Source organism: Hordeum vulgare, chromosome 3H (genome assembly GCF_904849725.1).
Source record: "Hordeum vulgare subsp. vulgare chromosome 3H, MorexV3_pseudomolecules_assembly, whole genome shotgun sequence".
NCBI classification, from domain to species: Eukaryota; Viridiplantae; Streptophyta; class Magnoliopsida; order Poales; family Poaceae; genus Hordeum; species Hordeum vulgare.
The window spans coordinates 554,433,852-554,505,940 of record NC_058520.1 but is presented as its reverse complement, the minus strand read 5'-3'; positions in this window follow the sequence as shown (position 1 = coordinate 554,505,940).

Genomic DNA, 72,089 nt, shown 5'->3' with positions numbered 1-72,089 from the left:
TATGTATGTATGTTCTCTGTGCATATAAAAGTTAGATTTTTAGTACATTTGGGTATATTTTAGGTTAGTTTTATCTATATATGTTCTCTGATTTAATACATTTTAGGTTAGTTTCATTTTTAGAAAAGTTTTATATATTTAGGAAAGGAAGGAAGAAGGAAGAAGGAAAAAGAATAAAAAGTTTTATATATGCAAAAGTTACATTTTTAGAAAAGTATTATATATAGCTAGGAAGATAACGAAGAAGAAGAAAAAGAATGAGAGGAGAAAAAGGAAAATAAGAAGAGGAAGAAAGGAGAAGAAGAGGAGAGGAAGAAGAGGAGAAGAAGAAAGGAATAGAGGAGAAAGAAGAAAAAAAATAGAAAATTTCTATTTTTTTCTTCTTTCTCCTCTATTCCTTTCTTCTTCTCCTTTTTTTCTTCTTTTTTTTCTTCGATTGCTTCTCTTCTATTCCTTTCTTCTTCTCCTCTTTTTATTTCTTCTTTTGTCTTCTTATTTTTATCGGGTATGTCATTGTCGATATACCCCCTCCCGATCGAACTTCAACACGAGGGGGGGGGGTACCGATATACCCCCTCCCCGATAACATTATTTTCCCATGTATATGTATGTCGCGTCGTTGTCGATATAACCCCCTCCCGGATAACTTCGACCTGAGGGGCGGTCGATATATATACCCACTCTCGACCGTGATAACTTATACCACGGGAGCACCCCCCTCGGCCCTCTCGCTCGACCAAAACTCTCGAGGACACCCAAACCCTAGAGAAAAACGATGTTGGTCTCCTACCCCCTCCCGCCGTGCCCCTACCCGACAAACTCTCTCGAGGCCACCCAAATTTACCAAGTTAAAAGAGCGTTGTCGTCGAGGCGACCCCAAACCCTTGAAGCATTGTGTCGAGGCCACCCCAAACCCTTGAAGCGTTGTCTAGGCCACCCCAAACCCTAGAGAAGTAGCGTCGAGGCCACTAACATGATTCCTTATTGTGATTAGCTAGCTAGTTCTACGTTTGCCACTAATATATATCCATCTGTACCATGTTTGAATAATAATTGACATGTTGTAAATATTTGCAGAAACTATGGATCACTCCCGAGACGAAGAGGAAGAAGCGATGTTGGGGGAGAGAATCGCACAAGGAAGTGATGTCATTGCATCGTTTCTCAGAGACACCGATGGTCTGGAAGGACCGGGTGAAGAAGAGGGCTATGTTCATGATGATCTGGAAGGACCGGGTGAAGAAGAGGGCATTCATGATGATCTGGAAGGACCGGGTGAAGAAGAGGGCGTTGATGACGGCTCCGTTGACCGAACCGAGTCCGACCAGGTATATATATATTAGTTAAGCCCGTGCTGACTAGTTAATTGATGCATTCATTATTTTCATATGTACACATATTAATTAACTCTCGTCTTTCTTCTTTTTTCTCTAGCCCTCCGGATCGACCTCAACTTCGGTAAAGAAACGAGGCCCGCAGAAAAAGTTGCGCTCGGATGAAAGGTTTGAGATCACAGCAATCGCGCGCGATGGCAAGCCGATTGAACCCATCCGGACAAGGGATGCATTTCGTGCTCAGTGCGGGGTTCTTGTTAGGGACAAGATCCCGACCAGTATCCAACAATGGTTAAAGCCAAAGAAGGAAGACACTGAGGTGCCGACGTCTTATGTCTCTGATAAACAGAAAGAAGATCTTTGGACAACGCTTAAGGAAAATTTCACCCTACCGCCAGAGGAGGATCCAGAGAAGCCAGTTAAAGAGGAATTGATCAAGTCTCATGCCCTTAAGAAGATGGCAGAACTATTCAGGAGGTGGAAGAATGAGCTGAAAACGTTTGTCGACAAAGAAGAGACACCAGAATTCACCGGCCGGGTTGAGAAGATCAGAGATCAATGGCCCACATTTGTGGCCCACAAGACATCGGAAAAGAGTAAGAAGATGTCAGCGACAAACAAGAAAAATGCTGCGAAGAAGAAGCATAACCATCGCACGGGGTCAGGTGGTTACCTCAAAGCCCGACCTTTGTGGGACAAGGTTGAGAATGACCTGATTGCTAAAGGGGTCGAACCAGAGACATTGAGATGGCCAGACCGTTGCCGGACTTGGTTCTTCGGGGTTGGCGGAACCTTGGACCCTGTATCAGGGGAGTGCGTTTGGACGGAAGAGCAACTGCGAATACCCGTCAGGAAGCTTCAGCACTATATCGTCGCAGCACAAGGAGGGGCGTTCATTCCAGACAGAGAGAATGATGAGCTCACAATGGCCCTCGGGAATCCTGAGCACCCTGGATGGACACGAGGCACGCCAGGCTCCCTTCCGTGGAAGGCTGGGTTTCCGGACGCAGGGGTTCCAAAACCCAGGAGAGGAGGAAGAAAGCGGAGCATAGCCAACCGCAGGCGCTGCACGAAAGAGTACAAGGGCTAGAGGAATGAGAAGCAGATCGCAGCAAACGACCTGCCGAACCTTCCCCTGAAGCTACCCCGCCATCTCAGCGGAGAAGCAGCGTGGCTTCCACCGAGCAGACTCAGTAGCTGGAGCCTGTCTTCACGTGCTATCCCGTGGATGCTATCACAGAGTCTCAACATTGCCACCTTATGATGCAATGGATGACATTCAAAGTCAAGGCGGCTGTTGGCTCTGTTATACCTAATGAAACTGGCTCAACCTACCACGGCCAGCCAATTCCAGAAGGATATGCTAGGCCCAATGAACCTGGCTCAACCTACCTGTCTTCCCGTTTTTCAATCTAAAGGCCCTTGATAAATTAATGATACTTGCTACTGCCTGTAAGTAGTACTACTTCTGTCATTAAGTCTCTATATATAGGTCAGCTCTTTCATTGCATGTATTTTTAATTATCCTCACTATATTATATGCAGATTGAAGATCGTCGAATTGAAGAAAAGACAAATCGGTGATATTGGGTTCATTAACACAAATCTCGTAGATGCATTTATGATTAAATCTCAGGCCAAAGATACCGAGGCCAACCTGCTACAATCGTTTGTATTGAATCAAAACAAAGCTATAATACTCTTCCCTTACGAATTCCAGTGAGTGTTACTGTCTTGTGCATATTCGGTTTCCCTTATTAGTCAAGGTTATAGTAATGTAATTGATGAGTTATGCATGCGTGCGCGGCTTCCACTATATTCTCCTAGAGATTAAGCTTGAGCAGGGACTAGTAACCGTCTTAGACTTGAGACGAAAAGATCCCAACGAGTATGCGGACATGACTGCAATTCTAGAGAAGTAAGTTAAATCGATCATTATCGCACCATATCGGCAACTTTGTTCATTTCCTGATATCAACTAATTGTTTTCTTTGTCTGACAGGGTTTGGAAAAAATTCACCGCAAAAACTCCGGGACTGCCGAAGAAGTTGCAATTTAGACACCCAAAAGTAAGTACTATAGTAGCATGTTCCACGCATCTCCTAGTGATTCAAGCGCTAGTTTCATCAATACCATTTAGCATGCTTGCTAACTATCAGTTTGATTGACCTCTATTTCTTGTAAAGTGGTTGTGGCAGGAACCAGGGAATGATTACTGTGGATACTACATTTGCGAGTCCATCCGCCACGTGACCTATGAGCGGGGCTACTCTGACAAACAATATGACGTGCGTAAATAATAATATTCACAATTTTATTTTATTACCATCATTTGTTTTCAGTTTCATTTATTCATATATATGTATTGACCCCCTTCTTCAAATTAGATATATCGGATGCAGAATGAACTCCTACCAGCAGATCGTATGCGAGGAATTCAATAGGAATTGGCGGCATTCTTTCTTGACCACGTGATCCCTGAAGACGGAGAATACCATGTGAACCGTAATTAGTTGAATTTTAATTAGGAGATTATATTGTAAGATATAATTATATTGTATATATGTAGCCAGTAGCGTCGGATAGATATACGAGAACTTGTTGTTCGACCACTCTCTTAGAGAAGGAGAGGTGGTCGATATCACTTCTCTTTGTATGCATATGTTCATGACGATCTTCTGTTTCCTTCATTTGCTTACTAGCTAGCGTGTCTAGTCCTCTCTATACGTATAGTATGTAGCATCGACCAAGCACGGAGATAAGAGAGCACACTTCTCTCTATTCATTAGCTAGCTAACACAATATATGAAACACCTAAATTAACCCCCCAAACCCCCCAAACCCCCTCCCCCCTTTAAAAAAAACCCCAGCACCTGAAATGCTGACGCGTGGATGCCTTTTGGTCCCGGTTGGTGTCACCAACCGGGACTAAAGGCCCCCCTGCCCAGGCTCGCCGCACCAGCCACATGGAGGCCCATCTGTCCCGGTTTGTGTAAGAACCGGGACTAAAGGCCAAGGGCATTAGTAACGACCTTTTAGTCCCGGTTCCGAAACCGGGACAGAAGGCCCTTACGAACCGGGACAAAAGGCCCTTTTTCTACTAGTGGTATCTCATACAACTCCAGCATCTTAAGGATTGAGGCCACAATTAGGGCAAAATAAATTTATTCTGGCAGGCTTTTCTTTGAAATCTTAACCGTCACCGCCTAGGATATTTGGAAGGAGAGAAATAACATCATCTTCAATCAGATCAGTCCTACATATAGAGCTTGGCTTGAGAGAACTAAGGCCGATCTTACCCGGCTTAGATATAGAGTGTCTCCTGATCTCAGTGATTATATCACTTCCTTCTAAACACTCTTTAGACTATGATTGTTCTTTTTCTTCCTTCCGGGGACTTTCCTCCAAGCCATGTAAATACTTATTATATTTTAATATATCATAGTAGGAGCCTCTCCTACTATTTTTAGTCAAAAGAAATATCGTGTTTACTGCTACGACATGAGTTTCCTGGCCCCCTCCGCAACCCCCACCCCCCGCGGCGCAAGGTCTACATCAAGGCTCACTTCTGCTCACTTGAGAAACCAAAATATTAATTAGTTACATAACACCCAAGTCTTTATTAAACTTAACTATAGCATAAAGTTAAAAGCTTACATGTGTCCCCAAAATGTCTATTGAGGTTGTCAATCTCACTTGATTTACCAAGTGCAACAAATAATGAGTCGATAATGTGGTATATGGATCCTATTTTTGTTTCTCCAAAATAAATAATAGTTGGACATAAAAGTACAAACTAACGTGTTTTGTGGAATTTCCTTATGAAGGGGATTTGTACGGGCTTAACATCTCTCGAGAAATCTGTAACGTATAAATCTAGCCATATACAAAGGCCGGTGGAGTACTAGTCGAATATAGCTCATAAGCCACACATATATACACATGTTCTCTTAAAAAACCTAAATAATACATGAGTATGGCTCCAAATTGTACACACATGTTCTCTTCAAAAATCTAAACAATAATGTCCCATACCCTCCATGTATGTTTCGCACCTCCAATCCTAGAGGGCAGAGAACCTTCTTTACTTCGTACGTACTGTCAGAAAATTCATTATCCTTTGGAAGCTTCGTCTTCATTATTTTCAGTAGCTTCCCAAATCCCTTGTTAGATAAACTATTCTCTGCCTTCCATTGCAACAATTCCAGTATGGTATCGAGCTTTGTGTTGTCATCTTTGCAATTTGGGTACGACCCTTTTTTGTGATCCTCTAACATGCGCTCGGACTTCAACTTCCCCCTTTCACTTTTGCATTCTCTGATCATCGGGCACATCGTCTGGTGCCTCTTGATCTTCAGCTTCCCCCGTTGTAGTATCACCGTATTCAGGGAACATAGGATCCGGATAGTTGTCATCATCCTCTTCTTCTTCATTGTCTTCCATCATAACCCCTCTTTCGCCGTGCTTGGTCCAAACATAACAGTGGGGCATGAAACCCTTCTCAAGCAGGTGGACATGAAGGGTTTTTGTGGAAGAGTAATCCTTCGTATTCTCGTAGTTAACACATGGACAATACATAAAACCATTCTGCTTGGTTGTCTCAGCCACATCGAGAAAATTAGCAGGGCCGTAATGTACTCCGAAGTGCGTCGGTCACCGTACATCCATTGACGATTCATCTGTATTATGAAATTAAGTATATCAAAAACCATTGCAGAACATCATGAATAGAGAAATGACCAAATTAATACAAGTTCATCATCACAATAAAACCAAAGTACAGTTGTGATCAAATGTTATTACTGCAAAAATAAATACATAAAGTTCATATATAGTTCTCGTAAAACAACATACAACTATGTAAAACATTTAAATGCAACAACAAATGTGATCAAAATCTCAACTAAGGTAACAATTGACCAAACATCATAATGATACCAAACCTCTTTATCAATGGCATATTTTCTAATATTTCTAATCTTCAAGCGCATTGCATCCATCTTCAAGCGCATTGCATCCATCTTCAACCGCATTGCATCCATCTTGATCTTGTGACCGTCGACGACGTCGGCAACATGCAACTCCAATTCCCTGTTCTTCTCCTCAATTATTTTCCATTTTTTCTTCAAGTAATTGTTTTATTTTTCAACTAAATTTAACCTCTCGACAAGAGGGTCGGTTGTAATTTCTGGTTCACATACCTCCTAGATAAAAACATTTGGTGAGCATAATTTTCATAAACTCTAAATGAAACAAATAGTTATAAAAGAAAATATACCACATCCAAATCATAGGCCGGACGAGGGCCAGTATGGGTGGATACTAAAACCATCGCAGAATATAATAACAAACAATAATAAAAGTAAGAAATTTATACAAGTATCTATCTAAATCATACAAGTAAGATTTTTTTTTAAAAAGAAGATAAGAATAAGAGTCTCACCACGGTGGTGCCGGCGACGAGATCTGCACGGGCGATCGACGACAGCGAGGAAGTGGACGGGAGGACATCCGACACATGTGCAGACTCTAAGAAGTTAATTTGATCTCAAATTGTGCATCTAAATCAAAAGAACTCCCACATACACTCCTACACTAAAACCCAGAAACCACTCTACTTCTAAAGCATTTGAAATGAACTAAACTAGCAGTGAGACATGAAAGGATGAAGTAGATAACCTTTTAGAACACTTGTGTAGTTGGTGCACCGCCAAACCTAAACAAATCTTGAGGAAAATGGAGCTTGGAGGTCGAGTTTGGATAGGAGAAAGCTTAAGTGTGGCTCGGGCATTTCATCGAACACCTCATGTGCATAGGAAGGCAGAATAGAGCAGCACACACACCTCCCACCTTCTACGATAAAAAAACGGAGGAGAGGGTGGGCAGGGGCAAGTATATATAGGCATCTCTTTGGTCACGGTTGGTGGCCAGGACCGGGACAAAAGACTGACCTTTAGTCCCGGTTCCAGCCACCAACCAGGACTAAAGGTTCTGCGCCAGGAGCGAGGACCATTGGTCGAGGTTCGTGTGTGGAACTGGATCAAAGGGGTCAGATGAACCGGGACCCTGGCCCGGCCGGCGCCCCGGCCTCACAAACCGGGACTAATGCACCCATTGGTCCCAGTTTGTAACAGAACCGGGATTAAAGCCCTTTCATCGCCAGCACCAAAGCCCTGTTTTCTACTAGTGGGGATTGATTGGATCCTTGACATCGTGGTTCGACCCATAAAGATCTTTGTAGAATATGTAGGAGTCAATATGGACATCCATGTCCTGCTATTGGTTATTGGCCGGAGAGTGTCTCGGTCATGTCTACATAGTTCTCGAACTCGCAGGGTCTACACACTTAAGGTTCGGTGATGATTTGGTATTAGTGAATTATGTGTGATGGTAACCGAATGTTGTTTGGAGTCCCGGATGAGATCCCGCACATCACAAGGAGCTCCGGAATGGTCCGTAGGAAAAGATTTATATACGGGAAGTCATATTTTGGCTACTAGAAAAGTTTCAGGTTTTTCCGGTATTGTACTGGGAAACTTCTAGAAGGTTCTGGAAATTTCTGGAGGAGTCCGAAAGTCCACCAAGTGTTCTATCACGTCCCAGCATGGTCTGAGGGGAGACATCATGGCATTATTGGGCCAAGCGCACAAGTCCCTCAAGGCCCATGCAGTTGGGAAAGGTGGAAAGTCCACCTTTGTAAGGAAAGAAAGGAGGGGGACTAAGATTCCACCCCCCCTTGGTTGTGCCCTAGAGCTTGGAGGGGTTGTTCCCCATGCCCCTCCACCTATATATAGAGGGGAGGTGGCGCTTCTACTTCTTGAGCTTGCGTTAATTTTCCCTTGAAGAGGAAAGGGTGATGCAACAAAGTAGATAAGTATTTTCCTCAGTTTGTTGAGAACCAAGGTATCAATCCAGTAGGAGGAACAAGCAAGGCCCCAATCTTAGCACCTACATAAACAATCAAACACTTGCACCCAACGCTAAAAAGGGGTTGTCAATCCCTTCACAGTTATTTGCAAGGTTGAGATCTGATAGAGATAGATATAAAAGATTACTTGAACTAAAATTAAAATAAAAGTAAATAAATGGCAGCAATATATCTTTGGTATTTTTGGTTTAAAGATCTGAAAGTATAATATGGAAAATAGACCCGGGGGCCATAGGTTTCACTAGGGGCTTCTCTCATGAAGGAAAATAATATGGTGGGTGAACAAATTATTGTCGAGCAATTGATAGAAAAGCGAATAATTATGAAGATATCCAAGGCAATGATTATGCATATAGGCATCACGTCTGTGTCAAGTAGACCAAAACGATTCTGCATCTACTACTATTACTCCACATACCGATCGACTCCAGCCTGCATCTAGAGTATTAAGTTCATGAAGAACAGAGTAATGCATTAGGTAAGATGACATGATGTAGAGGGATAAACTCAAGCAATAAAATGAAAACCCCATCTTTTTTATCCTCGATGGCAACAGTGCAATACGTACCTCGCTACCCCTACTTTGTCACTGGGTGAGGACACCGCAAGATTGAATCCAAAACTAAGCAATTCTCCCATTGTAAGAATTACCAATCTAGTTGGACAAACCAAACCAATAACTCGAAGAGACTTGCTAAGATATGAAACCATGCATATAAGAATCCAGAGAAGATTCAAATAATATCCATAGATAATCTGAACATAAACCCACAATTCATCGGATCTCGAAAAACACACCGCAAAAGAGTATTACATCGGATAGATCTCCATGAAGATCATGAAGAACATGGTATTGAAGAACAAAGAGAGAGAAGAAGCCATCTAGCTACTAGCTATGGACCCGTAGGTTTGTGGTGAACTACTCACGCATCATCGGAGGGGCAATGGAGTTGATGTAGATGCCCTCTATCATCGATTCCCTCTCTGACAGAATACTGGAAAAAGGATGCGAGTTTGGATCTCACAGGAACAGAGGTTCCCGACGGCGGAAAAGTATTTTTGGTCTCGTTCTGGTATTGGGGGAATATCTGGGAATTTATAGGACGAAGATTATGGTTAGGAGGCCTATAGGGGGCCCACAAGCCAGGGGGCGCGCCCCATAGGGCGCGCCCTGCAGGCTTGTCGTCTCCCGGCAGGTCTGTTGCCCCCTTCTCCAAGTGTGTCAGGTTTCTTCCGGTCCAAGAAAAATCGTTGTGGAGTTTTTATTCCGTTTGGACTCCGTTTAATATTCCTTATGTGCAATACTCAAAAACATGAAAAAACAGAAAGTGGCACTAGGATCTAGATTAATAGGTTAGTCCCAAAAATAATATAAAATAACATATTTTACATCCAAAATAGATAATATAATAACATGGAACAATCAAAAATTATAGATACGTTGGAGACGTATCAAGCATCCCCAAGCTTAATTCCTACTCGTCCTCGAGTAGGTACATGATAAAAACAGAATTTTTGATGTGGAATGCTACCTAACATATTTATCCATGTAATATTCTTTATTGTGGCATGCATATTCAGATCCATAAGATTCAAAACAAAAGTCTAATATTGACAAAAAAACAATAATACTTCAAGCATACTAACAAGGCAAGTGTGTCCTTTCGAAATAACATGGTCTTAGAAAGTTATCCCTACAAAATCATATGGTCTGGCTATGCTCCATCTTCCCCACAAAATGTATCTAAATCATTCACAACCCCGATGAAAGTCAAGCAAATTTTTCACACTTTTTATGTTCTCAAACCTTTTCAACTCTCATGTAATACATGAGCGTGAGCCATGGATATAACACAGTAGGTGAAATAGAATATGGTGGAGGTTGCCAAAACAAAGAGGAGAAGATAGTCTCACATCAACTAGGCGTATCAATGGGCTATGGAGATGCCCATCAATATATATCAATGTGACTGAGTAGGGATTGCCATGCAACAAATGCACTAGAGCTATAAGTGTATGAAAGCTCAAAAAGAAAACTAAGTGGTTGTGCAAAAGATGAAATCCCACTAGTTATATGAAAGTGAAAAAATAGGGGACTCTCTATGAAGAACATGGTGCTAGTTTGAATCACAAGTGTGGAAAAAGATAGTAGCATTGTCCCTTCTCTCTTTCTCTCATTTTTTTGGTGGGCATCTTTGGCCTCTTTTTATTTTTTTTTGGGCTTCACTCACTCTTTTATTTTTTGTAAAGTCCAGAGACTCATCCCAACTTGTGAGGGAATCATAGCTTCCATCATCCTTTTCTCACACGGGACAATGTTCTAATAATGCAAATCATCACACTTTAATTTACTTACAACTCAAAGATTACAACTATCTAGAACACAATATGACTCTATAAGCAATATGGAACTGATGGTGCGTGTCATAAAAAAATGGGATGGTGGTGTTGCATGGTAATATATCTCGGAATGGCTATGAAAATGCCATAATAGGTAGGTATGGTGGCTGTTTTGAGGAAAGTATATGGTGGCTGTTTTGAGGAAGGTGGGTTTAATGTACCGTCGAAAGTTGCGCGATACTAGAGAGGTTAGCAAAGGTGGAAGGGTGAGAGTGCATATAATCCATGTTCTCAACATTAGTCATAAAGAACTCACATACTGATTGCAAAAGCCTATTAGTTATCAAAGCAAAGTATTAGACACATGCTCCTAGGGGAAGGGTTGGTAGGAGTTAACCATCGCGTGATCCCGACTTCCACACAAAGGTTGACAATCAGTAACCAAATCATGCTCCGACTTCATCACATAACGGTTCACCATACGTGCATGCTACGGGAATCACAAGTTTTAACACAAGTATTTCTTCCAATTCACAATTACATACTAGCATGACTTTCATATTACCATCTTCATATCTCAAAACTATATACAAGGAATCAAACTTCTCATCATATTCAATGCACTTAATATGAAGGTTTTTGTTATATCCCTTTTGGATGCGCATTATATTAGGACTAAATTCATAACCTAAACCAATTACAATGCTGTTCAAAAGACAATCATAATAATATAAGTGAGGTATGAGAGTTTAATAATTTCTATAAAAAACACCGTCGTGCTCTAAAATGTATAAGCGAAGCACTAGAGCAACATTGCGTAGCTCAAAAGATATAAGTGAAGCACATAGAGTATTCTAATAAATTCACGATTCAGCGTGCCTCTCTCAAAAGATGTGTGCATCAAGGATGATTGTGGAAAACTAAAAATTAAAGACTCATATCATACAAGACGCTCCAAGCAAAACACATATCATGTGGTGAATAAAAATATAGCCTCAAGTAAATTTGCCGATGGATTGAAGACGAAAGAGGGGATGCCTTCCGGGGAATCCCCAAGCTTAGGCTCTTTGGTATCCTTGAATATGGCTTGGGGCGCTTTGGTCATACCCAATCTTAGGCTCTTGCCACTCCTTATTCCATAGTTCATCAAATCTTTACCCAAAACTTGAAAACTTCACAAGACAAAACTCAATAGAAAACTCATGAGATCCGTTAGTATAAGAAAACTAAATCACCACTTTAGGTACTATTGTGAACTAATTATTTATTTATATTGGTTTAATATTTACTGTATTCAAACTTATCCATAGTTCATATCCCCGATACAACCCATAGATTCATCAAAATAAGCAAACAACACAAAGAAAACAGAATCTGCCAAAAATAGGATAGTCTGTAGCAATCTATAAACTTAGAATACTTCTGTACCTCTAAAAATTATGAAAAATTAGGACAATCAGGTAAATTTGTATATCCATCTAGTGTAAAAAAATTCAGATAAAAATCATGTTCCGGTGAATTTCGAAAATTCCTGGACTGGGAGCGAAAGTTTCTGTTATTCAGCAAAATCAACTTGCAAACACCGAAGACCATCCCAAAGGTCTTACTTGGCTCAAACACTAATTAAAAACAAGAAAACACAATTATTACAGAGGTAATAATGTGTGTATCACTCAAATACATAAGCAAAAACAAAATCATAAAAATAAAATTGGGTTGCCTCCCAACAAGCGCTATCGTTTTATGCCCCTATCTAGGCATGATGGTTTAAATGATGCTCGCATAAAGGTAAAGAATTAAAACATAAAGAGAGCATCATGAATCACATGGAAAGCATATTTAAGTCTAATCCACTTCCTATTCATAGGTATTTTGTGAGCAAATTATGGGAAAAACAATCAATTAGCAGAGGAAGGCAAAACAAGTATGACTTCAAAATTTCCAACACATAGAGAGGAAACTTGATATTATTGCAATATGTAAAAGCATAGGTTCCTCTCTCATAGTAATTTTCAGTAGCATCATGAATAAATTAACCAATATAACTATAACATAAATCATAATTTTCATGATCCACATGCATAAAAGTCTTACAATCTTCCAAGGTAGTGGGATTAACATTAACTAAAGTCACGACCTCTCCAAACCCACTTTTATTAAAAAAATCATAAGATTGAACACTCTCCAAATATGTGTGATTATTTTTACCTAAAGTTGACACTCTTCAAACCCACTTTCGATATCATATTCATCAAGAGTATTAAATAAATTATCAAGATCATAAGAAGCATTATCTCCCCAATCATGATCATTGCAATACGTAGTGGTCATGGAAAACTCATCAAATATAGCATCCCCAAGCTTGTGGGATTGCATATCATTAGCACAATTGATATTAATAGAATTTATAACAATATCATTTCAATCATGCTTTTCATTCCAGGAAACATCGTGAATCTCTTCATCACAATTTTTTGATTCACGAATCTCAAGCAAAACTTCATGGAGATAATTAAGTACACTCAACTCACTAGAAATTGGTTCATCATAATTGGATCTCTTGAAAATATTAGCAAGTGGATGAGGATCCATACCAATAGATTTTTAGCAAGAAAATATGCAAGCAAATAAAGCACATGGCAACACAAGAAAAGATAACAAACAAGCAAAGAGGCAAACGAAAAAGAGGGCGAATAAAACGACCAATTTTTGCAAAGTGGAGGAGAGGAAAACGAGAGGAAAATGGAAAATAAAGTAAATGCAAGAGATGAGTTTGTGATGGGTACTTGGTAGGCTTGATCTTGCTATGTATCCTCCCCGGCAACGGCGCCAGAAATCCTTCTTGCTACTTCTTGAGCTTGCGTTGGTTTTCCCTTGAAGAGGAAAGGGTGATGCAACAAAGCAGATAAGTATTTCCCTCAGTTTGTTGAGAACCAAGGTATCAATCCAGTAGGAGGAACAAGAAAGGACCCTATCTTAGCACCTACACAAACAATCAAACACTTGCACCCAACACTAAAAAGGGGTTGTCAATCCCTTCACAGTTATTTGCAAGGATGAGATCTGATAGAGATAGATATAAAAGATTGCTAGAACTAAAAGTAAAAAAAAAGTAAATAAATGGCAGCAATATATTTTTGGTATTTTTGATTTATAGATCTGAAAGTATAATATGGAAAATAGACCCGGGGGCCATAGGTTTCACTAGAGGCTTCTCTCATGAAGGAAAATAATACGGTGGGTGAACAAATTACTGTCGAGCAACTGATAGAAACACGAATAATTATGAAGATATCCAAGGCAATGATTATGCATATAGGCATCACGTCTGTGTCAAGTAGACCGGAATGATTCTGCATCTACTACTATTACTCCACACATCGACCGACTCGTGCCTGCATCTAGAGTATTAAGTTCATGAAGAACAGAGTAACACATTGGGTAAGATGCCATAATATAGAGGGATTGTAACGACCAAGATGCGACACTTTCCTTATTTGGGGGCAAGGGCTCAAAAGGGGAAAGGGTCGCATCTAAGCGTTTCGCAAGTAGGATAACAATGCCATTACATAAACAAAGAGATGAGTATAAGATTGGGCTTACACTCTCCACATGCTAAATTACAATCCACACAAGCATTGATTATTCATACATAAGACAGGGTGCGACTACGAACAAGATAAATGGTGTTTGCTGGACTTTTCTTACCTTAATGATATATCTTGAGCATTGGGATTCCGGTGAGACTTTGGGTCTTCTTAGAGTTGAGGTTTTCCTCTAAGGAATCCGACGAGATCACGAGTTTTGTGGTAGAGGATTACTATGCGGCCTGTGTAATTTGTGATGGACTAGTTGGAGCACCCCTGTAGGGTTTAATCTTTCGGAAAGTCGTGCCCGCGGTTATGTGGAAAATATGGATATTTTGTTTACATCCGGTTCTAGACAACTTAAAGTAATTCAAATAAAACTTGCCAACCGAGTGCGTAACTGTGACTGTTTCCTTCAAAGCTCCTTCTCTGATCGAGAACACGGTGGGGTTATGAATGGCGTAAGTAGGTGTCCAGGATCACTTAGTGATCATTCTAGTCTTCGACCGTCTTATGTAGACCACCACATGTTAATTATGTTCTTCGTAAGATAGCCACCATAGATGCTTAGGTTGCTGCAAACTCAAACACTTAACCCACCTCACCTATTTAACTTAGTTAGACTCGATACCAAGGTCATGAGATTGTTGAGTCCTCATGGCTCACAGTTTACTACAAACACCCACAGATACAGGTACCCCAGATGCAGGAGTTCCCGATGATATCCGGCTGAGGTGGGAGTTCGACGAAGACAGTGGTGGGCTGTATGTGACTTATCCCGAGGACTAGAGGCGCATGCTCGTGATCGTGGGACTAGCAAGATGGGATATCATATTTTGCCGTTTATCTTGTCCATAGTCGGACCCTGTCTTATGTATGAATAATGAATGCTTGTGTGGATTGTAATTTAGCATGTGGCGAGTGTAAGCCGAATATTATACTCATCTCTCTATTTATGTAATGGCATTGTTATCCTACTTGCGAAACACTTAGATGCGACCCTTTCCCCCTTTGAGGCCTCGCCCCCAAATAAGGAAAGTGCCGCATCTTGGTCGTTACAGGGATAAACTCAAGAAATATGATGAAAACCCATCTTTTTATCCTTGATGGCAACAATGCAATACATGGCTCGCTACCCCTACTATGTCACTGGGTGAGGACAACGCAAGATTGTACCCAAAACTAAGCACTTCTCCCATTGCAAGAATTACCAATCTAGTTGGCCAAACCAAGCCAATAACTCGAAGAGACTTGCTAAGATATGAAATCATTCATATAAGAATTTAGAGAAGATTCAAATAATATTCATTGATAATCTGAACATAAACCCACAATTCATCGGATCTCGACAAACACACTACAAAAGAGTATTACATCGGATAGATCTCCATGAAGATCATGAAGAACATGGTATTGAAGAACAAAGAGAGAGAAGAAGCCATCTAGGTACTAGATATGGACCCGTAGGTCTATGGTGAACTACTCACGGATCATCGGAGGGGCAATGGAGTTGATGTAGATGCCCTCCGTGATCGATTCCCTCTGCGACAGATTAATTGAAAAGGCTCCCAGATTGGATCTCACGGGAACAGAGGCTCCCAGTGGCGGAAAAGTATTTTTTGGTCTTGTTCTGGTATTGGGGGAATATTTGGGAATTTATAGGACGAAGATTAGGGTCAGGAGGCCTACAGGGGGCCCACAAGCCAGGGGCGCGCCCTAGGCTGCAATCTTGTCGTCTCCCGGCAGGTCTCCTGCCCCCTTCTCCAAGTCTGGCAGGTTTCTTCTGGTCCAAGAAAAATCATTCCAGATATTTTATTCCGTTTGGACTCCGTTTAATATTCCTTATCTGCAATACTCAAAAACACCGAAAAATAGAAACCGACACTAAGCTCTAGGTTAATAGGTTAGTATCAAAATAATATAAAATAACATATTAATGCATATAAAACATCCAAAACAGATAATATAATAGCATGGAACAATAAAAACTTATAGATATGTTGGAGACGTATCAAGCGCCTCAAGAGGACACACGAAACCCTTGGCGCCCCTCTCTCCCTAGATCGTTTTCTCCTTCGTTCATCGTTTCAGTAGCGCTAGGCATAGCCTTGCCGGGATAGCGTCACCGCCACCTCCACCATGCCAATGTGCTGGCGGAGAACTCATCTACCTCTCCACCCTCGCTTGCTGGATCAAGGAGGTGGAGAACGTCATCGAGCTATACATGCGCTGAATGCGGAGGTGCCGTCCGTTCGGCACTAGATCGGGACGGATCATGATGGGATCGCAGGACGAATCACGATGGGATCGTGGGACGGATTGCGATTTGGATCGCGAAGACGTTCGACTACATCAACCGCGTTATATACGCTTCCGCTTAGCGATGTACAAGGGTATGTAGATGCACTCCCCCCTCTCATAGATGTTAGTCTCCATAGATAGATCTTGGTGAGCGTAGGAATTTTTTTGTTTCCCATGCAACATTCCCCAAGAGGATGTGGATGTCATAGTGACGCCATCTGTCCTACTGGGAACAAACAAGGCACGATCTTCCTTCCGCGGCACAATTCTCCAATAAGACTTTGACTTTTTCTTTGGTCAAAATGCGGCAATGGACAAGGCCATCAAATTTGTAGACTTTGATCATCTACATCCAAAGCATACATGTCCGAGCCCTTATACGCCCGTGGACATGTACGAGGGCATCACCCGATCACCCTTCATTTGCTAGTGTCTACAGTCATCCCCCTTAGACCCGAAGCCCCATATCCATGCAAACCAAGCAACCGCGCAGATCACATGTCAACATATATAGTTTAATTGACAACAGGATATAGCAATCAAAGTTCACAAATGGTCAGACATGTCAAGTTTAACCAAAGATAGCATATCATAATAATAAAAGTTCATCCTATGACATATTAAGATAGATGAGGGGGCCCTCGAACTTTAGCATTTCCCTTGAGCCGGTTCCCTGTGGGGTCCTCGGAGAAATTATTGTAGTATTCAGACTAGACGTCAGCTGCTGGAGGGGAATCAACAACGTCATTGATTGTTCCATTTTTTAAGGAGGACAAGGAGGAGCAGATACCAACAAGATGCCAAGCATTGACATGCCTTCTCCCTCCTGAGCCTGGAGGGTTTATCCTCGGCGACTGCCTTCTACTTTGCGCGGTGCTCAGATTCCTCGATGGCAATCTAGAGCGCCGTCGCATTTTTGCGGCGAGTGTCCGTCTCCTCCTTGGTGAAGGATCAGTGGTTGACATCAGGGAGTATCTGGTCATCGTCGGTGATGAGAGAAGGTGGCTCTCCTGCAGCCGAATCGGCTTCAGGCATCCCATGCAATCCTCGTCCTTGCATAGAACCCCATGCTTTCGACTCGGGTTGTGGCGGTCTGATGTCTACAATGCAACTTTATTCTTGTAGACGTTGTTGGGCGTCGAAGTGTAGAGTTTTGTAGGACAGCAACAAATTTCCCTGAAGTGGATGACCTGAGGTTTATCAATCCGTGGGAGGTGTATGATGAAGATGGCCTCTCTCAAGTAACCCTACAATCAAATACAAGAAATCTCTTGTGTCCCCAACACACCCAATACAATGGAAAATTGTATAGGTGCATGATACGTCTCCAACGTATCTATATTTTTATTGTTCCATGCTATTATAATCTAATATTATTGTTCCATGCTGTTATAATCTCATCTCCATCTAACCTATCAACCCAGTGCCTAGTGCGAGTTGTAGTTTTCTGCATGTTTTTGGCTTTTCGGGTTTATAGTACCAAACAAAGTCCAATTGCCATGAAACTTTTTGTTGATTTTTTCTAGACAAAAACAAGACCTCGAAGCTTAGGGAGGAGGCCAGAAACCTCATGAGGGAGGCACGAGCGAAAAGGGCATGACTAGGGCCTAGGGCGCGCCCTATTGCCTCATGCTCCCCTCGACTGCCTCGTGGCGTACCTCTTCGTCCTACAAATACACATATATCCCAAAACCCCTAGAGCCTCCCGAAACACTTTGTATGCCACCACAAGTCTCTGTTGTGCCGTGAGCCCATCTGGAGCTCCGTTCCGGTGCCGCGTCGGAGGGGGGAGCTGCTGGCTACGCCTATAGGGATTTCCTTGGCAAATATGCAAAGGATTCCCCCGCGGCCTTGGAGCCTTGCGTTGGTGTTCCCTTGAAGAGGAAAGGGTGATGTAGCACAGCGGCGGTAAGTATTTCCCTCAGTTTGAGAACCAAGGTATCAATACAGTAGGAGGATCGCGTCAAGTCACAAGTACGTGCACAAACACAAAGAGCTTGCACCCAACGCTATGAAGAGGTTGTCAATCCCTTATAGATTGTTTGCAAAGTGAGAACTGAAAGAAAAAAGTAAACAAAGCGAAGTAAAAGTAAAAGCGGAGATGATAGTTGTGAATAGACCCGGGGGCCGTAGTGTTCACTAGTGGCTTTTCTCATGAAAGCAAGTAGACGGTGGGTGAACGAATTACTGTCGAGCAATTGATAGAACCGCACAAACTCATGACGTTATCTATGGCAATGATCATACATATAGGCATCACGTCCAAAACAAGTAGACCGATACTTTCTGCATCTACTACTATTACTCCACACGTCGACCGCTATCCAGCATGCATCTAGTGTATTGAGTTCATAAGAACAGAGTAACGCCTTAAGCAAGATGACATGATGTAGATGGATAATCTCAAATCTGTGATGAAAGCCCATCTTGTTACCCTTGATGGCAACAACATGATGCGTGCCTTGCTGCCCCTTCTGTCACTGGGAAATGTCACCGAACGGTATGAACCCAAAACCAAGCACTTCAGCCATTGCAAGAATCATAGATCTAGTTGGCCAAACAACACCCAAGACTCGGAGAGACTTACAAGGATATCAAATCATGCATATAAGAAATCAGCAAAGACTCAAATATATATCATAGATAATCTGATCACAAATCCACAATTCATCGGATCTCGACAAACACACCGCCAAAGAAGATTACATCGGATAGATCTCCATGAAGATCATGGAGAACTTTGTATTGAAGATCCAAGAGAGAGAAGAAGCCATCTAGCTACTAACTACGGACCCGTAGGTCTGAATTAGACTACTCATGAGTCATCGGAGAGGCAATGATGTTGATGTAGAAGCTGTCCAGCTCCAAAGTCCCCTCCGACAGGGCACCGGGAAGGGTCTCCAGATGAGATCTCGCGGAAACGGAAACTTGCGGCGGCGGAAAAGTGGTTTCGTGGACGCCCTGATTTTTTCTGGGATTTTAGGGAATATATAGGCCAAGGAGCTAGGGCAGGGGAGCTCGAGGGGGGCCACAAGCTTGGTAGCCGCAGGCCCCCTGGCCGCGGCTACAGGGCTTGTGGGCTCCCTGTGGGCCTCCTGCCTTGGCCCTGAAGTCCCCCGATCTTCTTTTGTTCTGGAAAAATTCATTTCGGGGATTTTATTCCGTTTGGACTCCGTTCCAAAATCAGATCTGAAAAGAGTCAAAAACACAAAAAAATAGGAACTGGCACTTGGCACTGAATTAATAAGTTAGTCCCAAAAAAGATATAAAAGGTATATAAAACATCCAAAGTTGACAAGATAATAGCATGAAACCATAAAAAATTATAGAGACGTTTGAGATGTATCAAGCATCCCCAAGCTTAACTCCTGCTCGTCCTCGAGTAGGGAAGTGATAAAGAATGAATTTTTGATGCTTTCATGCTACCTAGCATAGATGTCCTTTGTAACTCCTCTTATGTGACGTGAATGTTCAGATCCGTTAGATTCAAAACCATAGTTTGCTATTGACGTGGAGACAATAATACTTCAAGCAAACTAGCAAGGTAATCATGAACTTTCAAAATAACAAGGCCAAAAGAAAGTTATCCCTACAAAATCATATAGTCTGGATATGCTCTATCATCCGTGCACAACGAATTTAAATCATGCACAACCTCGGTATTGGCCAAGTAATTGTTTTCACACCTTTACTTTCTCAAACCTTTTCATCTCTCACGCAATACATGAGCGTGAGCCATGGTTTTAGCACTATAAGTGGAATGGAGTGTGGTGGAGGTTGCAAGGAAAACAAGGAGAAGATGGTCACATTTACTAGGCTTATCAATGAGCTATGGAGATGCTCATCAATAGATATCAATGTGAATGGGTAGGGATTGTCATACAAATGATGCACTAGAGCTAAGAGTATGTGAAAGCTCTTAAATAAAACTAGTGGGTGTGCATCCAACTTGCTTGCTCACGAAGACCTAAGGCAATTTTGAGGAAGCCTATCATTGGAATATACAAGCCAAGTTATATAATGAAAATTTCCCACTAGCTATATGGTGGTGACAAAACGAGAGACTCTCCATCATGAAGATCATGGTGCTTAATAAGAACAAGTGTGGAAAGATAGTAGCACTGTCCCTTCTCTCTTTTTCTCTCATTTTTTTGGTGGAGTCTTTGGCCTCTTTTTTTTAAAAAAATTGGTGGGCTTCTTTGGCCTCTTTTTGTTAATGGGATTTGCTGGCCTCTTTTATTTCCTCACATGGGACAATGCTCCATCAATGATGATCATCACACTTACAACTCAAAACTTAGAGCAATGATGACTCCATATGAAATGCCTTCGGTAGTGTACCGTGACAATGATCTAACATGGCATAGACATCAATGGAAACATAGTGCTAGCTATCTAATGATCATGCAATGGCAATGTAGAAGTGGTAGCACATGTCATGGTGGTAGTTGCATGGCAATATATCTCGGAATGGCTTTGAAAAAGCCATAGTAGGTAGGTATGGTGGCTGTTTTGAGGGAGGCTAATGGTGGTTTTTGTGCACCGGCGAAAGTTGCACGGCACTAAAGAAGATAGTGATGGTGCGAGGTGAAAGTGCATCTAAACCATGGACTCAACATTAGACATGAAGAACTCATATACTTGTTGCAAAAGTTTTAGTAGTAATCGAAACAAAGCATTCAACGCATACTCCTAGGGGAAGGGTTGGTAGGTATAAACCATCGCGCGATCCCGACCGCCACACAAAGGATGACAATCAATAAACTAATCATGCTTAGACTTTGTCACATAGCGGTTCACCATACGTGCATGCTACCGGAATCACAACTTCAACACAAGTATTTCTAGATCCACAACACCTTACTAGTATAACTTCAATATTACCACAACCACAACTCAAAACTAATTGAGATGAATCAAACTTCTCTAACTACTCAATGCACATGAAGGTGGAAGTTTTCATATCCCTTTGGATAACTACCCCTTTTGAGACTACTTTCATAGCATAGATCAACTACCACGCCACGCACTGCCGTGCTCCAAAAGATAGAAGTGAAGCACATAGAGAAAAATCAACTAGCTCAAAAGATATAAGTGAAACACATGTGAGCTGAATTGCCTAACCAAAGGATATAAGTGAAGCTCCACAAAATCATGGTGAGTGCATGTCTCCCTCTCTAGGTGTGCAGCAAGGAAGATTGTGACACAAAAAAAGACTCCTACGATACAAGACGCTCCAAGCAAAACACATAACATGTGGTGAATAAAAATATAGCCCCAAGTAACGTTACCGATGGATTGAAGACGAAAAAGGGGATGCCTTCCCGGGGCATCCCCAATCTTAGGATTTTTCGACATCCTTGAATCAACTTGGGGTGCCTTGGGCATCCCCAAGCTTGAGCTCTTGCCACTATTTATCTCTTTGTCCATAAGAACTTCACCGAATACTTGAAAACTTCACAACACGAAACTTAAACAGAAACTCGTGATAACATTAGTATAAGAAAGCAAATCACCACTTCCTTAGGTACTGCAGTAAACTTAAATTCTACTTATGTTGATGTTGGGTTACCGTATTTTCAATCTTCCATGGCTAATACCCCCCGATACTATCCATAGTTTCATCAAAATAAGCAACCAACTCAACAAAAACAGAATCTGTTAACAGCAGACCAGTGTGTAGCAATCTGTATACTTCGTATAATTCTGTTACTTCAAAAATTCGGAAACATTACGACAGTCTGAAGAATTTAGGTAGAAATCAGTAGAAAAAAGAATCAACTCAAAAGCTCTCACAGAAAAAAATGGAAATTCTTTTCGTGAGCAGAAAGTTTCTGTCTTTTCCAGCATGATCAAACGATCATCCCCAAGACTAATCATAACGGTTTCACTTGGCACAAACGCAAAAGAAACACAAAAAACACAATCATAACAGAATTATTATAGTGTGGATGCAACAAAACAGAAAGAAAAAGAAATAAATTCATTGGGTTGCCTCCCAACAAGCGCTATTGTTTAACGCCCTTAACTAGGCATTGATAATTCAATGATGCTCGCACAAAAGACAAGAATTGAAGCACAACGAGAGCATCATAAAGCATGTGAAAATCACATCTAAGTATAACATACTTCCTATGCATAGGCATTTTATAGGAAAACAGATTGTCAAGACAACCAATAGTTACCATATGCAAGGATGAAGAAAGAGACAATAGCAATCTAAACATAACGAGAGGTGATTTAGTGATATGAAAGTTTCTACCACCATATTTTCCTCTCTCATAATAATTACATGTGGGATTATATTCGAATTCAACAATGTAACTATCACATAGGATATTCTTTTCATGATCCACATGCATGCAAAGTTGACGCTCTTCAAAAATAGTGGGATTATCATCAACTAAAGTCATGACTTCTCCAAACCCACTTTCAATATTATTGCAAATATCATTGCAACAAGTAGTGGACATAGCAAAACTAGCATCCCCAAGCTTAGGGTTTTGCATATTCTTAGCATGATTGTCACTAATAGAATTTATAGTGAAACCATTGCAATCATGCTTTTCATCCAAGGAGCCCTCGTGAATCACTTCATAAATTTCTTCCTCACAATTTTCAGATTCACGCATCTCAAGCAAAACTCCATAAAGATAGTCAAGTGCACTCAACTCACTAGCAATTGGATCAACATAATTGGATCTCTTAAAGAGATTAGCAAGTGAATGAGGATCCATATCACTAGATTTTCAGCAAGCGAAGATGCAAGCATATTGAAGGCACATGGCACACAAGCGACAAAGAGCAGGCGAGAAAAAGGGCGAACGAAAAGGCAAACGAAAAAGGCAAATTGGTGAAGTGGAGGAGAGGAAAACGAGAGGCAATTGGCAAACAAAGGTAAATGCAAGAAATGAGTTTGTGACACTTACTTGGATAGATCTTGACTTGATATCCCCGGCAACGGCGCCAGAAATCGGCGTGTTGACGGGAGATTATTCTTGTTTTGATACTCCTCGGCAAGCGATCCTCCCCGGCAACGGCGCCAGAAATCCTTCTGCTGCTGGCTACGCCTATAGGGATTTCCTTGGCAAATATACAAAGGATTCCCCCGTGGCCTTGGACCCTTGCGTTGGTGTTCCCTTGAAGAGGAAAGGGTGATGTAGCACAACGGCGGTAAGTATTTCCCTTAGTTTGAGAACCAAGGTATCAATCTAGTAGGAGGATCACGTCAAGTCACAAGTACTTGTACAAACACAAAGAGCTTGCACCCAACGCTATGAAGGGGTTGTCAATCCCTTATAGATTGTTTGCAAAGTGAGAACTGAAAGAAAAAAGTAAACAAAGCAAAGTAAAAGTAAAAGCGGAGATGATAGTTGTGAATAGACCCGGGGGCCGTAGTGTTCACCAGTGGCTTCTCTCATGAAAGCAAGTAGACGGTGGGTGAACGAATTACTGTCGAGCAATTGATAGAACCGCGCAAAGTCATGACGTTATCCATGGCAATGATCATACATATAGGCATCACGTGCAAAACAAGTAGACCGATACTTTCTGCATCTACTACTATTACTCCACACGTCGACCGCTATCCAGCATGCATCTAGTGTATTGAGTTCATAAGGACAGAGTAACGCCTTAAGCAAGATGACATGATGTAGATGGACAATCTCAAATCTATGATGAAAGCCCATCTTGTTACCCTTGATGGCAACAACACGATGCGTGCCTTGCTGCCCCTTCAGTCACTGGGAAAGGTCACCGCACGGTATGAACCCAAAACCAAGCACTTCTCCCATTGCAAGAATCATAGATCTAGTTGGCCAAACAAAACCCAAGACTCGGAGAGACTTACAAGTATATCAAATCATGCATATAAGAAATCATCAAAGACTCAAATATAATTCATAGATAATCTGATCACAAATCCACAATTCATTGGATCTCGACAAACACACCGCCAAAGAGGATTACATTGGATAGATCTCCATGAAGATCATGGAGAACTTTGTATTGAAGATCCAAGAGAGAGAAGAAGCCATCTAGCTACTAACTACAGACCTGTAGGTCTGAAGTAGACTACTCACGAGTCATTGGAGAGGCAATGATGTTGATGTAGAAGCCCTCCGGCTCCAAAGTTCCCTCTGGCAGGGCATCGGGAAGGGTCTCCAGATGAGATCTCGCAGAAACTAAAGCTTGCGGCGACAGAAAAGTGGTTTCGTGGACGCCCTGATTTTTTCTGTGATTTTAGGGAATATATAGGCCAAAGAGCTAGGGCAGGGGAGCTCCAGGGGGGCCACAAGCTTGGTAGTCATGGCCCCCCTGGCCGCGGCTACAGGGCTTGTGGGCCCCGTGTGGGCCTCCTGCCTTGGCCCTCAAGTCCCCCGATCTTCTTCTGTTCTGGAAAAATTCATTTCGGGAATTTTATTCCGTTTGGACTCCGTTCCAAAATCAGATCTGAAAAGAGTCAAAAACACAGAAAAAACAGGAACTGGCACTTGGCACTGAATTAATAAGTTAGTCCCAAAAAAGATATAAAAGGTATATAAAACATCCAAAGTTGACAAGATAACAACATGAAACCATAAAAAATTATAGATACGTTTGAGACGTATCAGGGGGTCGATCATGGAGGGCCTCTACATCATCCTTGCTACTTCCATGGTGACGCGTGATTATTTCACCACAGACCTATGGGTCCGTAGTTAGTACCTAGATGGCTATCTCACTCTCACTTGATCTTCAATACAATGATCATTGCATCTTCGTTTGATCTATTCGATGTAACTCTGTTGTGCGATGCATTTGTTGGGTTACGATGAATTGTGGGTTTATGTTGAGTTTATTCATGATAAATATTTGAGTCTTCTATGAATTCTAAATATGATTCTTATGTGCATGATCATCATAGCTTCGTAAATCTTTTCGATCTATTGATTTGCTTTGGCCAAGTAGATTGATCTTTCTTCCATGAGAGGGGTGTGTTGTAGTGGGTTCAATATGACAGATTTCTATACCCCAGTGATAGAAAGGGGACAAGATACATCATTGTATTGTTGCCACTAAGGATAAAACTATGGGGTTATTTCATATTAACTGAATTCTCCTTTTCGATATCATGTCAATGTTCTCCAAGCATTACTCTATTTTACTTAATAGTCTAGATGCATGCTGGATAATGGTCAATGGGTGGAGTAATACTAACAGGTGCACTCAGGAGTTGGCCTATTTGCTTATGGTTGTGATGCCTATCTACACATGATCATTGCCGTGTGTATCAAATAACTATGAGCTTTTCTATCAATTGCCCAACAGTAATTTGTTTATCCACCGCATGCTTACTTCAATGAAAGATGCCACTAGGGAAAACCATGGCCCCTGAGTCTATTCACTTATAAGTTTACAAACTCTAATGTTCCTTGCTGCCTTTATTTACTTTTTATTTATTTTTCACTTTGCAACTTCCAACCATACTACTAACTTGCTTGCAAATAACAAGACAAGGGAATTGACAACCCTCTTGCCCGCGTTGGATGCAAGTGTTTGTTTCTCTTGTGTGCAATCACTGAAGATGGGGGCTAGTTGTTACTCCTATTTGTTTGATAAACCTTGGTTCTCTACTGCGGAAAAAACTTACTATATTGTGTTGCATCACCCATTCTGTTCACAGAAAACGCAAAACATATCACAAGTATTAGGAACGATTTCTGGCGCCACATTCAGGGAGTATCATCAACCTACTAGCAAGTAACTTCACACAAATTATCATTCACATATTCTTCTTTTTATTTGCTGTTATATTTTGCATGCCTAATAAAAATCAAAAATACAAAAATATGTATGTTTCCTAGTGGCTAGTTTACTTCTTTGCTCGCTTTACTTACAAGTTTACTTGTCCTGCTTGTTACTTTGCTTGCTCGGTCACCATGTCTCAAGATACTGCTAAGTTGTGTGATTATCAAATACTAATAACAATGATATTATTTGTACTCATATACCACCCGCCACTAGTGCGGAGGCGTATATATAAATGCTTCATTGCTGAATCTTGTCATGAAAGAACAATTTTTGGGAAGTCATAACGAGGATCCCGCTGCTCATCTTAATATGTTTGTTGAACTTTGTTATATGAAAAAGAAAAAGGACATGGATAATGATATTGTGAAATTAAAGTTATTTCCTTTTTATTTAAAATATAAAGCTAAATCTTGGTTCTCATCTTTACCACGTAATAGTATTGGAACATGGGATAAATGTAAACATGCTTTTGTTACCAAGTATATTTCTCCTACTAAGATCATCTCCCCTAGAAATCAAAGAAGAATTTTAAACAACGTGATCATGAACATGTTGCACAAGCTTGGGACAGGATGAAATTGATGATTATAAATTACCCTATTCATGGTTTAAACTTGTGGATGATTATCCAAAACTTCTATGTTGGACTAAACTTTTTATTTGGAAATCTTCTAGATTATGCCACAGGTGGTACCTTCATGGAGGTGACCTTAGGAGAGACCTCCAAACTTCTAGTCAACATCATGACCAACTACTCTCAATGGAATACCGAAAGAGCTCCAACTGGCAAGAAGGTAAACTCTGTTGAGGAAATTGCTACTTTGAGTGAAAAAGTTGATGCTCTTATGAATTTGGTTGCTAATAAAAATGTTCATGTTGATCCTAATGACATGCCCTTGTCTACTTTGGCCATATCGTGGTAACACCTCTAATGGTTATGGCAACTCTTATGGCAATTTTTATGGTAATCCTGTTGGGGAACATAGTAATAATTCAAAAAAATTCCTACATGTCACCAAGATCAATCTAGGAGATACCAGCAACACAAGAGGGAGATCATCTTCATACCGTTGAATATCGCTAAGCAGAAGCGTTACTGTGAACGCGGTCGATGGAGTCGTACTCGCGACAATCCGATCCAAGCACCGAACGAATGGTGCCTCCGCGTTCAACACACCTACAGCCCAGGAACGTCTCCTCCTTCTTGATCCAGCAAGGGTGAAGGAGAAGTTGAGGGAGAGATCCGGCAGCACTACGACATGGAGGCGGTGGAGCTTGTGGTTCTCCGGCAGGGCTTCTCCAAGCACCGCGGAGGAGGAGAAGTGAAGAGGTAGGGCTGGGCCAAGGGGAGAGGTTCAGGGGTGTGTGCAACCCTCCCAAAGCCCCACTATTTACAGGAGGGAGGGGAGAGGGGTTGGTCACCCTAGGAAGACCTAGGAGGGGCAGCGACAGCCCTAGGAGGGGGGGGGGGGCAGCGGCCCTAGGTGTGGCTTGCCTCCCGAGTTGGACGGAGGCAGCCCCACGCCCTAGGGGTTTTCCCTAGGCACCTTAGCCCCCCTCTGGTGGCTCGTACCAGCCCACCAGAGGGTTGATTCCCTCCCACTTTTGGCCCATGTGGCCCTCCGGGATAGGTGGACCCTCCCGCTGGACCAATGGTACCCTTTCAGTGGTCCTGGTACAATACCGATAAACCCTGAAACCTATTCGCTGACCGAAACTGGACTTCCCATATATAAATGTTCAGTGCTACCTCTTGAGCTTGCATTGGTTTTTCCCTTGAATAGGAAAGGGTGATGCAGCACAGTAGCAGTAAGTATTTCCCTCAGTTTGAGAACCAAGGTATCAATCCAGTAGGAGTATCAAGGCAAGTCTCCAAAGTACCTGCGCAAAAACAAACAAACTTGCACCCAACGCTATAAAGGGGTTGTCAATCCCTCCACGATTGATTGCAAGGTGAGATCTGAAGGCGGAAAGTGCAACAAAGTGAAAGTGTAGAGATGAAAATATGAAGTGAAGTAGACCTGGGGGCCATAGTGTTCACTAGAGGCTTCTCTCATGATAGCAAGTATTACGGTGGGTGAACGAATTACTGTCGAGCAATTGATAGAACCACGCAAAGTCATGATGATATCTAAGGCAATGATCATACATATAGGCATCATGTCCGAGACAAGTAGACCGATACTTTCTGCATCTACTACTATTACTCCACACATCGACCGCTATCCAGCATGCATCTAGTGTATTAAGTTCGAAACAAACGGAGTAACGCCTTAAGCAAGATGACATGATGTAGAGGGATAAATTCATGCAGTAGATATAAACCCCATCTTTTTACCCTTGATGGCAACAATATGATGCGTGCCTTGCTACCCCTTCTGTCACTGGGTGAGGACACCGCACGGTATGAACCCAAAACCAAACACTTCTCCCATTGCAAGAATTGTAGATCAAGTTGGCCAAACGAAACCCACAACTCGAAGAGAATTACAAGGATACGAAATCATGCATATATGAGATAAGAGGAAACTCAAATAACATTCATAGATAATCTGATCATAAATCCACAATTCATCGGATCTCGACAAGCACACCGCAAAAGAAGATTACATCGGATAGATCTCCATGAAGATCATGGAGAACTTCGTATTGAAGATCCAAGAGAGAGAAGAAGCCATCTAGCTACTAGCTATGTACCCGAAGGTGTGTGGTGAACTACTCACGCATCATCGGAGAGGCAATGGTGTTGATGAAGAATCCCTCCGTGTCCGAATCCCCCTCCGGCAGGGCACCAGAACGTGGCCCAGATGGGATCATGTAGAGACAGAAGCTTGCGGCGGCGGAAAAGTATTTTCGTGGCTCTCTTCCGTGGTTTCAGATTTTTAGGGAATTTATAGGTGGAAGAGGTAGGGCAGGGGAGCCACAGGGGGCCCACAAGCCTGCTAGCCCCCCTAGGTCGGGCCTGGGTGGCTTGTGACCTCCTCCGAGGTCCCCTGCCCTGGTTCTCAAGTTTCGTGCGTGTCTTCTGTTATGGAAAAATTCATTCCGCACGTTTTATTCCGTTTGGACTCCGTTTAATATTCTCCTCTAAAAAAGGTCAAAAACACGGAAAAAACAGGAATTGGCACTTGGCACTGAGTTAATAGGTTAGTCCCAAAAAAGATATAAAATAGCATATTCATGCATACAAAACATCCAAAGTTGACAAGATAATAACATGGAACCATCAAAAATTATAGATACGTTGGAGACGTATCAAGCATCCCCAAGCTTAACTCCTGCTCGTCCTCGAGTAGGGAAGTGATAAAGACTGAATTTTTGATGTGGAATGCTACCTAACATATTTGTCCTTTGTAACTTCTTTCTTGTGGAATGAATGTCCATATCCGTAAGATTCAAAACAATAGTTTAGTATGGACATGAAAACAATAATACTTCAAGCAAACTAGCAAAGTGATGATGAACTTTTGAAATAACAAGGCCAAAGAAAGTTATACCTACAAAATCATATAGTCTGGATATGATCCATCATCCCCACACAACGAATTTAAATCATGCACAACCCCGGTATTGGCCAAGTAATTGTTTTCACACTCTTACTTTCTCAAAATTTTTCAACTCTCACGCAATACATGAGCGTGAGCCATGGATATAACACGATAGGTGGAATAGAGTGTGGTGGAGTTGTGAGGCAAAAAGGAGGAGATGGTCACATTGACTTGGCGTATTAATGAGCTATGGAGATGCCCATCAATAGATATCAATGTGAATGAGTAGGGATTACCATGCAACGGATGCATGAGAGCTATAAGTGTGTGAAACCTCAAAAGGAGAACTAGTGGGTGTGCACCCAACTTGCTTGCTCACGAAGACCTAGGGCAATTTTGAGGAAGCCCATCATTTAAATATACAAGCCATGTTATATAATGAAGATACCCACTAGTATATGGAAGTGTCAAAACAAGAGACTCTCTATCATGAAGAACATGGTGCTATTTTGAAGCACAAGTGTGGAAAAAGATAGTAGCATTGTCCCTTCTCTCTTTTTCTCTCTTTTTTTGGGCTCTTTGGCCTCTTTTCATTTTTTTGGTGGGTATCTTTGGCCTCCTATTTTTTATTTCCTCACATGGGACAATGCTCTAATAATGATGATGATCACTATTGGGGAACGTCGCATGGGAAACAAAAAATTTCCTACGCGCACGAAGACCTATCATGGTGATGTCCATCTACGAGAGGGGATGAGTGATCTACATACCCTTGTAGACCGTACAGCAGAAGCGTTAGTGAACGCGGTTGATGTAGTGGAACGTCCTCATGTCCCTCGATCCGCCCCGCGAACAATCCCGCGATCAGTCCCACGATCTAGTACCGAACGGACGGCACCTCCGCGTTCAGCACACGTACAGCTCGACGATGATCTCGGCCTTCTTGATCTAGCAAGAGAGACGGAGAGGTAGAAGAGTTCTCCGGCAGCGTGACGGCGCTCCGGAGGTTGGTGATGACCTTGTCTCAGCAGGGCTCCGCCCGAGCTCCGCAGAAACGCGATCTAGAGGAAAAACCGTGGAGGTATGTGGTCGGGCTGCCGTGGAAAAGTCGTCTCAAATCAGCCCTAAAACCTCCGTATATATAGGTGGGAGAGGGGGGCCTTGCCTTGGGGCTCAAGGAGCCCCAAGGGGGTCGGCCGAGCCAAGGGGGGAAGGTCTCCTCCCCCAAACTGAGTTGGACTTGGTTTGGTGGGTGGGAGTCCTTCCTTCCCTTCCCACCTCCTCCTTTTTTTTCTTTCTCTTTGATTTTTCTTCCAATGCGCATAGGGCACTCTTGGGCTATCCCACCAGCCCACTAAGGGCTGGTGCGCCACCCTCAAGGCCTATGGGCTTCCCCGGGGTGGGTTGCCCCCCCGGTGAACTCCCGGAACCCATTCGTCATTCCCGGTAACTCCGAAAACCTTCCGGTAATCAAATGAGGTCATCCTATATATCAATCTTTGTTTCCGGACCATTCCAGAAACCCTCGTGACGTCCGTGATCTCATCCGGGCTCCGAAAAACATTCAGTAACCAACCATATAACTCAAATACGCATAAAACAACGTCGAACCTTAAGTGTGCAGACCCTGCGGGTTCGAGAACTATGTAGACATGACCCGAGAGACTCCTCGGTCAATATCCAATAGCGGGACCTGGATGCCCATATTGGATCCTACATATTCTACGAAGATCTTATCGTTTGAACCTCAGTGCCAAGGATTCATATAATCCCGTATGTCATTCCCTTTGTCCTTCGGTATGTTACTTGCCCGAGATTCGATCGTTAGTATCCGCATACCTATTTCAATCTCGTTTACCGGTAAGTCTCTTTACTCGTTCCGTAATACAAGATCCCGTAACTTACACTAAGTCACATTGCTTGCAAGGCTTGTGTGTGATGTTGTATTACCGAGTGGGCCCCGAGATACCTCTCCGTCACACGGAGTGACAAATCCCAGTCTTGATCCATACTAACTCAACGAGGAGATACCTGTAGAGCATCTTTATAGTCACCCAGTTACGTTGCGACGTTTGATACACACAAAGTATTCCTCCGGTGTTAGTGAGTTATATGATCTCATGGTCATAGGAACAAATACTTGACACGCAGAAAACAGTAGCAACAAAATGACACGATCAACATGCTACGTCTATTAGTTTGGGTCTAGTCCATCACGTGATTCTCCTAATGACATGATCCAGTTATCAAGCAACAACACCTTGTTCATAATCAGAAGACACTGACTATCTTTGATCAACTGGCTAGCCAACTAGAGGCTTGCTAGGGACAGTGTTTTGTCTATGTATCCACACATGTAAATGAGTCTTCATTCAATACAATTATAGCATGGATAATAAACGATTATCTTGATACAGGAATTATAATAACAACTATATTTATTATTGCCTCTAGGGCATAATTCCAACAGTCTCCCACTTGCACTAGAGTCAATAATCTAGCCCTCACATCATCATGCGAATTACATTGTAATAAATCTAACACCCATACAGTTCTGGTGTTGATCATGCTTTGGCCGTGGAAGAGGTTTAGTCAGCGGGTTTGCTACATTCAGATCCGTGTGCACTTTGCATATATTTACGTCCTCCCCTTCAACGTAGTCGCGGATGAGGTTGAAGCATCTTCTGATGTGTCTGGACTTCTTGTGAAACCGTGGTTCCTTTGCTAAGGCAATGGCACCCGTGTTGTCACAGAACAAGGTTATTGGATTCAGTGCGCTTGGCACCACTCCAAGATCCGTCATGAACTGCTTCATCCAGACACCCTCCTTAGCCGCCTCCGAGGTAGCCATGTACTCCGCTTCACATGTAGAATCTGCTACGACGCTTTGCTTGGAACTGCACCAGCTTACCGCACCCCCATTAAGAATAAATACGTATCCGGTTTGCGACTTAGAGTCGTCCGGATCTGTGTCAAAGCTTGCATCGACGTAACCTTTTACGGCGAGCTCTTCGTCACCTCCATATACGAGAAACATCTCCTTAGTCCTTTTCAGGTACTTCAGGATATTCTTGACCGCCGTCGTAGTCAACTCCTTGAACTTGTGAAAAACCCTTTGCCACAAGTCGAGCTTTATAAACGGTCACATTGCCGTCAGCATCCGTCTTCCTCTTAAAGATCCATTTGTTCTGAATAGCCTTGCGGCCCTCAGGCAGTACCTCCAAAGTCCACACTTTGTTCTCATACATGGATCCTATCTCGGACTTCATGGCTTCTAGCCATTTGTTGGAATCCAGGCTCACCATTGCTTCTTCATAATTTGCAGGTTCATTGTTGTCCAACAACATGATTGATAAGACGGGATTACTGTACCACTCTGGAGCAGCACGTGGTCTCGTCGACCTGCGTGGTTCGACAGAAACTTGAACCAGAGTTTCATGATCACCATCATTAACTTCCTCCTCAGCCGGCGTTGCAACGACAGAGGTTTCCCCTTGCCCTGCGCCACCATCAAGAGGGATGAGAGGTTCGACAACCTCGTCAAGTTCTATCTTCCTCCCACTCAATTCTCTCGAGAGAAACTCCTTCTCGAGAAAAGCTCCATTTTTAGCAACAAACACTTTGCCCTCGGATTTGAGATAGAAGGTGTACTCAACTGTCTCCTTTGGGTAACCTATGAAGACGCACTTTTCCGCTTTGGGTTCCAGCTTTTCAGGCTGAAGCTTTTTGACATAAGCATCACATCCCCAAACTTTAAGAAACGACAACTTTGGCCTTTTGCCATACCATAGTTCATATGGCGTCGTCTCAACGGATTTAGATGGTGCCCTATTTAAAGTGAATGCAGCTGTTTCTAATGCATCACCCCAAAACGATAACGGCAAATCGGTAAGAGACATCATAGATCGCACCATCTCTAATAAAGTACGATTACGACGTTCGGACACACCAGTATGCTGTGGTGTTCCAGGCGGTGTTAACTGTGTAACAATTCCACATTGTCTTAAGTGAGCACCAAACTCGAAACTCAGATATTCACCCCCACGATCAGACCGTAGGAACTTGATCTTCTTGTTACGATGATTTTCAACTTCACTCTGAAATTTCTTGAACTTTTCAAATGTTTCAGACTTGTGCTTCATTAAGTAGACATAACCATATCTACTCAAATCGTCAGTGAAGGTGAGAAAATAACGATATCCGCCGCGTGCCTCTACGCTCATCGGACCGCACACATCGGTATGTATGATTTCCAACAAGTCACTTGCACGCTCCATTGTTCCGGAGAACGGAGTTTTAGTCATCTTACCCATGAGGCATGGTTCGCACGTGTCAAGTGAATCAAAGTCAAGTGACTCCAAAAGTCCATCGGCATGGAGTTTCTTCATGCGCTTTACACCAATATGACCTAAGCGGCAGTGCCACAAAAATATGGCGCTATCATTGTTAACTCTAACTCTTTTGGTCTCAATGTTATGTATGTGTGTATCGCTATCAAGATTCAATATGAACAATCCTCTCACATTGGGTGCATGACCATAAAAGATGTTACTCATAGAAATAGAACAACCATTATTCTCTGACTTAAAAGAGTAACCGTCTCGCAATAAACAAGATCCAGATATAATGTTCATGCTCAATGCAGGCACTAAATAACAATGATTTAAGTTCATAACTAATCCTGATGGTAACTGAAGTGAAACTGTGCCGACGGCGATTGCATCAACCTTGGAACCATTTCCTACGCGCATCGTCACTTCATCTTTCGCCAGCCTTCGTCTATTCCGCAGTTCCTGTTTCGAGTTGCAAATATGAGCAACAGAACCGGTATCGAATACCCAGGCACTACTACGAGAGCCAGTTAAGTACACATCAATAACATGTATATCAAATATATCTGATTTTTCTTTGGCCGCCTTCTTATCTGCCAGATACTTGGGGCAATTGCGCTTCCAGTGACCCATACCCTTGCAATAGTAACACTCTGTTTCAGGCTTAGGTCTAGCTTTGGGTTTCTTCGTCGGATTGGCAACAGGCTTGTCGCTCTTCTTTGAATCACCCTTCTTGCCTTTGCCGTTTCTCTTGAAACTAGTGGTCTTATTCACCATCAACACTTGATGTTCTTTACGGAGTTCAGACTCTGCGACTTTCAGCATCGCAAACAACTCGCCGGGTGACTTGTTCATCCCTTGCATGTTGTAGTTCAACACAAAGCCTTTATAGTTTGGCGACAGTGATTGAAGGATTCTATCAGTGATAGCCTCTTGCGGGAGTTCAATCCCCAGCTCAGCTAGACGGTTTGAGTACCAAGACATTTTGAGCACATGTTCACTGACAGACGAGTTCTCCTCCATCTTGCAAGCATAGAATTTATCGGAGGTCTCATACCTCTCGATCCGGGCGTTCTTCTGAAAGATAAACTTCAACTCTTGGAACATCTCAAATGCTCCATGACGCTCAAAGCAACGTTGAAGTCCCGGTTCTAAGCCATACAAGACTGCACATTGAACTACTGAGTAGTCCTCCTTACGTGCTAACCAAGCGTTCTTAACATCCTGATCAGCCGTAGCGGGTGGTTGATCTCCTAGCGCAGCATTAAGGACATAATCCTTCTTCCCAGCTTGTAATATTAGCTTAAGATTATGAGCCCAGTCTACAAAGTTGCTTCCATCATCTTTCAACTTAGCTTTCTCTAGGAACGTATTAAAATTCAGGGTGACTGTCGTGTGAGCCATGATCTACAACACAAATATATTCAAAGTGGACTTAGACTATGTTCAAGATAATTAGAGTTTAACTTAATCAAATTATACGCTAAACTCCCACTCAAAAAGTACATCTCTCTAGTCATTTGAGTGGTTCATGATCCACTTACACTAGCTCAAGTCCGATCATCACGTGAGTTGAGTATAGTTTCAGTGGTAAGCATCCCTATGCTAATCATATCATCTATATGATTCATGATCGACCTTTCGGTCTCATGTGTTCCGAGGCTATGTCTGCACATGCTAGGCTCGTCAAGCTTAACCCGAGTGTTCCGCGTGCGCAACTGTTTTGCACCCGTTGTATGTGAACGTTGAGTCTATCACACCCGATCATCACGTGGTGTCTCGAAACGACGAACTGTAGCAACGGTGCACACTCGGGGAGAACACAATTTGGTCTTGAAATTTTAGTGAGAGATCACCTCATAATGCTACCGTCGTTCTAAGCAAAATAAGGTGCATAAAAGGATTAACATCACATGCAATTCATAAGTGACATGATATGGCCATCATCACGTGCTTGTTGATCTCCATCACCAAAGCACCGGCACGATCTTCTTGTCACCGGTGCCGCACCATGATCTCCATCAACGTGTCGCCATCGGGGTTATCGTGCTACTCATGCTATTACTACTAAAGCTACATCCTAGCAAAATAGTAAACGCATCTGTAGGCACAAACATTAGTATAAAGACAACCCTATGGCTCCTGCCGGTTGCTGTACCATCGACGTGCAAGTCGATATTATCTATTACAACATGATCATCTCATACATCCAATATATCACATCACATCGTTGGCCATATCACATCACAAGCATACCCTGCAAAAACAAGTTAGACGTCCTCTAATTTTGTTGTTGCATGTTTTACGTGGTGACCATGGGTGTCTAGTAGGATCGCATCTTACTTACGCAAACACCACAACGGAGATATATGAGTTGCTATTTAACCTCATCCAAGGACCTCCTCGGTCAAATCCGATTCAACTAAAGTTGGAGAAACCGACACTTGCCAGTCATCTTTGAGCAACGGGGTTACTCGTAGCGATGAAACCAGTCTCTCGTAAGCGTACGAGTAATGTCGGTCCAAGCCGCTTCAATCCAACAATACCGCGGAATCAAGAAAAGACTAAGGAGGGCAGAAAAAACGCACATCACCGCCCACAAAAACTTTTGTATTCTACTCAAGAAGACATCTACGCATGAACCTAGCTCTGATACCACTGTTGGGGAACGTCGCATGGGAAATTTTTTTTCCTACGCGCACAAAGACCTATCATGGTGATGTCCATCTACGAGAGGGGATGAGTGATCTACATACCCTTGTAGACCGTACAACAGAAGCGTTAGTGAACGCGGTTGATGTAGTGGAACATCCTCACGTCCCTCGTTCCGCCCCGCGAACAATCCCGCGATCAGTCCCACGATCTAGTACCGAACAGACGGCACCTCCGCGTTCAGCACACGTACAGCTCGACGATGATCTCGGCCTTCTTGATCCAGCAAGAGAGACAGAGAGGTAGAAGAGTTCTCCGGCAGCGTGACAGTGCTCCGGAGGTTGGTGATGACCTTGTCTCAGCAGGGCTCCACCCGAGCTCCGCAGAAACGCGATCTAGAGGAAAAACCGTGGAGGTATGTGGTCGGGCTGCCGTGGAAAAGTCGTCACAAATCAGCCCTAATACCTCCATATATATAGGTGGGAGAGGGGGGCCTTGCCTTGGGGCTCAAGGAGCCCCAAGGGGGTCGGCCGAGCCAAGGGGGGAAGGTCTCCCCCCCCAAACCGAGTTGGACTTGGTTTGGTGGGTGGGAGTCCTTCCTTCCCTTCCCACCTCCTCCTTTTTTTTTCTTTCTCTTTGATTTTTCTTCCAATGCACATAGGGCCCTTTTGGGCTGTCCCACCAGCCCACTAAGGGCTGGTGCGCCACCCTCAAGGCCTATGGGCTTCCCCGGGGTGGGTTGCCCCCCCGGTGAACTCCCGGAACCCATTCGTCATTCGCGATACATTCCCGGTAACTCCGAAAACCTTCCGGTAATCAAATGAGGTCATCCTATATATCAATCTTCGTTTCCGGACCATTCCGGAAACCCTCGTGACGTCTGTGATCTCATCCGGGACTCCGAACAACATTCGGTAACCAACCATATAACTGAAATACGCATAAAACAACGTCGAACCTTAAGTGTGCAGACCCTGCGGGTTCGAGAACTATGTAGACATGACCCGAGAGACTCCTCGGTCAATATCCAATAGCGGGACCTGGATGCCCATATTGGATCCTACATATTCTACGAAGAACTTATCGTTTGAACCTCAGTGCCAAGGATTCATATAATCCCGTATGTCAGTCCCTTTGTCCTTTGGTATGTTACTTGCCCGAGATTCGATCGTCAGTATCCGCATACCTATTTCAATCTCGTTTACCAGTAAGTCTCTTTACTCGTTCCGTAATACAAGATCCCGTAACTTACACTAAGTCACATTGCTTGCAAGGCTTGTGTGTGATGTTGTATTACCGAGTGGGCCCCGAGATACCTCTCCGTCACACGGAGTGACAAATCCCAGTCTTGATCCATACTAACTCAACGAACACCTTCGGAGATACCTGTAGAGCATCTTTATAGTCACCCAGTTACGTTGCGACGTTTGATACACACAAAGGATTCCTCCGGTGTTAGTGAGTTATATGATCTCATGGTCATAGGAACAAATACTTGACACGCAGAAAACAGTAGCAACAAAATGACACGATCAACATGCTACGTCTATTAGTTTGGGTCTAGTCCATCACGTGATTCTCCTAATGACGTGATCCACTTATCAAGCAACAACACCTTGTTCATAATCAGAAGACACTGACTATCTTTGATCAACTGGCTAGCCAACTAGAGGCTTGCTAGGGACAGTGTTTTGTCTATGTATCCACACATGTAAATGAGTCTTCATTCAATACAATTATAGCATGGATAATAAACGATTATCTTGATACAGGAATTATAATAACAACTATATTTATTATTGCCTCTAGGGCATAATTCCAACAATCACACCTTTATTTACTCACAACTCAATACTTAGAACAATGGTGACTCTATAGGAAATGCCTCCGGCAGTGTACCGGGATGTGCAACGATCTAGCTTAGCGTATGACGTTGAAACATCTCGCTAGCTATCTTACGATCATGCAATGTCACTATGAAAGTGACGGCACAAGTCATGAGACGGAACGGTGGTAGTTGCATGGCAATATATCTCGGAATGGCTATGAAAATGCCATAATAGGTAGGTATGGTGGCTGTTTTGAGGAAGGTATATGGTGGGTTTGTGCACCGGCGAAAGTTGCGTGGACTAGAGAGGCTAGCAATGGTGGCAGGTGAAAGTGCATCTATACCATGGACTCACATTAGTCATGAAGAACTCATATACTTATTGCGAAAGTTTTTATTAGTAATCGAAACAAAGTGCTAAACGCATACTCCTAGGGGAAGGGTTGGTAGGTGTTAACCATCGCGCGATCCCGACCGCCACACAAATGATGACAATCAATAAATCAATTATGCTCCGACTTCCTAACATAGCGGTTCACCATACGTGCATGCTACGGGAATCACTAACTTCAACGCAAGTATTTCTAGATTCACAACACCCTACTAACATAACTCTAATATCACCAAATCCATGTCTCAAAACTTAAATGTTAGGAATCGAACTTCTCTTACTAATCAATGCACTTGAATATGGAAGTTTTTATTTTATCCTCTTTGGATGGCTATCATCTTTAGGACTACTTTCATAGTACACGCCAATTACCAAGTTACTGAGAGAGAGCACTCTCAAAAAGATATAAGTGAAGATCGAGAGTTCTTATTTCTTCAAAATATGACACCGCCGTGCTCTACAAATATTTAAGTGAAGCACTAGTGCAAAATTATCCAGCTCAAAAGATATAAGTGAAGCACATGCGAGCTAAATTGCCTAACTCAAAAGATATAAGTGAAGCTCATTGAGTATTCTAGCAAATTCACGATGAGTGCATGTCCCTCTCAAAAAGGTGTGCAGCAAGTATGATTGTGACACAACAAAAAGAAAAGACTCCTATAATACACGATGCTCCAAGCAAAACACATATCATGCGGTGAACAAAAATATAGCTCCAAGTAACGTTACCGATGGATTGAAGACGAAAGAGGGGATGCCTTCCCGGGGCATCCCCAAGCTTAGGCTTTTTGGTGTCCTTGAATTTGGATTGGGATGCCTTGGGCATCCCCAAGCTTGAGCTCTTTCCACTCTTTATCCCATTGTCCATGAGAACATCACCCAAAACTTGAAAACTTCACAACACAAAACTTAAACAGAAACTCGTGATATCATTAGCATAAGAAAACAAATTACCAACTCTTTAGGTACTGTAGAAAACTTGATTTATATTTATATTGGTGTTAGATTACTGTATTATCACTTTTCCATGGCTAGTACCCCCCGATACTATCCATAGTTTCATCAAAATAAGCAATCAACACAACAAAAAACAGAATCTGTCAAAAACAGACCAGTCTGTAGCAATCTGTATACTCGTATACTTCTTGTATCTCAAATATTCTAAAAAATTAGGACAATTAGGGAAATTTTCATGTCAACGAGTAGCAAAAAGAATCAACTCAAAATCTCTTTCTGGATAGGAATTAGAAATAATTTCGTGAGCACAAAGTTTCTGTCTTTTTCAGCAAGATCAAACAACCATCACCAAAACCAGTCATAAAGGTTCTACTTGGCACAAACACAAAAAGAAACACAAAAAACACAATCATAACAGAATTATGATGGTGTGGACACAACAAAACAGAAAGCAAAAAGCAAAGATAAATTCATTGGGTTGCCTCCCAACAAGCGCTATTGTTTAACGCCCATAGCTAGGCATAAGGCGATAGAATCAAGTATCGCCGTCTTTGGTGCTCAAACCATAAGTAGCCCTCATCACGGATTCATAAGGAAATCTTATTTTCTTTCTAGGAAAATGTTCCATGCCCTTCTTTAATGGAAATTGAAATCTAATATTCCCTTCCTTCATATCGATGATATCACCAATAGTCCTAATGAAAGGTCTACCAAGAATGATGGGACATGTCGGATTACAATCAATATCAAGCACAATGAAATCTACGGGTACATAGTTCCTATTTGCAATAATAAGAACATCATTGATCCTTCCCATAGGTTTCTTAACAGTATAATCCGCAAGATGCAAATTAAGAGAGCACTCATCAATCTCATTGAAGCCTAGAACATCGCATAAAGACTTTGGAATAGCGGAAACACTAGCACCCAAATCACACAAAGCATTGCATTCATAGTTTTTTGATCTTGATTTTGATAGTAGGTTCCCACTCATCATGAAGTTTTCTAGGAATAGAAACTTCCAACTCAAGTTTCTCTTCAAGAGGTTTCATCATAGCATCGACGATATGATCGGTAAAGGCCTTATTTTGGCTATAAGCGTGCGGAGAGTTTAGCATGGATTGCATCAAGGAAATACATTCAATCAAAGAGTAACTATCATAATTGGATTCCTTGAAATCCAAAGTAGTAATTTCATTACTACTCAAAGTTTTGATATCCTCTACTCCACTTTCAATGCTTTTCGCATTAAGATAGATAGACTACGAATCCTTGGGGCGTTTCTCAACCAAAGTGGATTCATATCCAGCCCCATCATCATTAGGTTTGACATTAGAAAACAAGGATTCAATAGGAGTCACACCAAGCACTTTAAGATCTTCGTGATTCTCATCACGAGAACACGCCTTTTTAAGCCATTCATGTCTAGCACGAATTTGGGCGGTTCTTTCTTTACTCTCATTCATGGAAACACACATAGCTGTCAAAGTTTCATCCATATTAATCTTGGGAGGAGCACATCTCAATTTCAAAGCATCAACATGAAGAGACATTCTATCAGCAGTCCTAGCCAAGTCATCAATTTTGAGCAGTTTTTATTCTATGGACGCATTGAAAATCTTTTGCGAGTTGATAAACTCCTTAATATTACTCTCAAGATCAGAGGGTAATTTATTGTAGTTTCCATGAGCATTGTTGTAGGAATTGCCAAAGTTATTAGAGGGATTACTAGGAAAAGGCCTAGGAATAAAGTTTCCTCTATAAGCATTGTTGTTGCCAAAATTATTTCTACCAACAAAATTAACATCCAAGCTCTCATTGCTATTCTCAATCAAGGAAGACAAAGGCATATCATTTGGATCTAGAGGAGCACCTTTACTAGCAAACAATTTCATTAACTCATCCATCTTAGCACTCAAAGAGTTAATTTCTTCTATAGCATGCACTTTTTTACTAGTAGGTGACCTTTCAGTGTGCCATTGAGAATAGTTTGTCATGATATTGTCTAGGAGTTTTGTGGCTTCTCCTAGTGTGATTTCCATGAAAGTTCCACCGAAGGCGGAATCCAAGATATTTCTAGAAGCAAAATTCAAACCAGCATAGAAGATTTGTATAATCATCCAAAGACTCAAGCCATGAGCGGGACAATTTCTAATCATCAATTTCATTCTCTCCGAAGATTGTGCAACATGTTCATGATGTAGTTGCTTAAAATTCATGATATCATTACGGAGAGAGATAATCTTAGCCGGGGGAAAATACTTGGATATATAAGCATCTTTACACTTGTTCCAAGAATCAATACTATTTTTGGGCAAAGACGAAAACCAAGTTTTTGCTCGATCCGTAATGAGAACGGAAATAGCTTCAATTTAATCACATCATTATCCACATCTTTCTTCTTTTGCATATCGCATAACTCAATGAAGGTATTAAGATGGGATGCGACATCTTCACTAGGAAGGCCGGAAAATTGCTCTTTCATAACAAGATTCAGCAAAGCAGCATTGATTTCATATGATTCCGCACTAGTGGCGGGAGCAATCGGAGTACTAATAAAATCATTATTATTAGTATTCGAGAAGTCACACATTTTGGTGTTTTCAGTCATGGTGATTTCAGCAAGCAGACAAGCACACAAGCGAACAGAAAGCAAGCGAAAGAAAAGGGCGAACGAAAAAGGCAAATATTTTTGTAATTTTTGTTTTTCAGAAGTGGGGGAGAGGAAAACGAGAGGCAAAAAAAGTAAATGCAAGAGATGAGTTTGCGACAGTTACTTGGATAAGCTTCACTTATAACAGTCCCCGGTGCGAGAAATTGACATGTTGGAGGAAGACTATTCTTGACTTGATACTCCCTCGCAACGGCGCCAGAAATTGGCACGTTGATGGGAGACTATTCTTGACTTGATATTCCCCAGCAACGACGCCAGAAATTATAATTGCTACCTCTTGAGCTTGCGTTGGTTTTTCCCTTGAAGAGGAAAGGGTGATGCAGCACAGTAGCAGTAAGTATTTCCCTCAGTTTGAGAACCAAGGTATCAATCCAGTAGGAGTATCAAGGCAAGTCTCCAAAGTACCTGCGCAAAAACAAACAAACTTGCACCCAACGCTATAAAGGGGTTGTCAATCCCTCCACGATTGATTGCAAGGTGAGATCTAAAGGCGGAAAGTGCAACAAAGTGAAAGTGTAGAGCTGAAAATATGAAGTGAAGTAGACTCGGGGGCCATAGTGTTCACTAGAGGCTTCTCTCATGATAGCAAGTATTACGGTGGGTGAACGAATTACTGTCGAGCAATTGATAGAACCGCACAAAGTCATGATGATATCTAAGGAAATGGTCATACATATAGGCATCACGTCCGAGACAAGTAGACCGATACTTTCTACATCTACTACTATTACTCCACACATCGACCGCTATCCAGCATGCATCTAGTGTATTAAGTTCATAACAAACGGAGTAACGCCTTAAGCAAGATGACATGATGAAGAGGGATAAATTCATGCAGTAGATATAAACCCATCTTTTTACCCTTGATGGCAACAACATGATGCGTGCCTTGCTACCCCTTCTATGACTGGGTGAGGACACCACATGGTATGAACCCAAAACCAAGAACTTCTCCTATTGAAAGAATTATAGATCAAGTTGGCCAAACAAAACCCACAACTCGAAGAGAATTACAAGGATACGAAATCATGCATATAAGAGATAAGAGGAAACTCAAATAACATTCATAGATAATCTGATCCTAAATCCACAATTCATCGGATCTCGACAAGCACACTGCAAAAGAAGATTACATCGGATAGATCTCCATGAAGATCATGGAGAACTTTGTATTGAATATCCAAGAGAGAGAAGAAGCCATCTAGCTACTAGCTATGGACCCGAAGGTCTGTGGTGAACTACTCATGCATCATCGGAGAGGCAATGGTGTTGATGAAGAAGCCCTCCGTGTCCGAATCCCCACCTCTGGCAGGGCACCAGAACGCGCCCCAGATGGGATCTTGCGGAGACAGAAGCTTGCGGCGACGGAAAAGTATTTTCGTGGCTCTCTTCCGTGGTTTCAGATTTTTAGGGAATTTATAGGCGGAAGAGGTAGGGCAGGGGAGCCACAGGGGGCCCACAAGCCTGCTAGGCCTGGCCCCCTTAGGTCGGGCCTGGGTGGCTTTTGACCTCCTCCAAGGTCCCCTGCCTTGGTTCTCAAGTTTCCTGCGTGTCTTCTATTATGGAAAAAATCATTCCACAGGTTTTATTCCGTTTGGAATCCGTTTAATATTCTCCTCTGAAAAAGGTCAAAAACACAGAAAAAATAGGAACTGGCACTTGGCACTGAGGTAATAGGTTAGTCCCAAAAAGGATATAAAATAGCATATTCATGCATACAAAACATCCAAAGTTGACAAGATAATAGCATGGAACCATCAAAAATTATAGATACGTTGGAGACGTATCATTCACCTTCGGACTATTCTGGAACTCCTCATGACATCCGAGATCTCATTTGGGACTCCAAACAACCTTAGGTAACCAGATATACAATTCCCATTTCAACTCTAGCGCTACCGAACCTTAAGTGTGTAGACCCTATGGGTTCGGGAACCATGCAGACATGACCGAGACACCTCTCCGACCAATAACCAACAACGGGATCTGGATACCCATGTTGGCTCCAACATGTTCCACGATGATCTTATTGAATGAACCACGATGTCAAGGATTCACTCAATCCCGTATACAATTCCCTTTGTCTACCGGTATGATACTCACCCGAGATTCGAACGTCGGTATCCCTATACCTTGTTCAATCTCGTTACCGGCAAGTCTCTTTACTCGTTCCATAACACATGATCACGTGGCCAACTCCTTAGTAACATTGAGCTCATTATGATGATGTATTACCGAGTGGGCCCAGAGATACCTCTCCGTCACACGGTGTGACAAATCCCAGTCTCGATTCGTACCAACCCAACAGACACTTTCGGAGATACCTGCAGTGCACCTTTATAATCACCCAGTTACGTTGTGACGTTTGATACACCCAAAGCATTCCTATGGTATCCGAGAGTTGCACAATCTCATGGTCTAAGGAAATTATACTTGACATTATAAAAGCTCTAGCAGACGAACTACACGATCTTGTTCTATGCTTAGGATTGGGTCTTGTCCATCACATCATTCTCCTAATGATGTGATCCCGTTATCAACAACATGCAATGTCCATCGCCAGGAAACCATGACCATCTGTTGATCAACGAGCTAGCCAACTAGAGGCTCACTAGGGACATGTTGTGTTCTATGTATTCACACATGTATTATGGTTTCCGGTTAATACAATTATAGCATGAACAATAGACAATTATCATGAACAAGGAAATATAATAATAACCATTTTATTATTGCCTCTACGACATATTTCCAACATTCTCCCACTTGCACTAGAATCAATAATCTAGTTACATTCTGATGAATCGAAACCTATAGAGTTCTGGTGCTGATCATGTTTTGCTCGTGGAATAGGTTTAGTCAACGGATCTGCGACATTCAGATCCGTATGTACTTTACAAATATCTATATCTCCATCCTAGATGTATCCATGAATGGAATTAAAGCGGCGCTTGATGTGCTTGGTCTTCTTGTGAAACCTGGATTCCTTGGCAATGGCAATAGCTCCAGTGTTGTCACAGAAGAGAGTCATCGGGCCCGACGCACTGGGAATTACTCTTAGGTCGGTGATGAACTCCTTCATCCAGACTCCTTCCTGCGCTGCTTCCGAAGCAGCTATGTACTCCACATCACATGTAGATGCCGCCACGACGCTTGCTTGCAACTGCACCAGCTGACTGCCCCACCATTCAAAACATACACGTATCCGGTTTGTGACTTGGAGTCATCCGGATCTATGTCGAAGCTAGCATCGATGTAACATTTTAGGATGAGCTCTTCGGCACCTCCATAAACGAGAAACATATCTTTAGTCCTTTTCAGGTACTTAAGGATATTCTTGACTGCTGTCTAGTGATCCACTCTTGGATCACTTTGGTACCTCCCTACCAAACTTATGGCAAGGTTCACATCAGGTTTGGTACACAACATAGCATACATAATAGAGCCTATGGTTGAAGCATAGGGGATGATACTCATCTTTTCTCTATCTTCTGCCGTGGTCGGGCATTAAGCTGTGCTCAATCGCACACATTGCAATACAGGCAAGAACACCTTCTTGGACTTATCCATATTGAAATTCTTCAATATCTTGTCAAGGTATGTGCTTTATGAAAGACCAATGAGGCGTCTCGATCTATCTCTATAGATCTTGATGCCTAATATGTAAGCAACTTCTCCAAGGTCCTTCATTGAAAAACACTTATTCAAATAGGCCTTTATGCTTTCCAAAAGTTCTATGTCATTTCCATTCAAAAATATGTCATCCACATATAATATGAGAAATGCTACATAGCTCCCACTCACTTTCTTATAAATACAGGCTTCTCCATAAGTCTGTACAAACACAAACACTTTGATCACCTCATTAAAGGGAATGTTCCAACTCCGAGATGCTTGCACCAGCCCATAGATGAGCGATGGAGCTTGCATACCCTGTCAGCATTTTTAGGATCTACAAAACCTTCCGGCTGTATCATATACAATTCTTCCTTAAGAAAGCCGTTAAGGAATGCCGTTTTGACGTCCATTTCCCATATCTCATAATCATAAAATGCGACAGCTGGTAACATGATTCAGACGGACTTCAACATCGCTACAGGTGCGGAAGTCTCATCGTATTCAACTCCTTGAACTTGTCGATAACCCTTAGCGACCAGTCGAGCCTTATAGATGGTTACATTACAATCCGTGTCAGTCTTCTTCTTAAAGATACATTTATTTTCTATGGCTCGCCGATAATCGGTCAAGTCCACCAAAGTCCATACTTTGTTCTCATGCATGGATCCTATCTCGGATTTCATGGCTTCAAGCCATTTGTTGGAATCCGGGCCCGCCATCGCTTCTTCATAGTTCGAAGGTTCACTGTTGTCTAACAACATGATTTCCAGGACAGGGTTGTCGTACCATTCTCGTGCGGAACGTGTCCTTGTGGACCTACGAAGTTCAGTAGTAACTTGATCCGAAGTTTCATGATCATCATCATTAACTTCCTCTCTAGCCAATGCACGCACCCCAGAAACATTCTCCTATGCTGCGCTACTCTCCGGCTCGAGAGGGCATACAATTACCTCATCAAGTTCTACTTTCCTCCCACTCACTTCTTTCGAGAGAAACTCTTCCTCTAGAAAGATCCATACTTGGCAACAAAGATCTTGCCTTCGGATCTGAGATAGAAGGTATAACTGATACGTCTCCAACGTATCTATAATTTTTGATGGTTCCATGCTATTATCTTGTCAACTTTGGATGTTTTGTATGCATAATTATGCTATTTTATATATTTTCGGGACTAACCTATTAACTCAGTGCCAAGTGCCAATTCCTATTTTTCCGTGTTTTTGACCCTTTTTAGAGAAGAATATTAGACGGAGTCCAAACGGAATAAAACCTTCGGAAAGATTTTTTCCGTAATAGAAGATACGCAGGGGAGGCCACAAGCCCCCTAGCCGTGGCCTCGGGGGCGCCTAGCAGGCTTGTGGCCCCCCCCTATGGCCCCTTTGCCCTACTTCTTCCGTGTATAAATCCCCGAAAAATCCCAAACTCCCAGAGAGAGCCACAAAAATACTTTTCCGCCGCCGCAAGCTTCTGTCTCCGCAAGATCCCATCTGGGGACCGTTCTGGTGCCCTGCCGGAGGGGGAATTCGGATACGGAGGGCTTCTTCATCAACACCATTGCCTCTCCGATGATGCGTAAGTAGTTTACCATAGACCTTCGGGTCCATAGCTAGTAGCTAGATGGCTTCTTCTCTCTTTTGGATCTTCAATACAAGGTTCTCCATGATCTTCATGGAGATCTATCCGATGTAATCTTCTTTTGCGGTGTGTTTGTCGAGATCCGATGAATTGTGGATTTATGATCATATTATCTATGAATATTATTTGAGTTTCCTCTGATCTCTTATATGCATGATTTCGTATCCTTGTAATTCTCTTCGAGTTGAGGGTTTCGTTTGGCCAACTTGATCAATAACTCACCTAGTGACAGAAGGGGTAGCGAGGCACGCATCGTGTTGTTGACATCAAGGGTAAAAAGATGGGGTTTATATCTATTGCATGAATTTATCCCTCTACATCATGTCATCTTGCTTAAGGCGTTACTCTGTTTGTTATGAACTCAATACACTAGATGCATGCTGGATAGCGGTTGATTTGTGGAGTAATAGTAGTAGATGCAGACAGTATCGGTCTACTTGTCTCGAACGTGATGCCTATATGTATGATCATTGCCTTAGATATCATCATGACTTTGCACGGTTCTATCAATTGCTCGACAGTAATTCGTTCACCCACCGTAATATTTTCTATCATGATAGAAGCCTCTAGTGATGTAACATCCCAAAATTATAAATTTTGGAATGTTAATATAATTATTAGATTGACTGTTTGTTTGTTTGTTGAGTGACTGAAACTTGTGTGAAATTTGAAACTTTTCGAAACTTTTGAATGAGAGGGAATAAAATGACTTTCCCCTTCTCCGGTGAATTCAAATTCAATCTTTTAAAAGCAACGAGAGAAGATGACATGACTTCTTCAATTATACGGAATTTGAACGGAGATATTTGCATGTAAATTCTTTGCATTTTCATTCGTTTTCTTCGTGCAACAAAATGCCGGGAAATGCATTCTGTCAAACAGAAAAGAGCGGAGGAACATGACCCTCAAATACCCGAGCATTTTGAATGTTATTTGCAACCTCAAACTTAGAGGATCTTTTGATAATTATTTGCAAAAGGAAATAATACTTTTAGGGATTTTGGAAAAAAATAATTTTTCTAAAGTTTTTATTTTGGCTTTAGAAAAATGCTATTTGGGTAGAGATTTATTCTCTGATTCTTTTTATATAATGGCTTATATAAATATATTGATTTATTTTATCTCTTTGGCTTTTATATTTTTTCTGTTTGGAAAGGTTTAAAAAAAAAGGAATCAGCCTGCCAGGCCGAGCCAAAGAGGCTCTAACCCAGCCTTGCACCGAGGCATGCAATCCCATGCAGCCATGCACGCATGCAGCCCCACCAAACCCCACGTCCCAACCCTCTCTCTCTCCCCCACGTAATCTCCTCTCCCTCCTCCTTCCTTCTCCCACCCGATTCTCTCTTTCCTTATTTCTTTCTCTGCACCAAGACCGACCAAGGAACCAGCGATTCCTTCCCTGATCTCCTCCTCCTCCCTTAACTCCCCCTCTCCCTGCCCCCTCTCTCTGCGGGTGGACCACCCCTGGCCGAGCCCCTCTCTCCCACGTCACCTCCTCTCTTCTTCCTCCCTCGTCCCTTCCTTTCTTCTATGCAGACCAAACCGACCCCTCCTCCCTCGCGATTCCCTTCCCATATCCCACCTCTCCTTCCTTAACCCGAGCCCCTCCTAGCCTATATATACTCCTCATCCCGAGCCTACCCCGTTCCCACCCCCGCCGCCGCCTCCCCGTCACCGCAGCGCCGCCACCGCCGCTCGCCGGAGCAGCTCTACTGCCCCGTCAGCCCCAGCGCCACCCGTCACCACCCCCTGCACCCCACCTTCGGCCCCTCCACCGCCGCCCCGTTCCCATGCCGCCGCCGCCTCCCCATCTCCCCTCGCCGGCCGCTCGTCGGAGCAGCAGCAGTAGCTGCTGCCACCCCTCGGCCTCGCCCCGGAGCGCCACCCCGAGCTGCCCCGAGTCCCCCGAGCGCCACCCCGCGGAGGAGAAGGACCCCGCCGCCGCCTCCCCATTTTCCACACCGCCCCGGAGCCCCCCTTCCCCCTTCGCCGGCGACGTGCCTCGCCGGAGCACTGCCCAGCCACCCCAGCACGGTACTCCCTCCTTCTTCCTCTCTGTTATTCTCTCTCTGTGTTTTTAGCCGTTAGATCTTGATATAAGGCCTAGATTAGAGCACTAGGTAACCCTTCGGTCTAATTCAGAAAACCCATGGTTTTTAGTTCACTTAAGAATTAGCCAGTAGCTTTTGCTAGCCCTCGTCCGTTTGCTCCAAACCGAGAAACAAACACCCCTCCGCAGCTTGCCACGTGTTAGTACTAGTAGCAGCAGTTTTTTCTGTTTCGATTGCAAAAACATAAACTTTCAATCTTGTTTTGGCCACAACTTTTTATCCCAAAGTCCAATGACATTGATTCTTTTTCCAGTAGCTCAGAAATTTCCTGTAGTTTGTAAAAACATATAATTTGCCTATGTTTGAATGTTTTAAATATAAGTTAGAGAAGATTTAGTTTAAACCTTGTTTTGCCTATTCCAGGAGTTTAAAATAGCTTTTAATTTGATTCATTTTGGTACTGAGCACTAGTGATCCTAAGTATCAGTGGTAAAACGTTAAGAGTTGTTTGAGTAATTTAACTCATTATTTCATGTGAAACAATTTCTGTTTCACCGTTTTCAGGATTTCGGCTAATTCGTTTTCTACTTTTGTTTTAAAATACTTTCTTTATTATTTCAGAAACATTATTATTGTTTTGTTTATGTTAGTTAACAGTAGTTTTGCAACAAGTTGTTATTTTATTTTTATTTGTTTTAATGAAATCAATTCTAGCTCCGTAGTAACGTGCAATTGTTTTCATCGTTGTTTCAAATCCCGTTTGGGAATACCTTCAAAGGTTTTGTGAAAAACACTTTATTTTATCTTAGATAGGATTTATATATTAGTTCTTTGTTAATATTTTCTGTTAGACAAAACTATTTAGTGTTTGTCATAGTAGAAGACTCTTTATTTCTATTTGAAGTTCTTTCGGTTTCTCATTTGCTCTCTCTCTTTTGTTTTGATTGCTAGAAAGATTTCTAGTATGAGTGCTTATGTGAATGATATGTTTGTTATATAGATTTCATCAGAGAGTGACGAGTAGTTTATCAAGTTATTTTCTTAAGGAATTCTTCTTCGTCAACATCACAGGCAAGTCACTTTGATCATACTTTCACCTATGTTTTATGCATCGTAGTTCTACCATCCTATGCCCAATTGCATGCTGCCTAGGTACTTGGAAACTTTAGTGTAAGTTGTAGTATCATGTGGTAGGAACACAACAACCCCGATACTTGGCCCCTGGACGACAATTTCTTAATGCTATGCTTGAGTAGACGGGTTATCGGTTGAGTGTATACCACAAGTGATGCGAGGTTGATATAATAACCAAGACCGGACTAAGACAAGATTTTCAAGACCTCGGACGCAATGCAACACTGGGTGAAGGACGGTTGACCGGCTCCCTGGAAAACCCAGTGGATGCCCGGGATGCTGGAGAGGCCATGTCATCCTGCGGAAAGCTTCACCCAGGCTCAAAGAGACGGACGAATATTTTCAAGACTCAAGGCTTACGTGCACAACCACAAGTCATTATGGGCTCTGGCTTGGTTGGACAACGCGGCGACTCTGGACAGGCAGTGCTAGCAGATGTAGACGAACGGTAGGAATGGATGGGCACCGACAGGGATTCATAGGGACCCGTTGAAAGACCATGTTTTGATCATCCGGTCTTCAAACACCCTGAAGTGCGAGGACAAACCCGGAGGCGATCAAATCTTGTGGGGAACGTGTGCAAAACTCTGCAGAGTACCCAACCTAATCGATTAGCCGTGTCCACGGTCATGGACAACTTGAGCCGAAGGCATTGAATTTCCCCTGAACTCTCGACACAACTTAATGATGATGTGGGTGTTAACAACTATTCGGGTACGAGAACTGGTTGGCGGAACCATCTCGTTAACAACAAACATGTAGTAACATTTTGCTTTCCACCCCTTTTGTTGTAGGATAAAACTGGCTTTATGCAAAACTAGCTCCACCGGCCAACTATGCATGTAGAGTTAGTTGAATTATTATTTTTTCCCCTCTCTTATGTGACTTGCCGGCATATTCAATATGCTGACCTACACGGCTGCAACGTCTTATGTTGCAGATATTTTCTTCGACGAGTAAGAGTACGATTCAGGGTTACGGTCCGCACTCAACTTGCCGTTGGTGTTTATTGGGACTCCACTCCCTTGACTGCTTCCGCTGAAATATTTAAGGTATATATCAGTTTTACGCTATTTACATGTGATTGCACTTTGATATATACATTGATGTACTGTGTGTGCCAGCATACTGATCCAGGGATGGCACAGAAACACAGAGGCTTGACTCGTTTCGAGTCGGGTCGCTACAGAGATGGTATCAGAGCACATGTTGACTGTAGGACGTGACCCTAGAAACTGGAACTTTCTTAGGAAAGGATCTCTCAAAAAATTTATTTTCAACAACACCTTTTACTTCTCATCTCTTCTCATCTCCTCTGATTTCATCGAATGTTCCCTCTCACCTCAAATAGTTAGACAATACCCTTACCCCTTTGACCACATGAAGGATCAACTGAGTCCCACTTCAAAGTAAAGAGGATTTCATCATGCATTGAAGAATTGAAGCTGCACCAATTGAAGACTCTCAAGACCCGAAGAATTCGAAGACCCTGAAGCGTTCGAATATTTATATGACCATTAGAAGTCCAAACCCCTGTTATATACCCACGATAGTTACGATGATTTGTGAGCCGTCATTGGTGTGTGTTTTCCGACGGCCACAACTAAAACTTATTCTCAAAAATATTGTTTGTATTGTGGGTATCTCCCTCCCCTCTTACCCGTCTCATCCCCAAAACCTCAACCCTACCAGATGGAGTATGAAGCTGGACTTGTAGTCTCTGGACCAATGACCCAGCTGGAGGCTGATATATGGATTCAAACCATGGAGAACCACTTCGGGAGCAACTTGATCTCAAGGAAGTATGAAGTGGAACACACTCTTCAGTACTTTACACAAGGTGCTGCAATCTGGTGGAAAATGCATCATGCCATACAAGGATTTAGTGGAGCAGAAACCTGGGACGAATTCAAGAGGACTCTGTTAAGATCCCGTCTCATTCGGAAGTGCTATGATAATCCGAAGGAGAAGACTTGTGCATGCAAGATCTGTGGAGAGATAGGACACACCCAGGAAGAACACAAGGATGGATGCACTCATTGTGAAGGAAATCACCTAGCTGAGGAGTGCCCAAGTAGTCAGGTGACTTGTTTCCTTTGTGAAGGAACCACCCACTACCCAGCTCAATGTCACATTTACCCCAAGGTACAACAAGTTGTCCAGCAGCAGAAAGATGCAGTGAAGGAAACGCTCAAGAAGAAGATTCTAGAAGAACCGATGATGAACGAATATATTGAAGACCCTGATGGACAAGGTCTGACCAGATTTTTCTCCAATGCATGCTACTCATGTGGAGAAGAAGGACATTATTCACAGGATTGCACGAAGAGAAGCCAAGAGTATCTGGGATACTTCCCGACGGAAGAAGTGGAGTTTGATCCACTTGAAATAGAAGAACTGGCCAAGATGAAGGAGTCTGGAAAGAAGAAAAAGTACCCTCGGAAGAACCAAATCTGTGTAGATGTAGACCTGAGTCATGTCAGATGTTACAAGTGTATGAAATTTGGCCACCACAAATACATGTGCTCAGGAAGGAAGCCGGGAATCCAAGGAGCAAAAGCAGAAGCTAAGAAGCCTCGAGACTTGTCATAAATCATTTGTTTTTGTTGCAAGGAAGCATGACATTTTGCCAGCGATTGTCCACAAAGGAAGAAAGCTAGAATGGAGTAGTTAAGTTTTGACCATGGCAATAAGTGTAAAAGCACTCTTGTTTTTCATGAGATCATGGAGTGAAATTTTTGTAACAGAAGTCCCTGAGATTGTAATAACATCATGAATAAATGGAATTTATTGTCTCATGATTGTCTATGTTGAAACTGTATGCATTGTTTCTCTACGAGCAAAGATCTCTGAATATTATGAGGATATGAGAAAATATGGTCTATGCAGGCATGAGTATAATTCATTTTAAGTGTGGTAGTAATCGGTAAACCCCACAGGATCCACTGAGTAGGAATGTACCATGATTACCAAGGAGACACCTACATTCCTCTGAGTACCTATTTACTGATACCTGCAGATGAAAACTCTCTACGAGTCATTCCTCAAGGGCCCAGAAACAATCATGACCCTGACCAGTGATCATGATTACCCGAAAATCCTGAAGGACATGATGAAGCACATTCACCTTGAAGGAGATGCAGTCTACAAAGGCTACCCATTTGTGGAAAATAGAGTGGAACTTTGGTACGTGGAAGTACACCTCCATCATGTGAAAGGAGTTTGTCCAAAGACTATGGGGCAATACTTTTTCATTTCACGTATACCACGAGCAACCTTCTTTGATGCTGTTCCTGAAGCTGCCATGGAAGCCATACATCAGATTGGAGAGATACTTGAAGCAAGACTCTGTCATACCCAGGAATACCTGAGTGAGGTACGTGCGGAGATGATGGAGATGAAGCTCATGACCACCGTGATGAAGCAAAAGATGGATGATTTCAAGGAGCACATCGGAAAGTTTGAGAGGAACTAAAGTACCTCCAAGAGAGGCAGATGAATAAAGTTGGCAGAAATGCTTGACCATACCGAACAATGTGGATGGCAGCATTTGTAATAAAGTACTTTTGAATTGGAGTTTTTGATAAGAAAGCAAGGATGTAATAAAGGATTGATTATGAAATGGATATGATTTATGGAAAGAAGCTATGATGGATCAGCAAACGTTTTCTTAGGAGCATACGAAAACCTGAGAGTTGTGAAGATACGATAGATGTTTCGTTCAGCTTGCAGAACCAATGGATTATCCGAACTTCGTTCGTGGACAAGAGAAATGCTGCAATGCTTGTGAGAATGCCCAAGTGTTAGAATGCGAGATTCGCTAAACCTTATACAGAGAAATGATTTGGGTGCGGAATGGATTGATCACCATGACGACTTACTCTCATCATTTATCTTGCTATTCGGAATGGTAAATCTGAGAGACTTACCCATAGAGAGAGACGACGTTCTTTGAAGCTTTTGTTTAAGCCTTAGAATGGTATAAGAAAAGCCCAGGTACATGGCACTTGTTGTCACGCCTAGGAAATTTTACGGTGAGAATGAAACCAAGACTCTTCTCACTGCAGGATAACCACAAATGGTAGACCACCATGAGAACCATCGATAGGTTATTTAGAATTGACCACGAGACTGTCAGTTAAGAAGACCCAGTGAAGGAAGAAGCTTATATCAACGGGAGAGCATCACCAAAGGATTTAATATGAAGACTGTGCGAAGTCAGTTGCCAAATCCCCAGAGGATCGTTAAAGCATTTTGAGGGACCAGTATCTCTCATTTTAAGTGTGGTAGCATCACACCTTGCCGGAGATTGGATTTGTTAGAAGACCCCCAAACCCTAACCTTTCTTTCTAGCCTCTTCGAATCTCGAGGATGAGATTCATTTTAAGTGTGGTAGTTTGTAACATCCCAAAATTATATATTTTGGAATGTTAATATAATTATTAGATTGACTGTTTGTTTGTTTGCTGAGTGACTGAAACTTGTGTGAAATTTGAAACTTTTCGAAACTTTTGAATGAGAGGGAATAAAATTACTTTCCCCTTCTCCGGTGAATTCAAATTCAATCTTTTAAAAGCAACGAGAGAAGATGACATGACTTCTTCAATTATACGGAATTTGAACGGAGATATTTGCATGTAAATTCTTTGCATTTTCATTCGTTTTCTTCGTGCAACAAAATGCCGGGAAATGCATTCTGTCAAACAGAAAAGAGCGGAGGAACATGACCCTCAAATACCCGGGCATTTTGAATGTTATTTGCAACCTCAAACTTAGAGGATCTTTTGAAAATTATTTGCAAAAGAAAATAATACTTTTAGGGATTTTGGAAAAAAATAATTTTTCTAAAGTTTTTATTTTGGCTTTAGAAAAATGCTATTTGGGTAGAGATTTATTCTCTGATTCTTTTTATATAATGGCTTATATAAATATATTGATTTATTTTATCTCTTTGGCTTTTATATTTTTTCTGTTTGGAAAGGTTTAAAAAAAAAGGAATCAGCCTGCCAGGCCGAGCCAAAGAGGCTCTAACCCAGCCTTGCACCGAAGCATGCAATCCCATGCAGCCATGCACGCATGCAGCCCCACCAAACCCCACGTCCCAACCCTCTCTCTCTCCCCCACGTAATCTCCTCTCCCTCCTCCTTCCTTCTCCCACCCGATTCTCTCTTTCCTTATTTCTTTCTCTGCACCAAGACCAACCAGGGAACCAGCGATTCCTTCCCTGATCTCCTCCTCCTCCCTTAACTCTCCCTCTCCCTGCCCCCTCTCTCTGCGGGTGGACCACCCCTGGCCGAGCCCCTCTCTCCCACGTCACCTCCTCTCTTCTTTCTCCCTCGTCCCTTCCTTTCTTCTCTGCAGACCAAACCGACCCCTCCTCCCTCGCGATTCCCTCCCCGTATCCCACCTCTCCTTCCTTAACCCGAGCCCCTCCTAGCCTATATATACTCCTCATCCCGAGCCTACCCCGTTCCCACCCCCGCCGCCGCCTCCCCGTCACCGCAGCGCCGCCACCGCCGCCCGCCGGAGCAGCTCTACTGCCCCGTCAGCCCCAGCGCCACCCGTCACCACCGCCTGCACCCCACCTTCAGCCCCTCCACCGCCGCCCCGTTCCCACGCCGCCGCCGCCTCCCCATCTCCCCTCGCCGGCTGCTCGCCGGAGCAGCAACAGTAGCTGCTGCCACCCCTCGGCCTCGCCCCGGAGCGCCACCCCGAGCTGCCCCGAGTCCCCCGAGCGCCACCCCGCGGAGGAGAAGGACCCCGCCGCCGCCTCCCCATTTTCCTCACCGCCCCAGAGCCCCCCTTCCCCCTTCGCCGGCGACGTGCCTCGCCGGAGCACTGCCCAGCCACCCCAGCACGGTACTCCCTCCTTCTTCCTCTCTGTTATTCTCTCTCTGTGTTTTTAGCCGTTAGATCTTGATATAAGGCCTAGATTAGAGCACTAGGTAACCCTTCGGTCTAATTCAGAAAACCCACCGTTTTTAGTTCACTTAAGAATTAGCCAGTAGCTTTTGCTAGCCCTCGTCCGTTTGCTCCAAACCTAGAAACAAACACCCCTCCGCAGCTTGCCACGTGTTAGTACTAGTAGCAGCAGTTTTTTCTGTTTCGACTGCAAAAACATAAACTTTCAATCTTGTTTTGGCCACAACTTTTGATCCCAAAGTCCAATGACATTGATTCTTTTTCCAGTAGCTCAGAAATTTCCTGTAGTTTTAAAAACATATAATTTGCCTATGTTTGAATTTTTTAAATATAAGTTAGAGCAGATTTAGTTTAAACCTTGTTTTGCCTATTCCAGGAGTTTAAAATAGCTTTTAATTTGATTCATTTTGGTACTGATCACTAGTGATCCTAAGTATCAGTGGTAAAAATTTCAGAGTTGTTTGAGTATTTGAAATCATTATTTCATGTGAAACAATTTCTGTTTCACCGTTTTCAGGATTTCGGCTAATTCGTTTTCTACTTTTGTTTTAAAGTACTTTCTTTATTATTTCAGAAACATTATTATTGTTTTGTTTATGTTAGTTAACAGTAGTTTTGCAACAAGTTGTTATTTTATTTTTATTTGTTTTAATGAAATCAATTCTAGCTCCGTAGTAACGTGCAATTGTTTTCACCGTTGTTTCAAATCCCGTTTGGGAATACCTTCAAAGGTTTTGTGAAAAACACTATATTTTATCTTAGTTAGGATTTATATATTAGTTCTTTGTTAATATTTTCTGTTAGACAAAACTATTTAGTGTTTGTCATAGTAGAAGACTCTTTATTTCTATTTGAAGTTCTTTAGGTTTCTCATTTATTCTCTCTCTGTTGTTTTGATTGCTAGAAAGATTTCTAGTATGAGTGCTTATGTGAATGATATGTTTGTTATATAGATTTCATCGGAGAGTGACGAGTAGTTTATCAAGTTATTTTCTCGAGGAATTCTTCTTCGTCAACATCACAGGCAAGTCACTTTGATCATACTTTCACCTATGTTTTATGGATCGTAGTTCTACCATCCTATGCCCAATTGCATGCTGCCTAGGTACTTGGAAACTTTAGTGTAAGTTGTAGTATCATGTGGTAGGAACACAACAACCCCGATACTTGGCCCCGGGACGTCAATTTCTTAATGCTATGCTTGAGTAGACGGGTTATCGGTTGAGTGTATACCACGAGTGATGCGAGGTTGATATAATAACCAAGACCGGACCAAGACAAGATTTTCAAGACCTCGGACGGAATGCAACACTGGGTGAAGGACGGTTGACCGGCTCCCTGGAAAACCCAGTGGATGCCCGGGACGCTGGAGAGGCCATGTCATCCTGCGGAAAGCTTCACCCAGGCTCAAAGAGACGGACGAATATTTTCAAGACTCAAGGCCTACCTGCACAGCCACAAGTCATTATGGGCTCTGGCTTGGTTGGACAACGCGGCGACTCTGGACAAGCGGTGCTAGCAGATGTAGACGAACGGTAGGAATGGATGGGCACCGACAGGGATTCAGAGGGACCCGTTGAAAGACCATGTTTTGATCATCCGGTCTTCAAACACCCTGAAGTGCGAGGACAAACCCGGAGGCGATCAAATCTTGTGGGGAACTTGTGCAAAACTCTGCAGAGTACCCAACCTAATCGATTAGCCGTGTCCACGGTCATGGACAACTTGAGCCTAAGGCATTGAATTTCCCCTGAACTCTCGACACAACTTAATGATGATGTGGGTGTTAACAACTATTCGGGTACGAGAACTGGTTGGCGGAACCATCTCGTTAACAACAAACATGTAGTAACATTTTGCTTTCCACCCCTTTTGTTGTAGGATAAAACTGGCTTTATGCAAAACTAGCTCCATCGGCCAAATATGCATGTAGAGTTAGTTGAATTATTATTTTTCCCCTCTCTTGTGTGACTTGCCGGCATATTCAATATGCTGACCTACACGGCTGCAACGTCTTATGTTGCAGATATTTTCTTCGACGAGTAAGAGTACGATTCAGGGTTACGGTCCGCACTCAACTTGCCGTTGGTGTTTATTGGGACTCCACTCCCTTGACTGCTTCCGCTGAAATATTTAAGGTATATATTAGTTTTACGCTATTTACATGTGATTGCACTTTGATATATACATTGATGTACTATGTGTGCCAGCATACTGATCCAGGGATGGCACAGAAACACAAAGGCTTGACTCGTTTCGAGTCGGGTCGCTACAAGTGAACACTATGGCCCCCGAGTCTACTTCACATCATATTTTTAGGTCTACACTTTTACTTTGTTGCACTTTCCATCTTCAGATCTCACCTTGGAAATAATCGTGAAGGGATTGACAACCCCTTTATAGCGTTGGGTGCAAGTTTGTTTGTTTTTGCGCAGGTACATTGGTGACTTAGGTTGATACTCCTACTGGATTGATAACTTGGTTCTCAAACTGAGGGAAATACTTCCTACTGCTGTGCTGCATCACCCTTTCCTCTTCAAGGGAAAAACCAATGCAATCTCAAGAGGTAGCAAGAAGAATTTCTGGCGCCGTTTCCGGGGAGGATCAAGTCAAGAATAGTCTCCCGTCAACGTGCCAATTTCTGGCGCCGTTGCTGGGGAGTATTCAAATCGAAGCATACCAAGTAACTATCGCAAACTCATCTCTTGCATTTACATTATTTGCCTTTTGACTCTCATTTTCCTCTCCCCCACTTCTGAAAAAACAAAATTTACAAAAATATTTGCCTTTTTCGTTTGCATTTCCTTTGCTTGTGTGCTATGTTCCTTCAATATGCTTGCATCTTCGCTTGCTAAAAATCTATTGATATGGATCCTCACCCACTTGCTAATCTCTTTGAGAGATCCAATTATGTTGAACCAATTGCTAGTGAGTTGAGTGCACTTGACTATCTTTATGAAGTTTTGCTTGAGATGCGTGAATCTGAAAATTGTGATGAAGAAATTTATGAAGTGACTCAGGAGGGCTCCTTGAATGAAAAGGATGATTGCAATGGTTTCACTATGAATTCTATTAATGTCAATCATGCTAAAAATATGCAAAACCCTAAGCTTGGGGATGCTAGTTTTGCTATGTCCACTACTTGTTGCAATGATCATGATTGGGGTAATGATTTTTCTTATGATCTTGAAATTTTTTTTAAGCCTCATGATGAATATGATATTTGCAATAATATTGAAAGTGGGTTTGGAAAAGTCATGACTTTAGTTGATGATAATCCCACTATTTTTGAAGAGCGTCAACTTTCATGCATGTGGATCATGAAAATAATATCTTATGTGATAGCTATATTGTTGAATTTGAATATGATCACACATGTAATTGTTATGAGAGAGGAAAATATTGTGGTAGAAACTTTCATGTTAATATTTTACCTCTCGTTATGTTGAGGTTGATATTGTCTCTTTCTTCTTCCTTGCATATGGTGGTTATTGCTTGTCTTGATAATTTGTTTTCTTATAAAATGCCTATGCATCGGAAGTATGTTAGACTTAGATGTGATTTTCACATGCTTTATGATGCTCTCGTTGTGCTTCAATTCTTGTCTTTTGTGTGAGCATCATTGAATTATCAATGCCTAGCTAAGGGCGTTAAACGATGGCGCTTGTTGGGAGGCAACCCAATGAATTTATCTTTGATTTTTGCTTTATGTTTTGTTGTGTCCACACCATCATAATTCTGTTATGATTGTGTTTTTTATGTTTCTTTTTGTGTTTGTGCCAAGTAGAACCTTTATGACTAATTTTGGTGATGGTTGGTTGATCAAGCTGAAAAAAGACAATAACTTTGAGCTCACGAAATTATTTTTAATTCCTATTCAGAAAAAGATTTTGAGTTGATTCTTTTTTATGCTGGTTAATATGCCAATTTCCCTCATTGTCGTAAGTTTTTAGAATTTTTGGGATAACAGAAGTGTACGAAGTATACAGATTGCTACAGACTGGTCTGTTTTTGACAGATTCTGTTTTTGTTGTGTTGATTTCTTATTTTGATGAAACTATGGATAGTATCGGGGGGGGGGGGGGTACTAGCTATTGAAAAGTGAGAATACAGTAATATAACACCAATATAAATCGAAATAGCATTTTCTACAGTACCTAAAGAGGTGGTGGTTTGTTTTCTTATGCTAATGATATCACGAGTTTGTGTTTAAGTTTTGTGTTGTGAAGTTTTCAAGTTTTGGGTGATGTTCTCATGGACAATGCGATAAAGAGTGGAAAGAGCTCAAGCTTGGGGATGCCCAAGGCATCCCAAGCCAATTCAAGGACACCAAAAATCCTAAGCTTGGGGATGCCTAATACGTCTCAAACGTATCTATAATTTTTTATGGTTTCACGCTGTTATCTTGTCAACTTTGGATGTTTTGTTTACCTTTTATATATTTTTTGGGACTAACTTATTAACTCAGTGCCAAGTGCCAGTTCCTGTTTTTTCTGTGTTTTTGACTCTTTTCAGATCTGATTTTGGAACAGAGTCCAAATGATTTTTTCCAGAACGGAAGAAGATCGGGAGGCTTGAGGGCCAAGCAAGTGGTCCCACAGGGAACCCACAAGCCCTGTTGTCACGCCCAGGGGGAGGCCAGGGCAACCAAGCTTGTGGCCTCCCTCGCGCTCCCCTGCCCTAGGTCTTTGGCCTATAAATTCCCTAAAAATCCATAAAAAATCAGGGAGTCCACGAAAACACTTTTCCGCCGCCGCAAGCTTCCGTTTCCGCGAGATCTCATCTGGAGACCCTTCCTGGTGCCGTGCCGGAGGGGACTTTGGAGTTGGAGGGCTTCTTCATCAACATCATCGCCCCTCCAATGACTCGTGAGTAGTTCACTTCAGACCTACGGGTCTGTAGTTAGTAGCTAGATGGCTTCTTCTCTCTCTTGGATCTTCAATACAAAGTTCTCCATGATCTTCATGGAGATCTATCCGATGTAATCCTCTTTGGCGGTGTGTTTGTCGAGATCCGATGAATTGTGGATTTGTGAGCAGATTATCTATGATATATATTTGAGTCTTTGCTGATTTCTTATATGCATGATTTGATATACTTGTAAGTCTCTCCGAGTCTTCGGTTTTGTTTGGCCAACTAGATCTATGATTCTTGCAATGGGAGAAGTGCTTGGTTTTGGGTTCATACCGTGTGGTGACCTTTCCCAGTGACAGTAGGGCAGCAAGGCACGCATCATGTTGTTGCCATCAAGGGTAACAAGATGGGCTTTGTCGTAGATATGAGATTGTCCATCAACATCATGTCATCTTGCTTAAGGCGTTACTCTGTTCTATGTGCTTCACTTATATCTTTTAGAGCACGGTGGTGCGTGGCTTGGTAGTTGATCTATGCTTTGAAAGTATTCTCAAAAGGGGTAGTTATCCAAAGGGATACAAAAACTTCCACCTTCATGTGCATTGAATAGTTAGAGAAGTTTGATTCATCTCAACTAGTATTGAGTTGTGGTTATGGTAATATTGAAGTTATATTAGTAAGGTGTTGTGGATCTAGAAATACTTGTGTTGAAGTTAGTGATTCCCGTAGCATGCACGTATGGTGAACCGCTATGTGATGAATTCTGAGCATGATTAGTCTATTGATTGTCATCCTTTGTGTGGCGGTCGGGATCGCGCGATGGTTTATACCTACGAACCCTTCCCCCAGGAATATGCGTTGAATGCTTTGTTTCGATTACTAATAAAACTTTTGCAACAAGTATGTGAGTTCTTCATGATTAATGTTGAGTCCATGGTTTAGATGCACTTTCACCTACCACCATCACTATCTTCTTTAGTGTCGTGCAACCTTCGCCGGTGCACAAAACCCACCTTCCTCAAAACAGCCACCATACCTACCTACTATGGCTTTTTCAAAGCCATTCCGAGATATATTGCCATGCAACTACCACCATGACATGTGCTACCACTTCTACATTGCCATTGCATGATCATTAGATAGCTAGCACTATGTTTCCATTGATGTCTATGCCATGTTAGATCATTGTCACGGTACACTACCGAAGGCATTTCATATGGAGTCATCATTGCTCTAAGTTTTGAGTTGTAAGTGTGATGATCATCATTGATGGAGCATTGTACCATGTGAGGAAATAAAAGAGGCCAAAGATTCCCACCAAAATAAAATAAAAAAAGAGGCCAAAGAGCCCATCCAAAAAAATGAGAGAAAAAGAGAGAAGGGACAATGCTACCACCTTTCCACACTTGTGCATATTAAGCACCATGATCTTCATGATTGAGAGTCTCTCGTTTTGTCACCACCATATAGCAAGTGGGAAATTTTCATTATATAACTTGGCTTGTATATTCCAATGATAGGCTTCCTCAAATTTTCCTTAGGTCTTAGTGAGCAAGGAAGTTGGATGCACACCCACTAGTTTTCCTTAAGAGCTTTCACATACTCTTAGCTCTAGTGTATCATTTGTATGGCAATCCCTACTCATTCACATTGATATCTATTGATGAGAATCTCCACAGTTCATTGATATGCCTAGTTAATGTGACCTTCTTCTCCTTGTTTTTCTTGCAACCTCCACCACACTCCACACCACTTATAGTGCTAAAACCATGGCTCACACTCATGTATTGCGTGAGAGTAGAAAAAGTTTGAGAAAGTAAAAGTGTGAAAACAATTACTTGGCCAATACCGGGGTTGTGCATGATTTAAATTTGTTGTGCAATGATGATAGAGCATAGCCAGACTATATGATTTTGTAGGGATAACTTTATTTTGGCCTTGTTATTTTGAAAGTTCATGATTACTTTGCTAGTTTGCTTGAAGTATTATTGTTTCCACGTCAATAGCAAACTATTGTTTTGAATCTAATGGATCTGAACATTCACGTCACATAAGAGGAGTTCCAAAGGATATCTATGTTAGGTAGCATGAAAGCATCAAAAATTCATTCTTTATCACTTCCCTACTCGAGGACGAGCAGGAGTTAAGCTTGGGGATGCTTGATACGTCTCAAACGTATCTATAATTTTTGATGGTTTCACGCTGTTATCTTGTCAACTTTGGATGTTTTGTTTACCTCTTATATCTTTTTTGGGACTAACTTATTAACTCAGTGCCAAGTGCCAGTTCCTGTTTTTCTGTGTTTTTGACTCTTTTTCAGATCTGATTTTGGAACGGAGTCCAAACGGAATAAAATCCCCGAAATGATTTTTTCTAGAACGGAAGAAGATCGGGAGGCTTGAGGGCCAAGCAAGTGGGCCCACAGGGAGCGCACAAGCCCTGTTGCCGCGGCCAGGGGGAGGCTGCGACAACCAAGCTTGTGGCGTCCCTGGCGCTCCCCTGCCCTAGGTCTTTGGTCTATAAATTCCCTAAAAATCCAGAAAAATCACAGAGTCCACGAAAACACTTTTTCGCCGCCGCAAGCTTCCCTTTCCGCGAGATCTCATCTGGAGACCCTTCCCAATGCCCTGCTGGAGGGGACTTTGGAGTTGGAGGGCTTCTTCATCAACATCATTGCCCCTCCAATGACTCGTGAGTAGTTCACTTCACACCTATGGGTCCATAGTTAGTAGCTAGATGGCTTCTTCTCTCTCTTGGATCTTCAATACAAAGTTCTCCATGATCTTCATGGAGATCTATCCGATGTAATCCTCTTTGGTGGTGTGTTTGTCGAGATCCGATGAATTGTGGATTTGTGATCAGATTATCTATGATATATATTTGAGTCTTTGCTGATTTCTTATATGCATGATTTGATATCCTTGTAAGTCTCTCCGAGTATTGGGTTTTGTTTGGCCAACTAGATCTATTATTCTTGCAATGGGAGAAGTGCTTGGTTTTGGGTTCATACCGTGTGGTGACATTTCCAATGACAGTAGGGGCAGCAAGGAACGCATCATGTTGTTGCCATCAAGGGTAACAAGATGGGCTTTGTCGTAGATATGAGACTGTCCATATACATCATGTCATCTTGCTTAAGGCGTTACTCTGTTCTCATGAACTTAATACACTAGCTGCATGTTGGATAGCGGTCGACGTGTGGAGTAATAGTAGTAGATGCAGACAGTATCGGTCTACTTGTTTTGGACGTGATGCCTATAGATATAATCATTGCCATAGATAACGTCATGACTTTGCGCGGTTCTATCAATTGCTCGACAGTAATTCGTTCACCCATCGTCTACTTGCTTTCATGAGAGAAGCCACTAGTGAACACTAAGGCCCCCCAGGGGCTATTCACACCTATCGTTTCCACCTTCGCTTTTACTTTGCTTTGTTACTTTGTTGCTTTCAGTTTTCACTTGGCAAACATTCTATAAGGGATTGACAACCCCTTCATAGCGTTGGGAGCAAGCTCTTTGTGTTTGCGCAGGTACTTGTGATACTCCTTCACTGGATCGATACCTTGGTTCTCAAAACTGAGGGAAATACTTACCGCCGCTGTGCTACATCACCCTTTCCACTTGGAGGGAACACCCATGCAAGGATCCAAGGACACGGGGCAATCCTTTGCATATTTTCCTAGGAAGTCCCTAAAGGTGTAGTCGTAGCAGAAGGATTCCTGGTGTTGTTGCTGAGGAGAATCAAGACAAGAATAGTCTCCCATCAGCACGCTTGTTTCTGGCGCCGTTGGAAGGTCTTTTGTTGCAGTAGCAATTCCCCGGGAAGGCATTGATACGTGTCCGTCGTATCTACTTTTCCAAACTCTTTTGCCCTTGTTTTGGACTCTAATTTGCATGATTTAAATGGAACTAACCCGGACTGACGCTGTTTTCAGCACAATTGCCATGGTGTTGTTTTTGCGCAGAAATAAAAGTTCTCGGAATGACCTGGAAATCTACGACGTATTTTTGTGGAATATATAAAAAATATTGGCGCAAGAATGAACTGGAGGGACGGATCCAGGAGCCCACAAGCCCACCAGGCCCGACCACCCCCCCTGGCCGGGGTTGGCGGGCTTGTGAGCCCCTCGGCACTCCGCCGCCCCCAATTCCACCTCTATACAACCTCTTTCGTCCGAAAAAAATCAGGGAGAAGAGTTCATCGCGTTTTATGATAGGGAGGCGCCGCCACGTCCCGTTCTTCCTCTAGAGGGCAGATCTGGAGTCCGTTTTGAGCTCCGGAGAGGGGAGATCGTCGCCATCGTCATCATCAACCTTCCTTCATCGCCAATTCCATGCTGCTCTTCACCGTTCGTGAGTAATCTCATCGTAGCCTTGGTGGACGGTGATTGATCCCTAGTATCCACTATGTTCTCAGATTGATGTTGCTACTATTTTGCCATGCTTAATGCTTGTCAGTAGGGCCCGAGTGCCATGATTTCAGATGTGAACCTATTATGTTGTCGCCAATATATGTGTGTTTTAGATCCTATCTTGCAAGTTGTAGTCACCTACTATGTGTTATGACCCGGCAACCCCAGAGTGACAATAGCCGGAACCACTCCCGGAGATGACCATAGTATGAGGAGTTATGTATTCACCAAGTGTTAATGCATTGGTCCAGTTCTTTATTAAAAGGAGAAACTTAATATCCTGTAGTTTCCATTAGGACCCCGCTGCCACGGGAGGGATGGACAATAGATGTCATTCAAGTTCTTTTCCCTAAGCACGTATGACTACATACGGAATACATGCCTACATTTGATTGACGAACGGGAGCTAGTTACATATCTCTCCGTGTTATAGCTGTTACATGATGAATCACATCCAGCATAATCATCCATCACCGATCCAATGCCTACGAGTTTTTCCTACTCGTCCTTGCTACGTTACTTTGCCGCTACTGCTGTCACTGCTGCTACTGGTTACTGTTGCTACTGCTGCTATCATACTACCTTGCTAGTGATACTTTGCTGCAGACACTAAATCTTTCAGGTGTGGTTGAATTGACAACTTAGCTGCTAATACTTGAGAATATTCTTTCGCTTCCCCTTGAGTCGAATCAATAAATTTGGGTTGAATACTCTACCCTCGAAAACTGTTGCGATCCCCTATACTTGTGGGTTATCAGGCATCCCCTCTTTCGTCTTCAATCCATCTGTAACATTACTTGGAGCTATATTTTTATTCATCACATGATATGTGTTTTGCTTGAAGCGTCGTGTATCATAGGAGTCTTTTCTTTTTGTTGTGTCACAATCCTCCTTGCTGCACACCTTTTTGAGAGAGACATGCACTCATCGTGAATTTGCTAGAATACTCATTGAGCTTCGCTTATATCTTTTGAGTTAGGAAATTTAGCTCGCATGTACTTCGCTTATATCTTTTGAGCTAGATAACTTGCGCATCCCGGTACACTGCCGGAGGCATTTCCTATAGAGTCATCATTGCTCTACGTATTAATTTGTGAGTAAATAAAAGTGTGACGATCATCATTATTAGAGCATTATCCCATGTGAGTAAATAATAATAAAAAAGAGGCCAAAGATGCCCACCAAAATAAATGAAAAGAGGCCAAAGAGCCCAAACAAAAAAAAGAGAGAAAAAGAGAGAAGGGACAATGCTACTATCTTTTTCCACACTTGTGCTTCAAAATAGCACCATGTTCTTCATGATAGAGAGTCTCTTGTTTTGACACTTCCATATACAAGTAGGAATTTTCATTATATAACTTGGCTTGTATATTCCAATGATGGGCTTCCTCAAAATTGCCCTAGGTCTTCGTGAGCAAGCAAGTTGGGTGCACACCCACTAGTTTTCCCTTTGAGCTTTCACACACTTATAGCTCTAGTGCATCCATTGCATGGTAATCCCTACTCATTCACATTGATATCTATTCCGTAACACAAGATACGCACGGGACTTGGGAACCAAGGCAAAGGACCCCAGTGGACGCCACAAGCCCCCTAGCCGCGGCCTGGGGGCGCCTAGCACGCTTGTGGGCCCCCCGTGGCTCCTTTTCCCTACTTCTTCCGCCTATAAATCCCCAAATAATCCCAAACTTCCAGAGAGAGCCACGAAAATACTTTTCCGCCGCCGCAAGCTTCTGTCTCCACAAGATCCCATCTGGGGACCGTTCTGGTGCCCTATCGGAGAGGGGATTCAGATACGGAGGGTTTCTTCATCAACACCATTGCCTCTCCGATGATGCGTGAGTAGTTCACCATAGACCTTCGGGTCCATAGCTAGTAGCTAGATCGTTCTTCTCTCTTTTGGATCTTCAATACAAAGCTCTCCATGATCTTCATGGAGATCTATCCGATGTAATCTTCTTTTGCGGTGTGTTTGTCGAGACCCAATGAATTGTGGATTTATCATCATATTATCTATGAATATTATTTGAGTTTCCTCTGATCTCTTATATGCATGAGTTCGTATCCTTGTAATTCTCTTTGAGTTGTGGGTTTCGTTTGGCCAACTTGATCTATAATTCTTGCAATGGGAGAAGTGCTTGGTTTTGGGTTCATAGCGTGCGGTGTCCTCACCCAGTGATAGAAGGGGTAGCGAGGCACGCATCGTGTTGTTGCCATCAAGCGTAAAAATATGGGGTTTATATCTATTGCATGAATTTATCCCTCTACATCATGTCATCTTGCTTAAGGCGTTACTCTGTTTGTTATGAACTCAATACACTAGATGCATGCTGGATAGCGGTCGATGTGTGGAGTAATAGTAGTAGATGCAGACAATATCGGTCTACTTGTCTCGGACGTGATGCCTATATGTATGATCATTGCCTTAGATATCATCATGACTTTGCGCAGTTCTATCAATTGCTCGACAGTAATTCGTTCACCCACCGTAATATTTGCTATCATGAGAGAAGCCTCTAGTGAACACTATGGCCCCCGGGTCTACTTCACATCATATTTCAGCTCTACACTTTTACTTTGTTGCACTTTCCACCTTCAGATCTCACCTTGCAATTAATCATGAAGGGATTGACAACCCCTTTATAGAGTTGGGTGCAAGTTTGTTTGTTTTTGCGCAGGTACATTCGTGACTTGTCTTGATACTCCTACTGGATTGATACCTTGGTTCTCAAACTGAGGGAAATACTTAGTGCTGCTGTGTTGCATCACTCCTTCCTCTTCAAGGGAAAAACCAACGCAAGCTCAAGAGGTAACTATACCCAATAGTTTCCTTAGTGTATCCTATGAAGACACACTTTTCTGATTTGGGTTCGAGCTTTTCCGGTTGAAGTTTCTTGATAGAAGCATCGCATCCCCAAACTTTCAAAAACGACAACTTCGGTTTCTTCCCAAACCATAATTCATACGGTGTCGTCTCAACGGATTTAGATGGTGCCCTATTTAAAGTGAATGTGGCTGTCTCCAATGCATATCCCCAAAATAATAGCGGTAAATCAGTAAGAGACATCATAGACCGAACCATATCCAATAGTGTGTGATTGCAACGTTCAGACAAGTTATGAAACAATTCCACATTTACTTAAGTGCGTGCCAAACTCGTGACTCAAATATTCTCCTCCACGATCATATCGTAAGAACTTTATTTTCTTGTCACGTTGATTCTCTACCTCACTCTGAAATTCCTTGAACCTTTCAAAGGTCTCGGACTTGTGTTTCATTAAGTAGACATACCCATATCTGCTCAAGTCATCAGTGAGGGTGAGAACATAATGATAGCCACCGTGAGCCTCAACGCTTATTGGACCGCATACATCGGTATGTATTATTTCTAACAAGTTGCTTGCTCGCTCCATTGTTCCAGAGAACGGTGTCTTAGTCATCTTGCCCATGAGGCACAGTTCGCACGTGTCAAATGATTCAAGATCAAGAGACTCCAAAAGTCCATATGTATGGAGTTTCTTCATGCGTTTGACACTGATATGACCAAGGCGGCAGTGCCACAAGTACGTGGAGCTATCATTATCGACCTTACATCTTTTGGCACTCACACTATGAATATGTGTAACATCACGTTCGAGATTCATAAAGAATAAACCATTGACCAGCGGGGCATGACCATAAAACATATCTCTCATATAAATAGAACAACCATTATTCTCAGATTTAAATGAGTAGCCATCTCGCATCAAGCGAGATCTCGATACAATGTTCATGCTCAAAGCTGGTACTAAATAACAATTATTAAGGTTTAAAATTAATCCCGAAGGTAGATGTAGAGGTAGCGTGCCGACGGCGATCACATCGACCTTGGAACCATTCCCAACGTGCATCATCACCTCGTCCTTCGCCAGTCTCCGCTTATTCCACAGCTCCTGTTTTGAGTTACAAATGCGAGCAACTGCACCGGTATCAAATCCCAGGAGCTACTACGAGCGGTGGTAAGGTACACATCAATAACATCTATATCATATATACCTTTGACATTGCCGGCCTTCTTATCCGCTAAGTACTTGGGGCAGTTCCGCTTCCAGTGACCGTTTCCCTTGCAATAATAGCACTCAGTCTCAGGCTTGGGTCCATTCTTGTACTTCTTCCCGGCAACTGGTTGACCAGGTGCGGCAACTGCTTTTCCGTCCTTCTTGAAGTTCTTCTTACCCTTGCCTTTCTTGAAACTAGTGGACTTATTCACCATCAACACTTGATGTTCCTTTTTGATTTCCACCTCCGCTGATTTCAGCATTGAATACAACTCGGGAATGGTCTTATCCATCCCTTGCATGTTGTAGTTCATCACAAAGCATCTATAGCTAGGTGGAAGCGACTAGAGGATTCTGTCAATAACTGAGTCATCCGGAAGATTAACTCCCAGCTGAGACGAGCGGCTGTGCAACCCAGACATTTTCAGTATGTGCTCGCTGACAGAACCATTTTCCTCCATATTACAACTGAAGAACTTGTCGGAGACTTCATATCTCTCGACCCGGGAATGAGCTTGGAAAACCAGTTTCAGCTCTTGGAACATCTCATACGCTCCATGTTGCTCAAAACACTTTTGGAGCCCCAGTTCTAAACTGTAAAGCATACCGCACTGAACTAGGGAGTAATCATCACTACGTGACTGCCAGGCGTTCATAACATCTTGATCCGCTAGGAAAACGGGTGCGTCACCTAGCGGTGCATCAAGGACATATATTCTCTTGGAAGCTATGAGGATGAGCCTCAAGTTATGGACCCAGTCCGTGTAGTTGCTTCCATCGTCTTTCAGCTTGGTTTTTGCTAGGAACGCGTTGAAATTTAGTGGGATAATTGTGTGGGCCATTGGATCTACAATATAGACTGTAAAGACAATTTTAGACTAAGTTCATGATAATTAATTTCGTCCAATCAAATTATTTAATGAACTCCCACTCAGATAGACATCCCTCTAGTCACCTAAGTGATTCATGATCCATATCGACTAGGCCGTGTCCGATCATCACGTGAGACGGACTAGTCATCAATGGTGAACATCTCCATGTTGATCGTATCTACCATACGACTCTTCGGTCTCTCGTGTTCTGAGGCCATGCATGTACATGCTAGGCCCGCCAAGTCAACGTAAGTGTTCTGCGTGTGTAAATCTGGCTTACACCCGTTCTATGTGAACGTTAGAATCTATCACACCCGATCATCACGTGGTGCTTCAAAACAACGATTCTTTGCAATGGTGCACACTTAGGGGGAACATATTTCTTGAAATTTTAGTTAGGGGTCATCTTATTTACTACCTTTGTTCTAAGAAAATAATATGTAGAAACATGATAAACATCACATGCAAATTATATAGTGACATGATATGGCCAATATCATCTTGCGCCTTTGATCTCCATCTTCGGGGCGCGGCATGATCACCATTGTCACCGGCATGACACCATGATCTCCAACATTGTGTCTTCATGAAGTCGTCTCGCCAACTATTACTTCTACTACTATGGCTAATGGTTAGCAATAATGTAAAGTAATCACATAGCGTTTTGATTGACACGCAGGTCACACAATAAATTAAGATAACTCCTATGGCTCCTGCCGGTTGTCATACTCATCGACATATGATACGTCCATTTTGCATCATGCTTTCATGTTGATATTTATTGCTTTTTGGGCTGTTATTTCACTTCACGGTACAATACTTATGCCTTTTCTCTCTTATTTTGCAAGGTTTACATGAAGAGGGAGAATGCTGGCAGCTGGAATTCTGGCCTGAAAAAGGAGCAAGTTTGAGATGCCTATTCTGCGCAACTCCAAAAGCCGTGAAA